This window comes from Erpetoichthys calabaricus, chromosome 13 (assembly GCF_900747795.2).
Source record: "Erpetoichthys calabaricus chromosome 13, fErpCal1.3, whole genome shotgun sequence".
NCBI classification, from domain to species: Eukaryota; Metazoa; Chordata; class Cladistia; order Polypteriformes; family Polypteridae; genus Erpetoichthys; species Erpetoichthys calabaricus.
Window position 1 is genome coordinate 61,551,762 of NC_041406.2, and position 72,089 is coordinate 61,623,850.

General features: G+C 37.3%; 1 long non-coding RNA gene across 1 annotated transcript; it reads left to right on the forward strand.

Annotated features, from left to right (window-relative positions):
* Positions 1-9,147: 9,147 nt before the first annotated feature.
* Positions 9,148-51,919, forward strand: LOC114663369 (uncharacterized). The gene is made up of 3 exons (XR_003718123.2): positions 9,148-9,315; positions 20,942-21,035; positions 51,027-51,919. It is a non-coding gene; the product is annotated as an uncharacterized LOC114663369 (long non-coding RNA).
* The last annotated feature ends 20,170 nt before the right edge of the window (positions 51,920-72,089 follow it).

Consider the following 72,089-nt stretch of genomic DNA (forward strand, 5'->3'; position numbering starts at 1 on the left):
TATTTTAACACAGTGTTGAATTCTGAAATGCAGGTAAAGATGCTAATATAAAGAATTCTTGGAAAAATATGCAAATGTACAGGAAATATGAAGAAGTGTGTATTCTTGTAAGAAAACGTGAAATGGGGGATTTGGGGGTATTTGTTATTTAACTTGTACCTCATAATTAGCTAAAAACTGCAGGTTGACAGAAGTGCAAAACCACCAAGGGAATCTCTCAGTTATCTAATTTTTGACTAATGTCAGTTACCAGAAATAGCCATCAAGCCACGGTATGAAAGAAAGTATCTATTGGCATGACACAGATGTATATTCAGCTCTGGAAAGAGACAGATATGAGGCAGATGACATATCTGCTTTCAAATTGGAGGAATGATGCGGGTGTGAATATGAGAACACAATGTTTGCTATGAAAAGGTAAGTTCTGCAGACACACTGAAAACAGCAAACAGCATAGTCTAAGGACCAAACTGTAGCACCAGCTATGAAATGAAAATGCAAGCCCTGCTTCATTATAGTGTATGATTTTAAGAAATGCACAAGTCTCAGGGTGACTCAGCTCCTAAACAGATAGCTGATCATACTTTTAACAATGCAGTGCACAGACACCCATTCATTTAATGCAGCGCAGTATTTCTCATTCTTGCTTTCAGCATATGGAGACTCAATTGTTTCATCAAGCAGGAGGTTGTCCACCTTGATGATTTTGCATGTCAAGATTTGATCATTTCATCAGCCCTCATCCCCCTTTGTCATTGAACCACATGGGCTCACGATACATGTGATATCACTCCTGGATAAACTGAGGCAAAACTTGCTGTTTCGAACACTAATTAGAATGATTCAGTTGTATCTTTTTTCTACTTTTGATTTCTTGTATTTAATTCCTGGTTTGTCTGCAAATAAGCATAAGTAACAAAACTTGAAAATGTTGTCATTGTAACTTGCCTTTTTTATTGATTTTTATGGATTGATTTGTTATTTGTTTAGCTCTTTCAACAGTAGCTATCTGGGAAGCAGCATCGGCCCTTGGCTCCTGTAAAGGTATTCTTGCTTTGTATTTGATCTACTCTTTGTCTTCTGTTATGTTTGAAGCATGAGTGATGAGTGAATACTAAAGAAGTAAATAATATGTGGTGCACATGAAAATTAAGGCTAGCAATTTAGGTGTTTCCAGTATTAACCAATATGAAGAAAAATGTTTGAGGTAAAGTGTCTTTTGTGAACACACCACAAAACACTGAGGAATAACCATCAGATGTCTTATAAAATAGACTCAGTCCACTTTCCACTATTACATCTATAAGATCTTATTTGTTCTCAGGGAACAAAAATACAAATGAGAGTGCAGGAATTGGATTTTTAAAGAAATGTTGCTCCCAAATGCTACGTAGGAAGAGAAGCTCCTCAACAAGTTTCTCATAGTTTTCTGCCTTCATATTTCCAAAAAACTGTGGCAAATGTTTTTCCATTGAAAGAAGAGTATGTATTCTTTTATAATTTGCTTACCTATTACCTGGTCAAGACAATGGATGTGTTGATAGTCATTAGCACTAAAACATAAGCAACATGATAGTTATAATTTGTTACTAACCCTCACCTATTCTGTTTCTCTTCTTTGTACTCAAATGTGGCACTTGGTGCCATGGCCCACCTGCCAAGTTGTTTTGCCTGCCTAAGGTAAAGTCATCCCTGATGGAGAATCGCAGGAATCATGGGGTAGAGGGGTCCTTTCATCGGATTGCCTGGCCCAGCGCTGTTTCAGCTTTGGAATGGCCAAATGGGGGAGACAGCTTGATGGCTGAGGTCTCCAGGACTCTAAACAAATCCAAATCATATTATGTGATATCATCTCCTTTTAAATTCTGCTCCGTACTTCTAAAATTTTTATTTTTATACTGTATTGAGGATTTGTTTTGTTCTGTGTATTGTATTGTATTTACCCCCTTCTTTTTTGACACCCACTGCACACCCAACCTACCTGGAAAGGGGTCTCTTTTTGAACTGCCTTTCCCAAGGTTTCTTCCATTTTTTCACTGCAAGGGTTTTTTTGGGAGTTTATCCTTGTCTTCTTAGAGAGTCAAGTCTGGGGGGCTGTCAAGAGGCAGGGTCTGTTAAAGCCCATTGCGGCACTTCTTGTGTGATTTTGGGCTATACAAAAATAAATTGTATTGTATTGAATTGTATAAACCCAACCTAGCCTATATCTGTTAAAACCAGATAAAGAACAACTTTCTCTGTTCTAAACAATAAAAAGGCATCTTTCTAACCTTATACAGTAAGTATAAATTCCTGGATATTTTGAAGGAATAAGAGGAGAGAAATACTGATTTAAGAGCTAGAAATGTGTAGTAAGTACATGATTCTGGGTTTTTTACACCTCAACTAATGTTAAGAATGAGAACAACTGCCATTTTTCACCTTAAAATATACTTCAAATAATATTCCAAGCATGAAAAATACTTATGACATAGAACAAAGAAAACTTTTTTTAAATCAACATTTCTTTTTTCAAAAAACTGCTTTAAACTGACTCTGATATTTCAAAGAAACAATTTGTGTTAGAGAAATTCCCATTTGAGAAATTCATACAACACAACTATTTCTGTTAGGGGCACCAGGCTTTTGGTGCAGACCAATGATATCATCAAGTAATTTTCGAAGGTCTTCAAAGTACGACTTTGGAACACTTGTCTTAGTAACTTATTCGATGTAAACAGTAGTTTTCTACGTAAAGAACGAAATTTGGTTGATATTTACCCTTAACCAACTCCTGGCTGTAGCACTGTATTCTCATTTTCAAATTAAGGCTGACATCTACCCTACCACCTCCTTTCAGAATTGTGAAGAGTTCTACCATGTTACCTCTTGGCATCCATTTGTTTAAATCAAAAATGATGTAGCTCCTTTAGTCTTTCCTAATAATAAATACCACATGGTCCTTGAATAGGTCCAGTTACCCTTCTTTGGACTTTATCTATTATTATTATATCTTTTTTGTTCCACAATGACCACAACTGCACACAAGATTCCAGTGTGCATTATATACATTAAAAATAACCTCTGTTGACTTGTACTTGACGCAGTGTGTTATAAAATACCACAAAATCTACCAGTCTACTTAATCTCTTCAGAGCCTTGTCTGGGTGTGGCCAGTGATGAAGGCACCATGATACCCAAATCATTCTCATTAGCAGTAATTTCAAGTTTTGGATACCCAATTGTGTAATCATGTCTAACCCTTTTACTTATAACATGAAAGACAACACATTTAAATTAAAACTTATCTGGCACATATACTTGTGTGAATTTTATTATGTAGAGAAAAACATTTCGTTTTACAGGAGAAAGCAAGGATTTGTGCTTCTTCAAAATTAATTTAACTTTATTTATAATAAATAATATTTTTTCAAAGTAGCTACTTGACAAAAAGCACACAGGTTGAAAGTGGACACTCCTCATCAAGCCGGGCAAATCTGTATTCTTTTTGAACTCTCACAAACAAAATGAACATTTTTAGAAAGAACAGATGAAAATGTTAACAAGGAAATTAATGCAAATCAAATGATAAGGAAATGTCTGCAGAGATGAAAAATGCTAAAGTGTAATAAAATCTTTTAAAAGTACTGTACAGCTTAGTGTCATCAGCATTTCAATGAAACTTAATATGTCTCCTCTTGGTACACAGTGTTTTCAGGTAAGGAAGACAGATGTCTTGCAGTTAGGTAGTTATACTCAACTAGTAACGGCGTAATGCACGATAACGTGCAGTGAATACACTTGACTTGAGCATTCATAGTTTTCATACACTTTCTCTGTACGTTTAGCATTCATTTGCTCAGAGGTTAATGCGCTTGCTGTTTACTGAGCAGCTGTTCTTTTCTCCACCCTAGCGACCCGCTTCTTCTCTTCTTTCATCTGCATCTTTTCATGTTAAAACTGATTAAGTTAGTGTTTGTGCTGCAATTACTTAGTACATTTTCCTTAATTTTTCACTTAAGCTGGCACTTAAGTCTTTACTCTGCCACAAGAATGATTTAAGATATGAAGAGGTAGGGGAAGTGACAGCAAAGGTGGAAGGGGTGAGAACGGCGCCCATACGGATGCCCCGCACAGCCGCCCTGCTGGCCGCTGCCGAGAGTTGATTCTACAATAAAATAAAATAAAAATAAAAAGAGGAATAAGCTTGGAGGTCAATCATCACCCAAAAGCGGATAGTAGATGTCACGTAGTATATGTGTACCCAATTTCAGGTCATAGTTCAAATGGTTTGCGAGCTACAGGTGATTTAAAATCCTGGACAGACACACAAACAGCCATGGTAGCGTATTATATATAAAGAAGATAATCATCACATCAGAGAGTGGTGATGTGTTGTGTTTTGATTATCATGTGCAAAGAAGAATTTCATTGTAATCTGTACATGTACATCTGTATAAACCCATATAAATGTGCAATTTTGAAAATATATTATGAATCTAGACCATATCTGATATATATTTCTGTCCTGAAATAATTAGAATAAGCATTTTAATTGGGAGTTCAATCATTATTGAAATTACTTTTAAGAAAAAACCCAGGTGTCATAAGGATCACTCTAACCAGTGTTGAATCTCCACATCATTTTACACCCTATTCTAAATATCCCAAAGTTAAGCTCCTAGTCATTTGTAGTTTCTCACAACCAAACACATTTAGAAATCTATGAATTTAAAACAATAATCTGCATTGGCTCCACTTACCCATCTACAGTATTATAAAAAGTAGCTCACTAAAAATAAATGGTTATGCATATTTGTGTCTATTTATCAAAAACAGGCTGCTTTTCCAAGGCTTTTTTTCAGAGAAACCAAAATTTTTTTCACAACAACTCTTAAAGATTAATGAAAATTCAGAAACAGGAAAAGAAGCATAATTACAAAATGTAGGAATTTCAATTAAGGGGGTGTTTTTCCACCAGTTGAGAGCTTGGTTGGATGAATACCAGCTGCCTATAAGATCCTTTAGGCTCAGAATTGGACACCTGCTATTAATTAGAGTGATACAACTTCCCTCTAGGATGGCAAATAATCCTGGTTAAATAATTCATGATGCTAAATATAGCTACAGGCATTAACAACAGCAGCCAAACACATACAGAATAAAAAAATACCTAGTTTCAAATATGTAGCCACATGCCAAATGCCAAAGGCTTGGTAGCAATGGAGAAGAGGAAAATTGTACAATTCCTAAAAAAGTAATATGTGCCTACACTCCTTGAATGAAAACATATCTCAAATAATTTAGAGTTAGCTGGCTACATAACTTTTTCCCTTGATATGTTATCTGTCTTGGTTAATGCGTTAAAGCGTACAGTTTGACATGAAAACTAACAAGGCAAGTCCAAGTTTCTTCTCATGTTCTTTGTTGTTGCAAAAAAAATTCCAGGTATCAAATAGCTGAAATGCTTAAGATGGCCCAGATTAAAAGACAAAAGTCACCACTGGCAAGCAAAAACATATTTATAAGACACTAGCTGTGTAAGCTTGTGCTGTAAAAAGTCAGGCTTCTAGAAACCATGAATTCTGGCACTTCAATCAATCAATCACATTGGTTGTGTATTCACGGCTCCACGCTGGTTTCGTTTTCCTGATGTGCTCACCTCCATTGTCTATCAGCGGCTAAGCGAGTTTTTCTCTCAACGGATGTTTTGTTTTGCTGATGTGCTCGCCTCGTTTGTGTATTAGCCGCAGTGGTTTCACTTTGGTGACATAGTCACATTCTTTGAGCTTCATGCTGTAGCCTTGCACTTTCGGGCTGGACAGACAGACACACACACTTCCACACGTAGACGTTTATATAAAAGATTATAACAGGACTGGAACTTCATGTCCAGCCAGGGATAAAAATATATGTAGGAAATGGTGTATGGATGTAAGAAAAACAATTAATTGATTGTTGTTAATCAATCAGTTAATTATCAGTTTTGCTTTAGGCAATGCCAGTTATTGATTAAATCATTTGATAAGACCCTTTATTTTCTTTACTTTTCTGTGTAGGAGGGGTTTCCAGCTGTTAGACTGTATCAAGGTAACTGAAGCACACTCTTTGTAAGAAAAATAAGAATGCAATTTATTGATAAACACAAGGATTATAGAAATATTAATAAATCATAAATCTATAAAAATTGACCTAGAAGACAGAATGAAAAATAGATAAAACAGTCAAACATACAACACAGAAAGGGCTTTCTGTTTATTAGCTACTTAGAGTTCTAACTTATCTTGGCAAAGATAAACAGTTTTGTGATACCAAGTCTTTAAGAGTGATGTCAGAGGTTGTGTGGAGTTGCTGCTCTGGGATCAAGTGGAGTGCAATCTTTGTCAATGATACATTGTTCTTTGTCTGTGGTGTGATGTGAAGTTGCTAGCTGGTATTAGGCTCTTTTCTGTGTCCTCTGCAACTTCATAGGAAAAAGAATTACTCTTTCTGGCATGTGTGGGCACTAAAGCTCTTCTTTGAAGTAATGTCAGTTGCTTCACAGTCACAGTGGATCTTAGAGCTAGTTCAGGGAATCTAGCTCCAAGGTTCTATGGAATTTTGCAAGCTTTTTCTCCACAGATACAGGGTGGCTTCTCACCCAGAAGAAAGTGGCTTGTCAGCTTTCACCTCACAAAGAGAACAGATAATTGGCATTCATTTCCTACAAAGAAAACAGATCCTCAGCTCTCAGCTAACCCAAAGAGAACAAAGAGTTGAATGCAGTAAGGTGTAGAGGGTGTACCCTCTGGTGATTGAATCATGGTCACTTCCAGTGACAGAGCTAGTGTGTGCTTATAGGTGTATTATTTTGTCCATCACATCCAGCCAGAGTTCAGTTAGTGGTTATAAGCCAAAAATGAATGTGCCCATTTGGGTGCCTTTTTGTTTGAAGGAGTCCATGCAGAGGAGCCAGCTCACTTCTGATTTACACCTTTGTTATCAAATGAATTACACAGCTAACCAAAGCATTGGTTCAAGGAACTGCATTCATAGAAAAATTTGTGCAGATGTTAATGCAATGCTCTCAGGAAATGAGAGAATGCCTATTTTGTTATGTTTCAGTCAGGGCTTCTCTGCTGATTGTTGCTCAAATTCCTGTTCTATGTCTTTTTTACTGTTTTTTTTATTATTTTTTCTGTCTTACTTAATTTCTATGTGTACATGTTTCTACTATGTTCTGTGTAATTGTGGGTGGTTCTCCAAGAGGTGTGGCCACCTGTCTATCTCCATCAAGTGATTCCTTTCAATTTATGAAGGCTGATAAAACACAAACTACTTTGTGGTACATTGCATTTTCCGGGAGTCTGGGAGTTCTGAAGGATTATTCTGTAATTTTGTTATAATTCTGTGGATTTTTGACCTCTTTGCTCTGTTTGTCGACCAATCTTTGGATTTGCGTTTTTGGTCTTTTTTCACCAATAGATTGCCTATTGTGCTAAGGCAACTTCTCCTGGGTCTTTTGTGCTCTTTGGAGATTTTTGTGCTACAAAAGCATTTTTGAAAATAAATCATTTATTTTATAAAGATTTTCATTTGCCCTTTAGTCATGCATGCTGAAGGCTGATGGACTCTTCAACTTGTGGGACTTTTTTGAAAGGTTTTTTTGGACTTGTGAGTGAATAACCAAGATCATGACACATATGGATACAAGACTTTATATATCCACCTCAACCCCAGAAGACTACTTCCTGCAGAGTATGTCACTGTATCGAGAGGTTAGAAGGACAAAGGCTGCCAAGTTAGGAATTGGATTCTGTAGGTTTGAGAATATTATGATATTCCTGAAGTTTCTTGCTGATTCTTTACCTTTATTACATTGATTTTGTTGTCAAGTGTACCAGTCACCTGTGGAATGTCTCAAATGATAAGTGTATTTAATCTAAATGCATGAGAAATATTTTCAATGCACACAGGCTATCTCAGTTCAGCTAATCATCTTAAAATATACTACACCACAGCCTGAATCCAAAGAGACAGAACACTTATGAATTAATTTTTTCCTTCTTTACTTTGAACTGTTTTTGAGGAATCTCTAGAATTGTATTTTTAAATTAGAGTTGTTATTCAATTGCAATTGCACATATAAAAAGTACATATTATTAACAAAACAAAACGTCGTACGTGTGTGTGTGTGGGGGGGGGGGGGGGGGGCATGGTTGTGTGTGGCCAATGACCTCACTTCAAGAATGGCCCACCAAATTAACCAGCTAATTAAAAGGGGAAGCTCAGTTATGGGATGCACTCTGGACCACCTGGAAGTAGCAGTGAAGGAGCTAATTAAAACAAAACTGCCATTATGAAAAATGCTGCACATCTTCTCTCTGACACACTAAGTACTTTCAGCAAATGAATTATTCAATAGAAGTGTGTCAACAAATGCTATTTGAGCCATTTTATAACAATTGCAATACGTCTGTATAATGCCTTAATGCCTTACTGCCTAGTTAGAAGTTTTCTATCTGCTTAATAATTGCTGTTCACTTCTTGGTGTTCTTCTTGCCATTTTATATTGCCTGGATTAGGTGGCTAGGCTTAAACATTCCAAAACAGTATTAGCAATAAGACATATAAAAATTAAAAATAAATTAGAACTAAAGAACAAATTTACACTGATATGTAAATCTAATATTTATTGTAGTATACTTAACAACCAAAAATGCCAATAAAATAACAATAAAATACTGGAGGGGCTAATAATGCTAAAGAAGAAAAATGGGCAGACAGTCTTCTTTAAAGGTTTAAGGCTCCAGATAATGTAAATGAACTGCACTCTAATAATATCTAAAAAAAAAAAAAAAAACATCGTTTTAATTGATAATAACAAAATATGTCCTCAGCACAGCCTCCCATTTTTTACCTTGCAGATCAGAGTTTATATGAATAGCGTACATCTGTCACATTCCTCATACCCTAATGTTCTTCAAATTAAGTCTACAGCAACTTTTTTTGTGTGAGTGTACTTTAAGGAATAACATTGCATAACGTTCTGTTCTTGCTTGAGATCAAGCTTAGTAGTTTGAAATGGACACTCAGAAATAAATTCAAACAGAGCAGTGGTAGACTCATTTCAATAAATGAGCTGCTCAGACAAGACATGAAAACACGCGCACGCGCACCAAAGCGATTTCCGCAGCGATCTTCCAGTATCCCATCATGCTTCTTGATTCCGCAATAGCTGTGAACGGTTGTGGTGGAAGAGTGTTGTAACGTGGAACATCATGTCAGACAAGAAACAGCCCGTCGATTTAGGATTGTTGGAGGAAGACGACGAGTTTGAAGAGTTTCCAGCAGAAGGTAAACTCAGATACGCGTTCAATGAAAATATGAATGGGTTTGGTTTTTTTTCGTTTTGAACAGATGCAGGCCACACAGCCTACTTTTGCGCTGTGCCGTTCAGATTCAGCGGCTTATTTACAGTAGAGCTGTGTTTATGTTGGTGTATTTAGCGGAGATTTTTTAAACCACTGAGACGTAATAACGTGAGACTGAGGGGGTTTCTGTGTATGATCTTTTTTAGAGAACCTGCTTGGCCACACAAAATATTTATTTAAAACGTTAGCGTCATGTAGCAATAATGACACAGCATTGTTGTTTTAAGTTAATTTTACTTTGGTGGGACGTCGTCGTATATGAAAATGTCGCCTAACACGAATGCTCGCTTTTTCAAGTATTAATATTTTAATATTAGTAAATTAGGGTTTTCGTTTTGCTTAAACTGTAAATGCATCGTTCGTGGTGCACTGTTGAACTAATAGTTAAAAAGTTAGTTTTTTTTTATGCTTGTCGGGGTTAAGTAATTCATATGGAGAAGTTCCTTTATTCCCTTAGCATGATTGTGAGATCAGTAGTTTATATGGTCTAGTAATTTGCGTTAATAATTACACTACAAAGATAACGAAATTATTTTAAGAAACTTTTATTCAGTTAAAAAGCATCACACAGAGCTTTAGTGGTAATTATAGTTAGTGAGGTGTTTTATCCACATAAAGGAAATCGCTCAGTTGTTGCAGTGTATCGAACAAGTTATGCATGCTAAATTCTAATGGCAACCTGCTGTAATTCGTGTACAGCAGGTTCCAACCCCCCCTCATACACTTTATATGTTTTCAGGTTTATGTATTTACTTAATTCTTTGGCAGACGTCTTCATCTAAGGCTTTGATTTCGTTCGTTTTTCCAGTTAGAACAAAGGCAAGTGAAGTGGCTTATTCATTGTGACTCGGTGTCAGTAGCAGTAGTCCAACATCTAACGCCTTATGCCACACAGACTCAAAATTCAACATTTGGAGTAAAAATGTTTTACAGACAGTTGCTGCTTAGTCTTTGGGATCAAGATCTAGAGAATGAATCTAAAACGCAAAACTCTGAGAACAGGAAATTAATACTGTTGTCAGGGAAGTACACTTCTATCATACTTGCCTATTAGTGATAAAGTACAGTGAGGGAGGACCACTTTAGGCCAATGATATTAATGGTGGTGTTGCTCTCCGTAATATTCCCAAACCACCTTTTAAAGGCAAATGATCAAACAGTGTAGCTTGTAAACCATTGTCACTATAGTTTTATATACTGTAAAATGGAGTGGAAGGGAGTGTCAAAAATCTGTAGTCTTATGATGCTTTCCAGATATTTAGCTTAGTTGTTTATCAGTGCCTGGTAGTATTATAATAAGCCTTTCCAATAGGATATTTTGTCATTTTTATTGCTTAAATCATTTGGCATAGCCATTATTTGTATCCATCACACCAGTTTTTTTTTTCCTTGATCTTGCCATTGGTGGATGGCAATTTTTGTCAGGTTACTTCTATTTGTTTGTTTAGTAACAATTATAATAATAATTATTCTTTTCATGTATATAGTGCTTTCCTCATTACTCAAAGTGCTCTCCATGCAGTGATGACTCAGAACTTGAACCCATGTTTAATACTTTAAGGTTGGAGTGGACTATTAGCATGTCAACTGATGTGTATCAGTTTTTTTCTCTGTTGTATTTAAAGGCTGACCTCATAATCAAAACCATTTAAGTACTAACAATTAGAGGTGGGGAGCAATACAGTGTAGTATTACAATACTTTTCATTAATGATTGACTGATGTCAAACAGGATTTTATTATTATTTTAAGGTTATGCACTTTTTTTTAAATTTTTGTACTCTAGTAGCAAAATGCATAATGCATTTCTTCTAAAATCACTTGGATTTAGTGCTGATCTCTACTCTTTTGTAAGAACAGAAATAGCCTTTTAGCATCTTTTCTTTATTTGTGTGAGAGGGAGTGGTGGCAACCACTAATCTTAGTATGCTAAAAAAAAAATTAAGCAATGTCGGCTTACTTAAAGTGGATAGTTTCTCCACCCTCAATTTATCAGTAGTCGATATTTGAGCAGGTGGTCTGTATATTTTTTGCAACTTTGCTGGACACCCTCCATTATAATATTATCTAATAAATAAAAGTCTCTTAAGTCCACAGTATGCCACATTGTATGTAATGTTTTCATACAACTTTGAATACAAAGTGCACAGTCAGCATGAAAGTGTGCTAAGAGTCTGAGAGCAGCAAAGCTGGCAGCAGATAAAGTAAACAAGCAGCAACAATTTAACGTGAAGAAAGAACAGACTAGGTGGCACATGGTGGAAGGAACAATCTGTATATACAGAGCTCTCTGCACACGTCAGATTGATGCTGGCTGTGCACCTTGTATTCCAAGGGTTGTGAAAACATGCACAGACCTTTCCTCAGTCCCTACAAAGTATGAAAAATCAAGAGTAAACTTCCTTTGCTTGTGGGTACAACTGCTGTAAAACTGTGTGTGTATGTGATTCAGTGCATGTACCAGCATATTGAAATAGCTGTTGTTTAAAAATTTTTTCTTTTTCAAAATCGCCTTACTTGTGGCCAAGTACCCGATTCTATTAGTCCTCCCATGTCCACAAAAGCCCATTGTTCATTACCACATTTGCATACAATTTAGGGTTTGTGTTTTTGACAAACAGCTCGCTCCATCCACAATGTGCCACCTCACATGTTCTCCTTTTCCCACGACAAATGATTTCACTGATTTCTGCAAAGTTCCCGAGGACTTCATATGTTTTGACAAACATGTGCAAAGCGAATTCAACAGGGTTCACTCATCACTAGTGCCGGATGACGCCAAGTAAAAGCACAGATGAACCTGTGCAACATCCACCTCCTGACTAAAAGTATAAACGAATTACTAAAGGAGTTAACATTACTATCTAACTGGAAATGCAAGCATGCCAAGCCAGAAAGTAGCTGCAGTGCTTTAACACTTGGTTTATATGTAGAGTTTAGGTAAGCCTTGTGGTCCTTTTGATGTTATGCAATGTAGGGACGCAGTAGTCAAAATGACAGAAAGATATCATAGCAGACAGAAACTCTTGTGATACTGATATACTGAATGGTTAACAGGCATTTTAGCTTTTTATTTTCTGGCAACATCAAGCCTTTTTCTGTTTTTTTCCTACTCCTTCCCTATAACACTGGTGTTTTAAAGTTCTCAGACTGGAGGAGTTGAGGGTTGGGTGTTTCCGAAATCTGAAATACTTGTGGTCCCAGATAGGGATGCTTTGATCAAGTTTTTAGGCTGATACCTATCACTGATTTCATATCACTTGTACGACTGATTCTAATACACTGATTTTTTTTTTTCTCTTTAAAAATGTTTTACACTAAGCTCCTGCATAACCAGACACACAAAAGACCTGTGTTCTATATTAAATTGTTACATTTGCTGTTTTTATAATTAAACTATAGAACGTCAGGTGCAAAGTATTTTTTATTAACAAAATGAAATTCTGTGGGCTTATTGTTCAGTGATCATAAAAATGCTAAAATAAATAAAAATTCAAAATACATTAATAATCTATTTACAATAATACGTATCCATGATACATAGGGCATAAAAAAAATCCTTTTTATAATTACAAGGGGGCTTCGCCCCTGCTTGCTTCACTCGCCAACTCCCGGGACGGGCACCCTATACTGTGGCTGAGCCGTTAGGGGAAACAATTGTATTTAAAGAGATGGTATATGGAAGAGTATGTGGGGTGTGGAAGGAAGATGGTTTGGTACTTAGTTATTATAGATAGAAAATCAGTTACTTGAGTATTACACTACCACAGTCTGTTTTAAATACCAATGAATAATAAAACATAGTAATTATGTTAAAAAGTAGAAGTAAAAAAGTATAACAGAATAAAATGTAATTAAAAGTAAATAAAAATTAAATTACATTAATGCCTCATCAAAAACAATATTATGAATTACTTTATCCTCTAACTTACATTCTATAAACATTGCTTTTTTGCATTTCTGTTTGCATATTGTTCAGGATATTTTTCTCTTTTTTTTACCAAAAAAGTTCTATTTTGGTTTCATCTGACCATATGACATTCTCCCAATCCTCTTCTGGATCATCCAAATGCTCTCTAGAAAGCTTCAGGCGGGCCTGCACATGTACTGGCTTAAGCAGGGGGACACGTCTGGCACTGCAGGATTTGAGTCCCTGGCGGCGTAGTGTGTTACTGATGATAGCCTTTGTTACTTTGGTCCCAGCTCTCTGCAGGTCATTCACTAGGTCCCCCCGTGTGGTTCTGGGATTTTTGCTCACCGTTCTTGTGGTCATTTTGACCCCACGGAGTGAGATCTTGCGTGGAGCCCCAGATCGAGGGAGACTATCGGTGGTCTTGTATGTCTTCCATTTTCTTATCATTGCTCCCACAGTTGATTTCTTCACACCAAGCTACTTACCTATTGCAGATTCAGTCTTCCCAGCCTGGTGCAGGTCTACAATTTTGTTTCTGGTGTCCTTTGACAGCTCTTTGGTCTTGGCCATAGTGGAGTTTGGAGTGTGACTGTTTGAGGTTGTGGACAGGTGTCTTTTATATTGATAACGAGTTCAAACAGGTGCCATTAATACAGGTGACGAGTGAAGGACAGAGGAGCCTCTTACAGAAGAAGTTACAGGTCTGTGAGAGCCAGAAATCTTGCTTGTTTGTAGGTGACCAAATACTTATTTTCCACCATAATTAGCAAATAAATTCTTTAAAAATCAGACAATGTGATTTTCTGGATTTTTTTTCTCATTTTAGTTGAGGTATACCTATGATGAAAATTACAGGCCTCTCTCATCTTTTTAAGTGGGAGAACTTGCACAATTGGTGGCTGACTAAACTGTATCTATCTATCTATCTATCTATCTATCTATCTATCTATCTATCTATCTATCTATCTATCTATCTATCTATCTATCATAAGCGACTGTGCTAAATGCTGAGCTAACATTGAGAGTGTCACAGGGTGGTACGGAGAGAGGATGTACGCAGTAGGAATAACGATTGGGCAAGTGGTGTGGAGGGGAGTGATCAAGGCTGAATATATCGCGGACATAATGGAAAACTTTTTAATGTAATAGAGAGACCAACTGTCTTTTTTTTTCTCTGTAACATGCCCCTTCTGAAGCAAGTTTTCATCATTTTTGTTAAAAAATATACAGTGATCCCTCGCTATATCGCGCTTCGCCTTTCGCGGCTTCACTCCATCGCGGATTTTATATGTAAGCATATTTAAATATATATCGCGGATTTTTCGCTGCTTCGCGGGTTTCTGCGGACAATGGGTCTTAATTTCTGGTACATGCTTCCTCAGTTGGTTTGCCCAGTTGATTTCATACAAGGGACGCTATTGGCAGATGGCTGAGAAGCTACCCAACTTACTTTCTCTCTTGCGCTGACGTAGGGGGGTGTGAGCAGGGGGGCTGTGTGCAGCTGCTTCCTGAAGGACATGCTGCACGGTGCTTCGCATACTTAAAAGCTCAAAGGGCACGTATTGATTTTTGACTTTGTTTTTCTGTGGCTTGCTCTCTCTATCTCTTCCTGCTCCTGACAGAGGGGGTGTGAGCTGCCGCCTTCAACAGCTTTGTACCGGCGGTGCTTCGCATACTTAAAAGCCAAAAAGCCCTATTGATTTTTTTTTTGACTGCTTGCTTTGTTCTCTGTCTCCTGATGCGCACTCCTTTGAAAAGGAAGATATGTTTGCATTCTTTTAATTGTGAGACGGAACTGTCATCTCTGTCTTGTCATGGAGCACAGTTTAAACTTTTGAAAAAGAGACAAATGTTTGTTTGCAGTGTTTGAATAACGTTCCTGTCTCTCTACAACCTCCTGTGTTTCTGCGCAAATCTGTGACCCAAGCATGACATTCTAAAAATAACCATATAAACATATGGTTTCTACTTCGCGGATTTTCCTATTTCGCGGGTGGCTCTGGAACGCAACCCCCGCGATGGAGGAGGGATTACTGTATATATATATATATATATATACTCATTCAATTAACATTGCAATTAAACACTGCTTAATTGTAAATATCCATGTACTTATAGGTTTTAATAATTTTAATCATTAATTGCACTCTGGCCTTTTTTGCTATTAAAATATACATTTAGTGTATTTATAAAGGTTTTTTTTTCTTCAGTGTATCAGCTAGGCATTCGTAATTCTTGAAGTGTAAATTATAAAGTATGGATTACCATTTTAATTATGTAGTACTTGTTTCTTACCAAAACATGTACTAAATAATAAACTGTTTAAATCTTTAAAAAACTGAAAATGTATCAAATGTTAAGAAGTTGTTTATCAAGAAGACACAAGCCTAACATGTTTAACAGGTTTACAAGTAAAAGATTAATTTTGCTGTTAAGCTGACATGCCAATTGCTTACTAAGCAGCAATTTCAAATTCTTTATCTTTTACCAGTTAAAAATGTAAGCTGCTGTACTTAAAACAATCTCACTTTCCAAACTGAAACGGTGTCAGTTTTAATTTAAAGGACAAAATAAAAAGGTCTGAATCCATTAAAGTAGTTTTTCTTGAAATTTGTCTATGAGCACAGGATGATTTCTCAGATTCCGTTTTCTCTGTTTATTACTCCACTTTGTTTAACATCCATATTACTAACCGAGAATGCTAAACCGGATGATGGACGCAGGCACATCCGGCCATGGGCCGTAGCTGCAAAAAGACGTACTGCGCCGGCGCAACAAACAGTCCGCGAGAGTCGGCTGAGGACCCGAGAAAGGCGGACAAAAGAGGGCGACAGAGGCGGATGAGGGTCCGCGAGAGACGCAGGCGCAAAAAGAGTCCGACAGGAGCACAGAAAACAGGAGTGAGCACATACAGAAAGGAGTCACAAAAATGAGGCTCAACAAGCACCAAAATAAGGAAAAAAAACATTAAAGAGTACTCAAACGAGGGGAAAGCACGAAACACATTGCACACGAAACTAAACACACCACAAAAAAAAGAACAGACGAGCGCACAATAGCAAGGCACGACCATACCCCCGCCACCCTACAGGCACGGGACGGGACGGGACACACACCAAGAGGGGGATTCAACAAGCCCATGGAAGACCAAAAAAAAGAACACAAAACCACCCCACAGACCCTACAAGCAAGGGACGGGACACACACAAAGAGGGGGAGAGAGGCGGATGAGGGGCCGCGAGAGACGCAGGCGCCAAAAGAGTCCGACAAGAGCACAGAAAACAGGAGTGAGCACATACAGAAAGGAGTCACAAAAATGAGGCTCAACAAGTACCAAAATAAGGAAAAGGCACATAAAAGAGTACTCAAACGAGGGGAAAGCACGAAACACATTGCGCACGAAACTAAACACACCAAAAAAAAAGAACAGACGAGCGCACAATAGCAAGGCACGACCATACCCCCCCCAAGAGGGGGATTCAACAAGCCCATGGAAGACCAAAAAAAAGAACACAAAACCACCCCACAGACCCTACAAGGAACGGAGACGTGAACAACGCGCAAAAGAACTGACAGAAAGAAAAAAAAGCAAGACACGAAAAGCGCAAAGCTCAAATGACCGACATACAAAAACGGACAAGGCTCAATACAAACAATGCACGGCGTAGACTGAAACGGACTTTGCGCAAAGCCGAGGCGAATAAAAAAAAAGAAAAAAATAGCGCGTCACAAATAATGGACATGCAACAAAAAAGCAAGCAACCGCAAAAAGCAAAACATGCCCGTCGCGGTCATCAACGCCACGCACCTGTTAAACGCTTACGACAATTGGCTGAAAACGCCTTCAATAAGGAATCCACTATTGAGGAAAATTCATTGGGATTAATGAATGTCATTTGCAATCATTGTCATTCACTTAACTTCACAGAAGAAACAACTGGCAATACAAATAATGAATTTACACGTTGTTGTCAAAAAGGGCAGATTAGACTGACTCCTTTACATTCATATCCTGAATATCTAAAGAAGCTTCTAACTAACGATGTGCCTGAAAGTAAAAACTTTATGAACTGTATTAGATCCTACAATAGTTCATTTGCTTTTGCATCTACCGGAGTAAATATCAGGCCACCAAAAGGCAATGGCCCATACTGCTTTCGCATATGTGGACAAATATTGCATCGCATTGGAACAGTGCACCCTGAAACAAATCAACAACGCAAATATGCACAAATCTACATCCTAGATCCGGATGAGGCGATCTATCAACGCATGAACCTTCCTGAAAACAAACAATGCACAGAGCTTGTAATGAGAAACGTCACTCATGTCATAAACAATCACCCATTAGCTAAGTCTATAAAAATGCTACATGAAGTTGAAAAGGAGGCAAATACAAAAGCAAATGCAGAAGGTATAGCAGCAACTACAATTGCTTTGGTCTTGATAAAGGACAAAGAACAAGATCCAAGTCGATACAATCTGCCCGTCGTTAATGAAGTGGCAATTGTCTTTCAAAGTAAAGATGGTGAGCCTCCATTTCACAGAGATATTGTTCTACATTTACGTCCTGATAAAAACAACACACCTACATTCAAACGCATAGACATTTGCTTTCCGCTTCTTGATACTTTAACATACCCCATATATATGACAAACACTCTATTTGTTATTTCTATGGGCATCATCCAAAGCTGCACACTATTCTATATCTAATTCATACATCTGACTTTTTCTCATGTCCCAACGCCAGGGGTTGGGTGAGCGAAGCGAGCAGGGGGCAGAGCCCCCTAGTAAAGACTATTCTCTTTGATAAAACAATCCTTGACTGATCTTTGTTTACACTGCAGGTAGTTTGCTGCAAAAAAAAGACATGGGCTGGCTCAACTACCATAATACCTTACGTAAAGGAGCACTGCAACTAAATTACCATATATCTTAGTAAAGCAGGGGCCGAAAAGATAAGATTTTGTGATGATTGAGTCTTTTTTGAAAATTGGCCGATTTAGAATTGGAGACCGATAGATCAGAACATCCCTAGTCCCAGGCATTTCAGATTAGGGATGCTCAACCTTTATATGACATTTTGTACCAGTGTCTTTTTTTTTTTTGTGGTGGTGTACCTTGCACCACTGACCTGAATATGTCCTGGTTTTGAATGGACATAGGAGTGAGCTATATGGCCTCGAAGCATATGCCAGGCTCTATTTTAAGATTCTGACAGTTCAGCATAATGTATTTGTACTTTCAGAAACCTTTACATTTTAATATATAAAAAAGTGTTAATTGTGCTCAGAGGTGGTTTTTCTATACTCATCGAAAGGCTTGTTAACACTCTACTATTATGCTATTCAAATGGTTAAAGTAGCAGGTATTTTTTGTGATCTGACTTCCTGCAAGAGCCAGCATGAATTTGCCAAAAAATATTGACCTGCACAGCATTCTGAGTGATCTCCTTGAAGGATTTGGCTCACAAATTACTCACATATAAGTAGAGCCTGAGTGATTAATCACATGGCTAATCTGATCAGCTGATAAAGGGGCTAAAAAACCTAATAGGCACATGTGAAGTGACACTGATCTGGTCACTGCATTTTGAGTAACAAGAGTTTGTCATAACATACTGGATTCAGTGCACACACAAATAGAGTGATCCCTAAAGTGGAGGTAAATGTAATTGAGAAAACTCCTGATTTCATCACAGGCCTGTGTTGTTCTTAATAAATAATGTACATCATGTAAATATTGTAAACAATGCCAGAGTCAAAAGATTGTTTGCTAAGCTTAACTGTACTTCACTGTAGCCAGCAAATATTCAGTGCTTTGTTTTTCTTTACACAATGGTAAAGTTACTCTTCCATTGCACAAACTGTTACGTCACAGATAATTAATAAATGCTTAAATTGTATGTGACTTTTTCTTGTGAACTTTTGTTTGCTATGATAAATGCATGCTAGGTTTAATATAAAGGAACAGTAAATCTGGGATCTCTATAAACGTTGATAATGGAAATTATGTGCTAAACACATTAAATACACAGAAGTATTGCAGCAAAGCATGTCCGGAGTAATACAAAGCCGAAATTAACCTAAAGTCATAATGGAAGAACTTCAGTACTGTCAGCAAGAGCCTGTAATACACCCCTAAAAGTTGTACAGCCTTAAGTGGAATAGGGCAATATTTATGAGGACAAGAAGTTCTCTCTCTCTCTCTCTCTCTCTCTCTCTCTCTCTCTCTCTCTCTCTCTCTCTCTCTCTCTCTCTCTCTCTCTCTCTCTCTCTCTCTCTCTCTCTCTCTCTCTCTCTCTCTCTCTCTCTCTCTCTCTCTCTCTCTCTCTCTCTCTCTCTCTCTCTCTCTCTCTCTCTCTCTCACATATTCATATAAATGCAGAAAAGCTGTGCTTCCTGACTTATAACATCTCGTTTCTGTACTGGGAGTTTTAATTTCACCATGTTCGTATTAGCTGCCCTTTACAATAGTTGACTTTTATTGTTTTGTAAATGGGACAGAACTTAACAATACAATATTGCTTCACAATTTTGAGTATTGTTGTTATATAGTATATACTGCTGTTATTTATTTTTATAATTATTTTACTAAATAATTGTTGATAGTTTTTATTATAATCAAAATCTAATTTGTATGGATTTTTGTTATAAAAACATACATTTATTTGAATGTATTTGTACTTGACTGTTTTTTTTTTTTTTTTGTCACGGGGTGAGTTATGAGAACTGAGACTCTCTTAATCAGTCTGTATCTGATTGGATGGGATCTTACCCAGCTGTTAACTTTAGGACATGAATACACTAACATAAAACAAATTTACAGTTTCCATTCCATATACAGATTTTAGGGTTTTGTGATACAATATGGCTTATCTTAAAAAAGTATTCTTTCCAAAAGCAGCATACAGGTCATCAGAAGGTATAAAACTTAAAGCTAATAACATTTTCATGTGCAAGGATTTTGTTGCTATTTTAAGTGTTCACTAAATTAAATTATTAAGTTTCTTCATCAAATGCCTAAGAAGGAAATAGGAGCCCAGTTGCTGCTCTCTTTTGACCCTCATTCTTTATTGTGTAAGCATCCCTAAAGAATCTTCAAAAAATTAACTAAAAATAAGAAATGGGGGGAGGGGGTTGTAATTAAGTATGTAAACTGATAGTAATGATGCAAATCTTTATACACTTTTTACAAATGTAAATCTCTCATTACATTTCTAAATACAGAATAAAAGATTAGCTAATTAAACAGATCAATTTAAAGTAAGAGTGACTCCTAATTACAAAATAGGTAGTAACAGAAATCTACTGTAGCCTCAGGGATATTCCAGTGTTGAACTTGAGAACCTCTGGGCTACTTCTTAATTTCAGTTAATGCTGTGTTTTAAAGAAAAAGATAGTACCCACTCACTGAGAAACTGGCAATAAATTTTGCTTTCCAGAAACAAGTTGGAGTATTCCTGCTCTTCACAAATTTCTGCACTTTTTCGCCAATTGTTTCATCATTTATTATTTGTTTGCTCTGTATGTGAGTGCATATGTGAATCCTATTAAAATATATTCAGAAATATTTAATCTTCCAAAAATACCTGAAGATAGCAAGTTAAATTAATTTGGTTTTTCATTTTCCAGACTGGACAGGATTAGATGAAGATGAAGATGCACATGTATGGGAAGACAACTGGGATGATGACAATGTAGAGGATGATTTTTCTAACCAACTGAGGTATATGTCTGCTATCCAAAGTGTGATCTTTGGTTATACCAGTGAACAATGTTGTTATTTTGGTGTAGTTTGTTTGTTTTTAAAGAGGTATTAGATTAAATGTTTTTTGTTTACATATGTCCTTTTTTAAGGAGCTTTAATTCAGTAAAGTTGGCTACTGAATTATTATAACCCATAAAGCAGTTAAATTCGGGACTATATCTTGAACCCACACTGATGTTCATTTAGCATGGATATTTATATTCCATCAAATAAATGCTGTGACTACCACAAACTTGGCCATTTCCTAGACTTTAACCAATGTCTCTGTGCTTTCCACTCTGACCATAGACCAGTTAAGAGTGATGCCACATCTCAGCAACCCTAGCCTGACATCAAATACGACATGCATTTGACAACAAGCTGTGTATGTGTCCAGAATACAGCATACACCAAAACATAAAAAGTAATATAAATTCTCAAAATTGTAACTGTGAATTTCCCCTTAGGATTAATAAAGTGTCTGTCTGTCTATCTGATCACACTAGATAATGCAATGTCTTTGAGCCTATTACCATAAAGAATAAGTAGATTTACCATTAGCACTCAAATTATGAATCTTTGCCATTATTACAACAATTTAAAAGATTAATAAAGGCAAACAAAACTGTACAAGAAATTTCTATTTTTATTAACATGAGGCACAGAGAATGGAAAGAGACTGAGTAAACATGAAGACACGCTATTAAAATGGTGTAGCCTGACAGTCTCTGTTTTAGTATACTGTAATACAGTGTTCTCCCTAGCGTCTTATAGCCGGGCGCTCCGTGCGGCTAATTTAGTTGAGCGGCCGCCTGTCATCTTGCATGACATTGTGAGATGACAGCCGCAAATCTACAGGCATAGGCAGATCTAATGATCTGCAGAGATGGCAAGGGATGAGTGGGCAGGTGGGGAAATATTTTAGAAGCAGGATCATGAGTGACGAGGGGAGAGGCGCTGGACGGGATGTTGCCGATCACTCGATGCTAAAGGTAATAGCGGGAACGAAGCGGAGCCAAGTTCACAAGCAAAGAGTATGGGGAGGTGGGCTTTTGAGAGGGGGGGTGTTCATGGTAATAGCGGGGGCGGAGCAGCTTAATACAGTAGCAAGGAGTATGGAGAGGTGGGCGGGTGAGAGGGGGCTGTACATGGTAATAGCAGGACGGAGCGGTGTTCACAAGCAAAGAGGATATGGAGGTGGGTGGGCGAGAGGAGGGCTGATAAAATAAAAAAAGACTAGTGGAACCAGCCTGTCAGATATCAGAAAAAGGGCATCGGGAAGTAAAGTCTCTGTTCTCAGTGTCAGTGCAGTCTGTGTAGTGCTGCTAAGCTTACAGCTGCTCTCTTCTTGTTCAGTACATTGCAAACCAATATGTACAGTTGTTTAAGCATTAGGTGTGTTCTGTGTGCAGAAATCCTTGTAGCACTCACTGTGGTTCCTGTTAAAGTGACTTCCCCTGCTGTTTTTATATTTGCTCATACTGAGGGTTTTGTTAAAGTGACCCCATCTGCCGTTCTTATATTTGGACCTGCATCTATATTGCTAAAAGTGTGCAGAAACCCTTGCAGCACATACTGTATCCTGAGCAAATGTTTTGTCACTGAATTGCTGAGGGTTTTGTTAAAGTGACCCATCTGCCATTCTTTTTTTGTTCATATCTTGCCATGCTGTAGTGCAAGTGTGCATTGAATATCCAACATGCTCTCACTTTCCCACTCAAAAGTCTTATTCATAGGTACTTTTAATTTTTTCCAAATGTTTTACAAACATGAGCAAAAAAACTGTTCAGAAGCAACACTGCTCAGTTATTTCAGAAAAGAGATGCCACAAACTAATGAAGGTGTGACGTCAACTCCTGATGTGGCAATTTCAGACAAAGACATCGCAGAGGCTAGTCCATCAGGGGAAATCTGTTCAGCACACACTCTGCCAATTGATAAATCTAAGCACCGCTTATCCGGCATAAACAAACAATGGCTTAAAGATTTTGATTGACTAATGGTCAAAGAAAATTGTATGTGGTGCTCATTGTGCATGAACTATTCAAACAAACACCCCCCAAGGAAGGAGTTACCTTGGGTAAACGTGCCATGCACAAGAATTTGAAAACAAAGCTTGTTGGACCATGAAAAAAGTAAAACGCACATTGAGTCTTCTGCTGACCTTTTAGGAAAGCGTGTGCTAGAGGCAACTGGAATCGCTTAAGTTGAAAGATCTGTATATGTGTTAAATAACTTACAGAGAGATGCCTTTGTGGTAGCTTTATAATCCATGTATTGGTTGGCAAAAAAAGAGTTTGCCACTTACAACATTGTTTGAAAAACTGTTGGAATACTGCAAAGAAATGGGTTGTTCCTTTTTACAACATCTTAATGTTGGTAAAAATGCATATTACACCTCTGAAAGAATAATGCAAGAGCTGCTGGATGTCTTAGCATCAGAAATAAAGTCTAACATACTGAAAAATATACATGCTGAAAATTTTTTCAGTATTCTGTGTGATGAAACCACAAACATCTCAGTTGTAAAACAATTTTTTACATTAAATATGTTTGCCAGGTCACTAAAGAGGTCAGAATTAGTTTTATATCAACCTGCAAAGCGGAGACTATAACCAACACACTGAGTGAGAGTATGGACACTCTAGACTTGAAAGCTGCTAATCTGGTTGGACTAGGGTCAGATGGAGTGGCTGTTATGATTGGGAAACAGAAAGGCGTGGCAAAACTGCTTAAAGATAAAACGTCTGGACTCTTGGTCAAATACCACTGTGTAAACCACCGATTGGCCCTTGCAAGTACCCAAGCAGCAGCTGCTGTACCTTATTTAACAAAACTGAATGACATCTTAAGGCAGCTGTTCTGTGTCTTCCAAAATTCTTCAGTTAGGATGGTTTAACGGAAATTCAAAATATTCTGAACATTCCCCAGATTAAGCTGAAATGGCCAGTGACACTAGATGGCTGTCTCATGATTTTGTAGTACAGTCACTACGACAGTGTATAATGAGTGTCATAGCTGCGCTGGAAAGAGAGGCCACTGAACAAAATGACATCACAGCTGAAGGATTAAGCAGATGTATTAAAACGTACAATTTTGTTTCTTCTCTGATGATGCTTTCAGACATATTACCTTTGTTGTCCAACTTATTTAAGGCTTGGCAAAGGCAAGATGTCAGTCTTACCGAAATTGAGCCAGTTTTGCTCGCCACAAAGTTGTCCATCATGGAGTTGAAAGACACTCCTGAGAGATATTTTCAAAGCCTTCATCATTGTCTGGCAGAAGAAAGGTCAGATCACCGCATTGTTTATACACAGAGTGATGTAATGTCATTCAAAAACTACAATATATGATAAATACCTAGAGACAGTTGTCAAGCACCTAGATGCAAGATTCCCTGACATGCCAATTATTTCCAGCTTTTCAATGCTGAAACTCAAGATTCAAGTGAGTCTGCTGAAATTCTTTTCAATCATTACTCCAAAAATGGTAGCCCTCCAATTTTAAAATATGAAAGTAGCAGGCAAAAATGGACAGTTGCGTCAAAAATGATCAGAAGTCAATCATACAAAAACTTCAGTCCAAAACAGATTTTACTGAATATGGCAACAACATCAGAGCTCAAAGAGTCGTTTCCAAATTTAGCCACACTAGCTCATATTGGGCTAGTGATCCCAGTGAGCACAGCTGAATGTGAAAGGGGTTTTTCTGCCCTTAAAAGGATCAAGTGTGATGAGGCGGGTTCTGCTTCATGCTCCCATCTTGCTTCTGGGAGCTCTGAACCTGACACTGTCGGTAATGTCACCGATGAGCTGGACAGTGAGGCACAACAATGAAGCAATGGGATGGTGCAAAAGTGCTTTTATTTAAAACAACAAAAATCAAAGACAAAGTATCCAAATAAATAGTGCAGTGCTTCTTAAATCTTCAAATGAATAATCCAATAAAAACAGGCGAAAGGGTGGAGGTTAAAAAACGCTAGAAAAAATCCTATCGGTTAAAAACAACGAGGTTAAAACAATGGCTGGAAGCAGTTCTTTAAAAACAGACCCCGGTGCCTTTCTACTGGTGACTCCCCTGCTTCTCCCATCCAGGCTATGCACCAGGGGAGCTACCCTACCTGCAGCTGACCACCTTTTTGCTTTCATCTGCTGGTCTGTTCACCTTTCCAACCCCTGGCTCAGTTGGGCATCATCAGACCGTGACTTGGGCTCCCCAGCGACCAGGGAGCTAACACTGGGGCTGTCACTTCCCAAGTCCCGACTCCCGCTGCCTTCTCGGCCTTATGTGGCGAGCCATCCTCCTTCTGGTCACTCCTGCTCCTCACTAATGCTCAGCGGGAGCGACCACTACCGACTGCCCCCGGGTGCCGGCCAAACACCCCACAAAGGCTCACTGTCCAGCTGCCAACCACTCTATATAGTGAGCAAGCATTCGTTCAGTCACGCACTGGCTTTTTCCTCCCTGCTTCCTGCCGCCTTCTTCTCTTGTAACTACCGTTCGTCTTTTTTTTTTTTTCTTTTTTCAAAACTGTTGTACTGTGCAACCTAAGTCACTCTCCTATGATTTTATCTTTGTAATGCTGCATTTACAAGTGATGCATAGTTACTGCCTGTTTACTTCAGCATTCCAGCGTATCAGAACTTCATAAATCATTATTTAAGCAAATTAAAGGAAATTAAGCAATGTGAACAGAAGTTGCAGTATTTACTTTTTTTCCCTCTAGCTAAGTGGCTTGATGTTGCTATCAATTTCTCTTTTATATAATATATAGTCCCCTCCACAATTATTGTTACCACTGATAAAGATGATTAAAAGGGTTGTTAAAAAAAAACTCATCTGGTTAATTACCTTAATCTCGTACTGAAAAAAATAATAGAAATCAAACATCAATTGAAGCAAATTTATTCTAAGAAAAAACAATCCCTCATCAAGGAAGTATTTTTAACAAAACCGTATTTACCACAATTATTGACCCCCTAGAAAGCACTATAGAAATGTAAAGAATTATTATTATCATAAACAAAGTGTAACTGAAACACTTTTTCCAATTATATCTGACTTTTTAAAGTTGATCAGAGTGTGTACAAACTTTCAATAAATAGTCCATGATGTCCTGGTTCACTAGGACATTAATATGAGGTGGCACACAGGCCAAATTCCTCCATTCATTCAGCAGCATGGGAAAGAGAAGAGAACCCACAATTCAGTTGTGAGAAGAGTATGTTGACCTTCATAGGTCAGCAAATGGTTATTAAAAAAAATCTACTTTCCTGAAAATGTCCATATCTACAGTTAAGGCAATAATTGAAAAGTTCAAATCAATGAACTGATGCCAAATTTACTGGAAGAGAACCCACATTTATTTTGCACCCAAACACCATATGGAAAGAAAGATAAACAAAAAAATCCCCAAGAGTCACTTTTGGAGAAATACAGGAAAAAGAACAGCTGCTTGGTGTCACTAAGTATCCAAAACTACCATCAGACACCACATCCGTGCCAACAAATTGTTTGAAGGGTATTCTAGACTAAAGCCTTTCCTGTCATTGAAACACAATGGTAAATGCCTGGAATTTTCTAAACTCTACTGGAACTTTTATTGGAACCATGTTGTATGGTGTGACAAAATGAAAATTAAGCATTTTGGCAACAAACACACAAGGTGGGTTTGTCTAAAAAAAGAGGATGGATATACAGAAAAGAACCAGATTCCCACAGTCAAGTATAGTGGACATTCTGTGATGTTATGGGGCTTTTTTTCTTCCAAAGGCTCCAGGAACCTTCTTTTAGGGTACATGGCATCATTGACACCATGAAATACCAGGATATTTTAAATTTAAGCTTGGCTATCTCTGCCAAGAAACTAAAACTGGGTCGTCTTTGGAACTTCCAGCAGGACAATGATCCAAAACGTATGTCCGCATCAACACAAAAATTGTTAAAGGAATAGAAAATCAAGTTTCTGCCATCACAGTCTCAGTTTCCAAATCTAATAAACCCCTTTGGAAACCTGTGTGGTGAGCTGAAGAGGAGTGCACAAAAGGGGCCATAGGACCTTGGATTATCTGGAGAGATTCTGTAAAGATAAATGGTCTCCGAGTCCCTGCTATATGTTCTGCAACCTTCTAAAATGTTACAGGAGAAGTACTCTTTTTATTGGCAAAGAATGGTTATACAAAGTGTTAAATGCAGAGATGCCAATAATTGTGGCAGGTGCAGATTTTTTTTCATATTGTTTTTCTTGGTAAGGAATTATTTGTTTTCAGAATAAATCTACTTCAGTTGAAATTTGGATTTCTCTTATATTTTCAGTGTGAAGCTGAGGCAGTTCACCAAAAGGTTAGGATTAGGGATTTTTTAATAACCTTTTTTTCAGTACTCTTTACCATGTATAATTGTCGTCTTAAATTTTGTAGATGTTTTATTAACAACAACTTAAACTTTTTGTAAACTTTTGTAAAATTAGATTGGGTGTTTACCAAGAAACTGCTATGGTTATGGTATATGATAAAGGGCAAAATTTTAAAGCAGATCACAAGAAGCATAAAATAAAAAAAAAAACTAGAGCCAAGTAGGCAGTGAGCACAGACCAAGCTTGATAAGTTTGCAGTGTGGGATGCCAGTGGAGTACTGCAGGTGTTTTCCAGCCATCAAGGAATATTAGATGGGATAGAATAAAATTGGGTCTTTTTGTTCTTTGTAGCAAAAATGTAATAAGGGTAGCCTGAATATTTTTCATTATGCGTCATTGTTTAGTTTTATGATTAAGCTTAGCAGCCATGTAACTGTATGCTGCTGCAAGGTAACTAAATGTGCATTATTGACACAGAAAAGAAAGTCTCTTTAATTGGAAAATGGGACTCTTGACCATGAATGAAAGGGAAAAGCGGGTCTTCAATTCAAAAACATGATAAACACGACCCTGTGTCAAGTGGCTTCCTGTTTGTGGGCTTATTTCATTTTCCTGTGTTTAATAATATTTTAGCAAAAATACATTCCTTTATCATGTTGTGAGCATATTAATGGATGATTAGACTTCTGTGTTATGCAGCACAGATAGCATGATATTTTTTTCATGGATGTTTTTGATGTTATTTGCTGTTGTCAAAACAATATTTTAAATTTATTTAATTTAGTTAACATTCAAATGGACAGCCCAATTGCGTGAGCACTGCATACAAGAACCAGAGACTTGCAGTTTGAAAACTAGTGGTTTTAAATGAAAAAATTTTAAGCTAGTTTTAAACCAAAATGTTCTGAATTCAAGAACTCCTTGACATGTTTTTTCTCTTCCATTTTCAATCAAAAAAAAAAAAAAGTAATCTCGCTTTAAGATAATTTACAGAACTGACAACCACAACTTTAAGTAAAGCTGGTTCGAATAATGAGTTACTATATGTTTAAAATTTGTTCAATGTCATTAAAATGAATACTGCATTATTCACCAGTTTGACAACATGTTTTGGAAAACTGCATTTTAGGGGTGCACAGATACTTTTTTGTTTTTTTTTTGGACTTCCAATACCAAGCCCTTAATAGTGTAGTCTGATACTGAGTATCGAACAAGTAGTTATTACAAAGAAAAGAATGATTCTACATTTGTAACAACACTAATGTAAAACACTGAACACTGTAATGAATTAATTTCTTTTTTGTTCAAGAAAGAGTTTTATTTTTGATGACATTAACATTAGTAATGTATAGAAATGTTTATAATATTTACCCAACAATAGATGCAGAATTTAAAAATGATTAAAATTTTTAAAATCTGGACAACTGAAGTGTTTAGTTTAAGCTTTCAGATGTTAGAGGGCAGGTTTTCTATTAAAAAAAAAAACTCTTTCAGCTGTATCACAGATCAATCTGATTTTTCTCTTATGAAGCTAAACTAAACAGTTGCTCAGTGACCACACTGGTTCACAGTGCTGACAGAAGCTGTCATGTAAAAGTAGCCAAGGAAGCAAATCTGACTAGATTGCCTACCCTGTAGTGAAGAACACTGTCTGATCTCAGGATATTAGGCTCAGGTTAGATTTAAATTTGTCATGTCATAGAATTAAATTTTTATTTGCACATCTCCTCAGAATAGTAATGGTAACTCAAAACCAGTATGGCATTTTGAAGTGTGATTGGGAGAGAATTAAAGGTGATACAAGCTAAATGTCTTAAAGAGTTTGGGAGTGATGTTTGTAAACTTTACAACTTCCGCATATTAATGCATACGTATGTTATTGTAAAATGAAAAAAATAGTTTGAAAGAGTTGTCAGTCCTTTCATAATGGGAGTTGGCATAGTGACATTTGTTGGTTATGAAAATTAATCTGGGCTTATTTTCTTATTTTTTTAAATTTTAATTAACATAAGTACATATTGAGTGTTTTGTTATTAGTTGCACTTCATGTAAAGATTGGTTGCAGTCTGAACCTAATTATGCTCCTCATTGCATGGGGCAGTTTTCCAGAAACTGACAGAGTGGCAACTGTAGGAAAAAAAGCCGAATGGAAATTTAGAATTGTATTTCAAATATTACTACAGAAGTGTGCAAAATTAAGTAGCATAAATTCTATTTTAGTTTAAATAAACTTTGTATCTGTAATGACCCTGCACAACACTAAGATTAAACACAAAGAAATCAGACTAAGATGAGTATCATTTGCTTAACATGGATTGTTTTGCCAATGTCCTCATTTCTGCTGTGAAAAGAAATTTAAATTTTTTTTCTGGATTACATACTTTTCCCATCTTTTTATATGAGAAATTATTCCAATCATTTATAGATTTACACCCTGCCACATTAGTTTTTCAACTGTTTGTATTTTATACCCAATCCGTGTTTAAATTTACTGCTGTCTGACCCATTTTATTACTTGCAAAAAGCCATTAAGACGCAGCAGATACTGAGTACCCAGTGGATGGTATTAGACTTATATAAGTACCAATGTACAATATTGGTGTATCCCTACTACATTCCTGCACCTACTGCTTTTAGCTGTGCTAGGTACCATTCAATCTTTAACTGAATGATACAAATAACAAAAGTAGATATAACAAATGAATAGAAAATAGCCTTTTAAAATTTGATTGTTTTTTGTTCTGCAGAAATATTTTAATAATATGATGCATAATATTCTGAATTTTCATCTTATCCTGATCTGAATCATCCTTGGCACACAGGCGCACTGTAGATCCTTGAAATTGGCAAGCAGATTCAGATTTGGCCGGACTTCTATAAAAAAATCTTAATCAGAAATTGGCCATAAAAATCACTATTGAGAGGAAAAAAATGAGAGGTTTCTATCTATCCTACATATGATATTAACTCATACTACAGTATTATTTGTACTGTGTAGTCAGCGGAATAACAATAGCATAACAGCTTAGTAGTACTAGAACAAATAAAAGCGATTCTAGGATTGTGAATTTACCCTAATGGGCGCATTAAGTTCAGGATGGCTGATTGGGAGAAGTGCAACAGCTATCAAATTTTTGTGCTAGTTTTGTTGTACAGTTTAGAATGTAAATTGGTCTTTAAACTATCCATGCTCTTTTTGAAATGGCATGTGAAGTATTATATAATCCCAAATGCACTTAGTTTGTGTACGTGCATGGTATTGAGAATTCCCTCAGAAAAATATACTTGTTCGCAGATTTTGCTGCAAATGCAGTATTTACCACTTAGAAATGTGAATTTAAGTAGAAATGGTTTGCTGTACATAACAAGTAAATTTTATTTTTTATTTATTTTTTGCAAAACGCAGACCAAGCTATTAGTAATTTTTTTGGTTTTGATATTAATCTTTGCCACAGTAGTGCATAATAAAAAAACAATTCTATTTAGAAAAGTGTATTTTGAGCAATCTGTTGAAAGATTACTTAATTTCCTATTGGTTCAATATATTAACATTTGTGTCTTTGCTTAATTTCCTAAAAACATAACCCTGTGAAAGTTGAGAATTCACTGTTTCTTATGCAGTTATAACTTGTAGAATGCTAGCATTACAATTACATTTTCATAATAATAATAATATTTTTTTATTAAGTTAAAAACATTTATGCATACTTTAGTTAATTTAGTAATCTTCATTTTAAAGAAACTTTGTGATTTTATTGTAATGTGTTTTGTAAATTAGTCTGTTTTGTACGTAATTGTTTAAAAGTAACAGTCACCAATTGTTTACAGCATGTTGAAAAATAGCCTGTCTGGTAAAGTATTACTTCAGATAGATTTAGACCTTGGCACTAGATTTAGACATTTAAACCTGTTAAGTGGCCATGTATGTAAACGCCTCTTCTCTGTTAAGAGAGTAATTAAATGTACAAGAACACTAAAATTCCAATACCAAGATTGCTTTATTGTTTATATTATTATTATTATTATTATGATTAAGTTTTTTTCACTACATTCAAAGCAGAAATTAAAATGTAGTACAGTATATTCATTGTTATAATGAATTTATCATGAATTAGGTTTATGCCTTTTCTTTTTAATTAGTGGGTAGATTTTAAGTACTGTTGTAAAAAGCATTTTTTAAGAAAGGAATTATTTTCTGTACCATATTATTTATAGTAGTTATCAAACCTATTTGTTTCAGTATTTATTCTCATTAACTAGACAATTATGGCATATGCTTTTTTGCCTTGTATTATATCTGTATAATTATTAAAAACATGATTTTAACTCCCAATGGAAAAAATGCAGTAAGTATTAAATGTGTATTGACAATCACAGCTTCAGTAAATAGTCTGTCTCACAGCTTGCACATGCATAAATTTCAGTTACTGTTCAGTGAATTTGAATCATGTATTAGCATGTAAAACATAAAGAGCTCACCATGTGAAGCCTTGCACTTTTGAAAACGGCATACAAACTGAGAGAGAAGGCTGGAGGGTTATTATAATTTAGCTAAACTGATTCTCTAAAGATGGGCATATAAGGAGTGCAATAGAGTGTGCATATAGAGTATTTCAAAAACTGGCACATTTTCTACGTAGTGTCTTCAGTTGTTGTGAACTAACCGGCAAACAAATAATGGGCTTATTTTACAAGTCTATGATTTAACAATTTTAGTGATGAGCATTTTATTAATTATTTGATTTTGAAGGTGGTGATGGCAGCTTTAGTACAAGTAAAAGGAAATTCTTGCAAATTAATTGAAAAGTGTGCACTAGTAAAGTAACTGATTTGTTTAAAAGTATAATTTGTGTAACTTATGATTAATAAAGTATTTTTTTGTTTACTATGCATTTCTAGTGATGTGAATTTGAATGTATCGACTTTGAAAATGCAGAGTGCATTGTTAGAAGCCTTGTACTTTTAATAGTGACAGTCATTTAAGTCAGTGGATGATAGTAGGTTTGCTATTTTACCCTGGTAAACATTATGGAATCGCTACACTTAGCAGATGTTCATTCAGCTGCTTTACTTTGCTGCAAAAAAACAAATCACATATGACACACAACTTATTTTATTTAACGGTTGAACATTCTGGCATTGTAAAACATAACTCAAAAAAAAAAATGAAATTGTTGTGATTAACGGCACATTTTATGATCAGGCCAAGTAGCAGAAAAAAATATGGAATCATTAACCTGAAAAATTACAATCCAGACTGTTTGTTGGCCATGTCATCAAGTTGATATGCCTTTCCTGAAGAGAAGTTTTAATGTTCGTTGCTCTGTGGCAAGATGCATTATCATCCTGAAAAATGAATGCCATCATCACCAAACGTACTTTCAATTGATGGAATGAGAAAATTGTCCAAAATTTCAATATACACCTGTCCATTTACTGTAGAGGTAATGATTGCCATCTTCCCTGCTCCTTACCTGACATGCAACCCCATGCCATCAGTGAGAGTGGAAATTTGCTTGTTTTCTTCAATTGTTTTTATGTTTTTCATTGGAACAGCACCAAACAAACATTCCAGCATCATCTCCTTGGCACTGAATATTACTTTTATCCACTCATCCACAGTCCAAGACTGCTTCTCTTTAGCCTACTGTAACTATATATATTTTTTTGTTTCGGTTTTAATAATGGTTTACGTTTGGCTTTTCTATATGTAAATCCTGTTTTCTTCAGCTGATTTCTTACAGTTCGGTCACAAACAATGACATCTGTTTCTGCTCATTTGTTTTTAATTCCTTTTGTTTTGCATTTTCTATTTTCTAGGCATATTGCTTTAAGTTTTCTGTCCTGAGGCTTTGATGTCTTCCTTGGTCTACTTGTATGTTTCCCTTTTCCATCATTTTGTATGTACTTGCTCCGAATTTTAGACACAGTGGACCGGGAACAACCAACATCTTTGCCATACTTCTTGTTGAATTACCTTCTTGAAGGATTTTTGTAATCCTTTCCATTGTTTCAACTGACCGCTCTCTTGTTGAGGCCATGTTTCCTGTCAGTCTGCCAGGTGCAACAGCTCCTTAAGGTCTGCAAGCACTCTCTTAACTGCAGACTAATTGGCCTATTCAGGTATTTGTTTTAGAAATGCAAATTACCAGGTGATTCCATAATTTTTTCCTTTACCCATTCTGAACAAAAAAACGCCATTAATTACAACAATTTTATTTCATTTAGGTATGTTTTACAATGCCAGAATGTTTTAGCTGTTAAATAAAATAGTTAGGTGTCTTATCTTTAAATTGTTTTTTTTGGCAACAAAGTAAAACAGCTGAATGAATATCCTCCAAGAGTAGTGATTTCATCATTTTGCCACAGAGATACAGTTTGCAAAACAAGAGCGTCGTGTTTTTTTGTTTTGAAATAATAATGTTCTAAAATAATGGCATAAAATAGGAAGCAAAAAGGGAAAATCTTCAATTGCAATCACATCATAAAGTGGTTTTTAGTAAGACATAAATTAAGTCACTTGCTTATTCTTTAAGCTTTTAAATGCATCTTTTAAATGCATCTTAAGATTAAAAATAATTTTTCAAAATGGGTTTAGGAAATGAAAATATACAGGTAGATTTATTGAGAAGTTAGGAAATTTGTGCTAGTTAAATTTTTCTGCTCAAAAGATGCCTTTATCCAAAGTGACTTACTTGATTATGTTGACATGTTTTTTGTAAGAGTCTGGGGAATTGTTTGGGAACAAGTGGAACATGGTAAGGTTACAGAATTGATCATCACAAAAATACAAGTGATTTACAGTTCCTAGGTAATAAACCTAATAGCTAATATCAGTTAGAAGTTCATATGCTTCCTAAACACATTCAGAGAGTTAGAGTTCCAAATGGAGGTGGGCAGCTTGGTGCTCCTGTCAGCAAAGTGTTACAGTAGTCCAGTCGTGACAAGGCCAAAGCCTGGACCAGGAGTTGTGTTAATACTGTTAAATGTGGTCCAATCTTGTTGCAGTGGTCTCTCAGGCTTGCAGATTCCTTCTACACAATATCCACATCTTCCCTGAATGACAGCTGGTCTTCGAACAGCACCCCCATGTATTTTATAGTGTTGCTCTAGAAATTTTTTAAAAATTTCATGGCAGAATTACATAACAGATTCTAATTAAACACTGATCAATGCTGGATATGGCAAACAAGGTGAAAAACATCAGAAGAAAAGAAAAAAAAACTATAGTGTTACCTTATCCACATGTCCGTTATCCATTTATATGCTCAGAACATGCAAAATACATCCATTTATTTGCTAAAATATTATTTACACTTCTGGAAAGCTTGGCATATAGTATAAACAGGAAAGGCACATTCCCATAATACTGTCCTTTTGAATTGAAGACAGATTCTTGATCAGTGAATGAGGTGGATCTTCACATTCTCATAATTTGTTTTTGAATTGCCTTTCCTGTTTATAGGACACTTTACTATTAATATTGACAAAGAAATCATGTCAAAACTAATCTATTCAAAGATAGATTACTACAGAAACACTAAACGTTAAGATGCTGAGAACAGAATCTCAGTTTACAATTTCATTTTCAGGCAGTAAATGGAAGTTGGACAAAATATGATACATTACAACCACATTCTTCACAAAGACGTGTTATAAGTCAGTGTTGTTCAGGGTTTTACTGTTTTGTTCCTACTCAATCTTATTGTTGAAATATTGTTTTAGTTGTAATGATATATGAACAATTTTAAACTACATTATATATTTTCCATGACTTAAGCCAGTGACACACTACAAGACTCACCACAACTTCTAGTCAAAGAGCTTGTCAGTTTTAATGATTGCCATTATCAAATGTTGTTTTCTATGAGAATGTCAAATTATATGACTATCTATCAATTGCAGAGTGTGAATGGTTACTTGATTTTGACAGGTAAAATTCCATTACAACAAATATCTTTACAATGAAATTTTCATTACAACAAAGTATGTTTATGGTCCCGACAGCTTCCCTATATGACACAAGTCTATAGACATCTTGTTACTACGAAATACATTCAGCAGATACTTTCATTATAACGAAGTGCACAAAAGATCTTGAAATGCCTGAATGAACCATCCACAGAGCAGTTAGTTCTGCGGCCGCAGCTCAGTTGTGTACAATGATCCCCAAACAGAAACACTGTAATTTTTATTTTTTTGTTTGAACTTTCCTCCTACATTTTTTTTTTTTTTTTTGCTATTTTTGTTTTCAGTGATACCTTTTGCTTATTGCTCGTCGAATTTAACTCATTGTCACCCTTCTATAGAAACGGCAGACACGAAAAAACGATAACAGTTCATATTAGGAAAAAAAAAACTTTAATTTTTTACAGCTCTCGATTGCGGCAAAAAGAAAAAAGATGTTGCCAGTGAATTTGGAATTTCGCCATTGACACTGTCAACTTTCTTGAAAGACAGAGCAAAAAAAGAAGAAAAATCTCGAGTTGAAAATGTATGTGTACTGCTGCATTTGAAGACGTCGAAAAAGCAGTTTCTATGTGGTTCAGTGATGCTCGTTCAAGAAACATTCCTATTAATGCAGCACTCAATCAAGAAAATGTGAGATTTGTAAACTGTCTTGGGACCTCCCATTACTAGACAGCAAGCCGAAGAGTGCCCCGAAGTGCGATCATCACGTCTGTACAGGGCAATAGCAGGCTCACAGATAAGCTGCGTCTCTCCGCCAAAGTAAATGGAAAAGATCTCGATGGGTGATGCAAGGTTAGGAGCATATAAATTGTAAATGCAGATAACAGGATTACTTGGTCACTGACCTGCACAACGCTGCCTCACTGCTGTGTCTGTGTATAGCAGAATGGCAGATTCTGCTACAATAAATAACTGTGCCGTTCCTGTTTCAAGCTGATTTTGCTAAAGTAATGAGACTCAGCCTCGTGTTTTGGGGTGCAAGGCAGGGACTTATAGCGCGACCCTGATCTTTTATGATTTGCTTCTGTGGCGCTTCACTGCAGAGCTGTGAGCCTCCTATTGCCCTGCCCCAGCAACGAGCAAACAATCTTCCACAGACGCTGCAATCGCGCTTCAGGACGCACTTCAGCGTGTCGTTCCCGTTGGGTGTGGGGGGGTCTCAAATGAGTTCAGAAATCTCACAATATGAAGAAAAAAAAAGGATGATTCGGCTTCTGATTGATAACTGTGCTGCCCACAACATGCTTCCACATTTAGGTAATGTTCACGTTGAATTCTTTCCCACCCAATTGCACAGCAGTGCTTCAGCTATTGGTTTTGGGCATTATTCGCACCCTGAAAGTGTATCACCACAAGGTAATGTTGAGAAAGAATCCCGTCAGTATAACTTGTCAGCAGTAGGAGATTAAAACTAACGCGAAAGAAGCTATTGAAATGATTGCAAATGCCTGGACTCAAGTTAAAGAAAGCACTATAGCAACAAATGCAGAATCTCATTACAACAAAATTCTTGTTACAACAAAATATTTTTTAGGAGTTCGTTGTAATGGAATTTTACCTGTATTTTCATGATAGTTCCAAATCTTGTATCATGCAGCAAATGTACTGCAGCTTTGTCCTGGCCTTTTTAATTTTTCTTGTCCACTGTGATATGACAAAATATTAAAAGTAGACAGACATCTGCACTCACTCCAAAGTTGAATTTCACTTCCTCTGTTTGCACAGCCCAAAACAGTCAGTTTGCTTCTTTTACTACAGCCTCATGGTTAAGGATCCAGGCTGTTAATTCTCAAAGACACAAGTGCCCACCCCTATGATTAGTGACTTCCTGAGTGGTAGAGTCCTATGACTGAGCTGCTAGGGTGTTGCCTTTAACTCTTTTAGGGTGGATGTCGACAGGAGGGGTTGAGGGCACATGTCGACATCCAGGGGTATTGGGCAACAATCAGCTGTTAATGGCAACAAAACTCACTGTTACGTCAGAGGCATTCCCTCTCTGCGTGGAGGAATGTTAGACTCATTGACTGCATCTAATCCTTGCATGTGTGTGAGTTATGAAATGTAAACAAAAGCAAGATGGCATCGATATCTCACGAGGGAGCTAAGCAAGTGCAGAAAAGAAAATACTCAGCAGACGATGTTTTGCGCATTATCGCTGAGTCGGACTCTGATTTTTCAGAATCTGATTTTGTTGACAGTGATCAGGAGATCGAGCAAGAGAGTGAGGAACTGGCATCAGCTGAACGGACACCAGCCGATGCCACCCCAGCTGATTGGCTGCCAGCCAGCTGAGCACATTCATGCAGCCGATGCACTTACGGCAAGGTTTGTGTAGGAGTAATACCCAGACATTGATCCGTGGGAGCCAAACTGGCTACCAGACTTCACAATACAGCATGGCTTGCTGTTGGACTCAACAGATTACCAGCCGCTGGACTACTTCAGGCTGTTCTCTCCAGATGCTGCTTTTCAGCTAGTGTCAGATGTGACAAACAGGTATGCAGAGCAATTTTTTGAATCGCGGGCTGCACATGCACCGCATTCTCGTTTTACAAAGTGGAAACCCACAACAAAAGACGAGATGAAGGGCTTTGTGGCATTACAAATAGAGATGGGACTAGACTGGTGATATAACTTCAGGGAGCATTGGTCCAAATGTGCTTTGTTCCCTGGTGACTTTGGACAGGTTATGCTGCATGATAGGTACATGCTGCTGCAAAGTTTTACTCATTTCTGTGATAACTAGAAGGAAATCCCAAGGGGTGAGCCAGGCTATAACCCCATGTATAAAGTTCAGCCCCTGCTTGACAATGTGGAACCAACATATACACAATTTTATCAGCCTGGCCGTGTGTATGCATGAATCTGTGGTAAAATACAAGGGACGCCTTTTTTTCCACCAATATATGCCAGTTAAGTCCACAAAGTATGGCATAAAGGATTTTGTACACTGGTTTCTGCCTGAAAGTAATTACATATATAGGAAAGTATTTCTTTCAAAGAGAGAACTGTCCCTTGACAAGTCGGTTGTGCTAGAGCGGCATCAGGGCTATGAACTTTGGGTCATGTTGTGTACATGGACAATTTTTATACATCACCAGAATTGTTCATGGAGCTACAGAGCAGGGGAATTGGAGCTTGTGGCACAGTGAGGGTGAACAGGAGACACACTGCCTTCTCAGTTGAAGCCAGACAGGCTGAAGATGAAAAGAGGTGACAATCCGGTTTTCATGTGGTCCGAAAACTTGGTGGCAGTGGCATGGCACGATGTCAAACGGGTGACTTGTCTCTCTACAGTACAGACTAACAATATATGTGAGAAAGTGCAGCAACAGACAATTGAAAAGGAGGTACCAGTGCAACACATATTGTAAGCAGTGCAATGTGGCAATGCATGCAATTGGCTGCTTTGAGCAATATCATACTTTGCAGGACTTTGCTGTGTAACATGTATGTGAAATCATATAGTATGCAGGCTCATACAACATGCAAGACAGTAACATTTGTCAAAAGTAAATATTTTTTGTTGATTTGATATGTTAAACCATTGCTTTGTGTTCTTTTTTTTTTTTAAGTTTATTTTTGGAAAAATATTCAGCCCTGGGAGAAAAGAAACAAAAAAAAAATTTTGCCCTAAAACAGTTAAGAAAACTGTTATTGGAACCTACACTATAGTGTGTGGTGTTTTTTTTTTTTTTTCTTCATATTTTGTTCAACAGAAAAAATTCAGACCCACCTGCTACAGAAAAATTGTCCTTTATTTCTTAAAATGAGTGAAAATTAAATTTATTTTACATTAAATGATGCATTTTTCATCAGTTGTTCATTAAAGTCATTTTTAATTACACTTTTTAAAGCAATTATTAAACGTTTTAAATTAATGCATCCCCTTAAATAGTTTTTAACACTACACCTTTTGAATATGAATGTGTATGATAAGTGGTCAGTGGCACCATGCAGATTTTAAATAAATAATCATGTCCCATAAAGTGCAGGCTCAGATCGGGTGCAGAAGTGCACATAACAGCGCTGCAGCAGGGTTGATTACGGTGCTTGGCTGACCACGCACCTTTGTGCAGACATGGGTGGATCAGTCAGGTGCCTCGGAATGGGCAGAGGGAGAAGAAAATAAAGGAAAGAAACTAGAACAGAAGAATGGAGGTTAAAAATTGCAGAATGGAAAGAAGAATGAGAGGCAGGATTGGGCGAGCCCATTGTGAAGTTAGAAAAAAGGCATGTGGTTGGTTGTGAGCCTCAGGGAGGAGAGCCTGGGACTGAACAAGAGGGCGCTCCTATTAAGCGATACTGAGAGGGATGTAACAATCCCTTTATAAAAAGGTGTGAAAGCTACACTTCACCGCCCATAAGGGAAGTGGACGATGTTTGAAAGATATACTAGCATTACAATATTCAGTCCTAGACCCCCTCTTCTCGCTCCTACCAATACGCAAAAAAATAAAGTTGATAATAGGTGAAATGAGATCTGTAAGTATATTGTGATCAAGAAAACAATATTTACACATGCACATTAAAAGGTGTCAGATGCTTATTTAATGATCCCATTTCCCATGGACACCCCTCCTGCCCCTGAAAGACCAAACCCCTTATCCCCCGGTATGATATGCAAACACCAAGAGATATAAATATTTAAAATAGTACAATAAAAAAGAAGGGAATGATTAAATACACTTAGGATGAAATGATGATGAATATCCTGTCTTAAAGTTCTCGCTGAATGATGTGTTAAAAAAAAAAAAAATAGATGATTGACTAGTTTCTCACTATCATGAGGAATAGAGAGCTAGTCTGACTCTCCAGTGGGATCACCTCTAGAACCATGGGGCTATAGACTGAAACCCACATCTTCTCAGGTGTTCACCTTGCCCTTTCTTCTGGTTGGCCACTCTACAAATAGTGGGCATCACTAGGTGAAGTTTGACTCCGACGTCTTCCTAGGCTTAGAAATTCCTGCTAAAATGTCTGACTTGCTATGCCTGAATGGATTTTCCTTCATCATTCTAAAGTCCCTGTAATATAGTAACAGAAATCGGAAGAAAGCAAACCAGATTTTAATTCTCTACAGTCTTGCTACAGTGGAGCGGCCTGTTATGCGATTTCTTAAACAGACGTTGTGGGAATGGCAACAAGAGATTTGAATGTGGCTCATCGTGGCACCCCAGGGACACCAAAGGGTTGGCAATGGGGACCCGAAGCAGATAATTTAAAATTGACTGCACCTGTCAGTTGGGCGACTCCTCTGCTGCAAGATCTCGTGTGAGGTAAGCAGAGGAGACATCAATTTTAGAAAATGGCACTGGGGCTCTTTTTATTTTAAGGAAGAAAGAACTGTCTCAACGATTTTAACCTCATTTTATATATTATTTTATTTGGATATTTTAACCTCTTCATTTTCACTGATTTTGTTGGATTACTTATTTACTATTTATTTGAATACTTTTTTTTTTTGTTTTGTTTTTAATAAAAACACTGATATATTTGTACCTAACCCTTGGCTGGATGTGTGTATCCTCATTTGCCTGGCTCACCTTGGTACATGACTATTAATAGTTTCGGGTCCAAGAGGCTCCCAGGCTGTATTTACTATGTTACAGAATTGCAGTGTGTATTGTGTGGATATTTTAAAATAATAATAAAGCATTCCTCATATTCCACAGGCCATATCCATTTTTCCTTGAAAGGATGAAACACTATGTACTGCAGTTGGCAGATTTGGCAAAGCAGAAGTTTATTCTAGTCTATATATGTAGTACATCTGACAATATTTCTGTTTTGAAAGACATGCACATTTGTTGAGTGGTTGACTAAACAGTAAATGGAGGGGATCCCCTGTCAAGAGTGAACATTTGCAAATCTTCCACAGAAAAAAGTGGCCATTAATTTTACCTCATCATAATGAAAGATGTTAACATACTGCAGGATCATTAGCGAAAGGCGGTTCAAAGCTCTCTGCAGCCAGTGCAGAATCACACTGTGAAGCCATGGTCTTCTTAAGATGGTTTGCAGGAAGCAACACAGTCTCATTGTATTCAGATTTTTACACCAATTGCTTTCTAGACTTATAGATTTGTTGAAGCTCTTTGGCAATCCATGTTGCAGATATAATGTTTGAAACATGATACTCAATTAAAAGAATCATTAAGCATGTAAAAAGATACATTGGGTACATCTAAAAATGTATTGAATTAAAAGTGCTTCCATGCACTAGGGATGCAATTATTCTCCAAATGGCTACCTCATATATTATCCCAAATCTTTTTTTTTATTATTTTCAGTGATAATGGTACATTTTAAGATGTCTAACTAAAATTACGGCAGAAATTCCATCCTAGTTTCCCACTTTCAATCGCTGCATTTATTATCTCCAGTGAGGCAGCAGAGGCTGGCTCCACCAAATGAAACAGTGTTACTTTGCTTATGAAAGCTCTGTAAGTAAAACAAGCATTTCAATATAGCTGTTGTGGTAAAATGCTTGTGCATTTAATGTTTTTGTAGTGCTATTATTAGTATTCAAAGAGTACCTACAAAAAATAATCTGCTTGGGAGTTTTTCTTATTTTTGCTGTGCTGCAATATAGTTTTTTTTTTTTTCCCTTTCAACCTTGATATCAGAGGAAAAAAGTTAAACTGAGCATTCAAAATGACAGATATTTTCAGTATACAAATGTCTAGTGCATACGATCAGCAAATGATTACATCATAACTTCAGGAGCCCAAGGTTCAATAAACGTGAGAAGCTTGCCCTACTTTTCTGTTAAAACACACAAGTGTGTGGTGAAGCAGCAGTTCAAGATCAATAGGTTGAAAATAATTGGTCCAGAAACAATTAATTTTAAAGGAGTTTATATTCCATTATTCTGCAATGTGACAGACTATTGTGTAAAAGTTATATCTATTGAAAATACACTAAGAACTGGCAATCCAATGAAATCCAGTTGGTTTGTGCACCAAATAATGTTCAGAGACGTCTCAAAGAGCCTCGCTGAATGACACAAGTTAACATCAAAAGATCTAAAGGCATTTGTCATAAATCAGTGTTAAAGAGCAGCAGTCAAATATCAGAAAACAGTGCTGAAACATAGCCTACATGGATTGTCATATTGGTAGCAAAGCAACAGTGACTGTATAGGGTGGTAGTGGGAGTCTTATGATTTGGAGCTGGTTTGCTAATTCAGGAGTCAATTATGAATTTCACAGTGTTTCGAAGAATGCTTAGGACATAAATATTAGTGTTTGTGGTTAAATACTGTTGCTGAACTGAAAATTGAAAAAGGAAAAATCAAAAGTGAAATCTTTTAGAATCTCCACACCAATCACTTCTGAGTTTAAACGTGAGAACAACTTCCTCCCAGTTGAAGCAGCAGATTGACTGTTACAATCTATGAAATACTTGGAGTTATTCCTTTCATAGGGTGTAAAATACAAGGTATTGAAGGCGGTCATGTACTAACCTTAGGAATATTTGTTTGTTCTTAAGCTAGACGTACAGCCCTCACTATCTTTTAACTGTTGGGGTTCAATAGATGGGCAGACATGTGTTTTTACCCCGTGCTGGTCATTGTTCACCCAACCAGCAGAATGAAACACTTTCTAAATTCTCTAGCTTTCTTTTCTATCTGTAGGGTTTTGTTGGTTTTTTTTGGCTGTTGTTTAGTTTTATATCAAAGGATACTTACATTGCTTCAACATTTTTTGAAGCTTTCCATGCCAGTGTATTACTGTTTTGTATAGTATTGAGTAATGTGGAAATATCCTACATTCTAAAAATGCACAAAGTTAAGATACTGCATTAGATTTTTGTTTTGCTTTGTTTATAATAATGCTTTGTCTTGTACGTTTAAAGATGAGTACAGGTTCAAAAACAAAGGCTAAACAATATCATTAGCATATTAGTTGAATATCACACTAAAGAAAATATAGTTTTTGTGTTTGTCATTTAATTTTCAGAATGTTTCAGTTATCTGTCCATCTGTGTATTTTTTGACCTGCTAATCCAGTCATGAAAAGATCATAATAAGCTGATACCCTCCCAAGCAGCTTTGGGGACAAGATTGCAGTTTATTTTTGATACACATGTTGTACAGAATAAACCTGCCATTAACCATGCATAACTTTTTCTTAATATTTTACAGTTTTATTTTTTGCATAATCAATACTAAATTTAAATTATTAAATATGTAATTTTATAGACCTCTTTTGGATGAGTTGCATAATTATGCTTACTTGTCATTCAGAAAATAAAGCAAACCAGAATCTGTTTTGGATAGAAATGAGACAACCCTGGGGTGCCCCCACTATGTAATCAAGACATTTTCTGAACAGATGAACAAAAGAGTAAAATATTGTATTGAAGCACAGTGTGAAATGCTTGCAGTGATTACTGCGTGATCAAAGCCCTCTAAACACTAATAGCAGTTGACCCCAGAGGTGTACGATGTCCCATTGTCTGAGAAAGGTGCTCATGTTAAGAGCTCCTCTTTGTTATGGTAATTTTAGAAGGTGTACCTTACTAGAAAGGAAGAGAGACAAAAAAAAACATGCCTACTCAGTGTTTCCTGCAGAATATTTTTCTTGCTGCAGGGGGCAAAAGATATTCAGCAATTTTTTTTTTTTTTAAATAATTTATTTGTCATTTCAGTTACTATTGTTCAGACTGATGTACATTTGTATATATACTATTTCATTATTGTGCTAAAGTCTTGAGCCACCCAAGAAATTTATTTTTAAAGGTAGTTTCCTGGGCAGTAAGTGCTCATTTACGCAATATTGCATTAGAATAAATACAAATAAACAATGATAGTGTTTTTTTTTTTTTGCCACAGTAATCATGGGTAAAATCTTCTAAGCATCTTGCAGGAATTGCTAAAACTGTTCTTTTTCCTATTTTTTTCTCTTTGTCCATTTTCCCTAGCCAAATTAACCTCCATGCCTTTCGTTACAGTACTTGGGTTCTGAGGTGTCTAGTCTAATACTATTTTTGTTCATCTGTAAACTTCTGCTGTATGTAATTCTTACCCGTGTTTGCTGTATGTTTTGCACTATTATACTGAAAGTTAAACTTTTTGCCACTGAGTAGTTTTACCAAAGGTTCTCAATAAAGATTCAAAATCTGTTCATATCTGTAAGCTGTTGTTATGTCAGATTTGACCAGACCCCTTACACATCTTGCTGAAATGCAGGCTTTTAGACCGTGATAGAGCTGCCACCATGCTTTACAAAAGATTGCAGATGGGCATCAGTATGCATTTTACCGCATACTCTTATGACATTCTGGCATCTTAATAACCCAAAAGTTCCTACTTTGGACTCATTGTTTCATAAGAGTTTTCTTAAGGACTTTGTGGAGTTCAGAAAATCACATCCTGCTCACATCCCACTCAGCATCAACGGTTTAGATGTGGAGACTGTTAGGAGTACCAAGTTCCTCGGTGTGCACATAACTGAGGAACTTACGTGGATGCATAACACCTCATCACTAAACAAGAAAGCTCAGCAGAGACTACACTTTCTGAGGCGGCTGAAGCGAGCAAGTCTTCCCCCTTCCATCCACACCATGTTCTACAGAGGCACCATTGAGTGTTCTGACCAGCTGCATCACTGTCTGGTATGGCAACTGGAACATATCCGACTGCAAGCGCCTGCAAAGGATCGTGAAGACAGCAGAGAACATTGTTGGGGTGCCTCTCCCTTCACTACAGGACATACTTTACAAATGCAGTGTCTGCAAGGCCTACAGAATTGTGCAGGACCCCTTACACCCCTCACATGGACTTTTCACACTTCTGCCATCCAAGAGAAGATACTGCAGCATCAGAGCCAGATTTGACTCCTTAACACCATGCTGCCCCCTGGGATCTTCCACACTGCCTCAACCACCTCTAAAAACAGAACTTTTATACATGCCAGCCACTTTCCTGTAGAAAAGAACTAAAAATCTCATACTGACCTTTTAAGTACAGTGATACCTTGAGATACGAGTTTAATTCGTTCCATGACCAAGTCAAAATGCTTGTATCTCAAATAAATTTTCCCCATTGAAATTACAGTAATCCCTCCTCCATCGCGGGGGTTGCGTTCCAGAGCCACCCGCGAAATAAGAAAATCCGCGAAGTAGAAACCATATGTTTATGTGGGTATTGTCATGCTTGGGTCACAGATTTGCGCAGAAACACAGGAGGTTGTAGAGAGACAGGAACGTTATTCAAACACTGCAAACAAACATTTGTCTCTTTTTCAAAAGTTTAAACTGTGCTCCATGACAAGACAGAGATGACAGTTCCATCTCACAATTAAAAGAATGCAAACATATCTTCCTCTTCAAAGGAGTGCGCATCAGGAGCACAGAATGTCACATAGATAGAGAAAAGCAAACAAATCAATAGGGCTGTTTGGCTTTTAAGTATGCGAAGCACCGCGGCACAAAGCTGTTGAAGGCGGCAGCTCACACCCCCTCCGTCAGGAGCAGGGAGAGAGAGATAGAGAGAGACAGAGTTTGTTTTTCAATCAAAAATCAATACGTGCCCTTCGAGCTTTTAAGTATGCGAAGCATATGTTGGCAAAGCCGATTAGCGTATTGTAATGTTTTTTTTCTTTCACTTCACTTTTGCTTAACTTAATTTTCTTTTTCACTAGTTTTTTTCTTTTTTGCCACGCTTTCATCACTTTCATTCGCATGGCGTTTCAATAGAAACCTGTCCAAGGAGCTTTGTTTAGTCCTTCCCTTTAGAATGTTTCTGAAATGAGTTAGGCAAGTGACATTAAATAGCGGCGCTGCAAGTTCAGTTTCATTTCAGTAAAGTCAGGCGTTAGGCAAGTGACATTAAATAGCAGCGCTGCAAGTTCAGTTTCATTTCAGTAAAGTCAGGCGTTAGGCAAGTGTCATTAAATAGCGCCACTGTATGATCAGTTGTAATTTTTTCAGGGTGTTACTTTTCTTTAAAGTTCGAAACTTTTTCCCACATTGCAAACACTTCCTTTATCTCACTTTAAGAGATAAACTCCGCGATACCGATCTCCTGCAGAACCTCCCTATGTTGCTGCATATGTAGTTCCGTCAACTCCTCTGTCATCAGTTCCTCGGAATGTGTGGGGACAAGGCTCGTATCTCAAAAAACTCGTACATTGGGGCACTCGTATCTCAAGGTATCACTGTATTTTGACACTCTTGATATCCTTCTGCTGTGAAACATTCTGACCTGTCATTGTTTACACATGTCTTACAGAAATTATCAGTGTGATAATAGTTGTTTATTATCTATATCTATTATTTATTTATTATATTTATTGACTATATGTATCTAGATTGCAAATACCATACATTGCATAAATGTTCATATTGCTTACTACACATCAATATTGCTACTACTTCTTTGTCTTGTCTTTGCACAATGTCTTGTCTAGTTTGTGTTTTAATTTTTAATTTTAATTCTATTTTTAATTATTTGCACTTCATGTTGTTACACTGTGGACCCTGAGCTTCGCAATTTCATCTATCTGTATACTTTATATATGGTTGAGATGACAATAAAGTTCACTTTGACTTTGCTGTTGGCTAAGCATGTCTTGTGGTTGGGTTGTGTACTGTAACCTCTTCTTGTTGCCTTTCCTTAAGAATGGTTTCTAAGCTTCAATACTCCCTGCAAGACCGTTTCTTTTAAGACTTTTTTTTTTTTTTTTTTTTCATACCACATGCTAATTAGAGCTTTGTTGATTTTCCTTCTGCATGTTAAGGGAAGTGACCTTTAAGTCTTGTTCATCTTATGCAGATTGTCTTTTGAGCCATTCACTGTTTTCACTTTACCCAGTGCTTTTAAATTTCTCCTTCAACACCACATCTTAATAATTCAGTCTGATGTGCTATTGCTCACTGACTGTACCCTTGTTAAACTGTGATTTTTATGTCAAAGTGTGTTGGCCATGGCATGCTAGCATTTGTAGTTATCATCCAATGCACCCATTGCATTTGTTAAATTGCATCAGTAGCAGAGCCAGTACTGTTAATCACTAGCATATGAATTTGAATCTGGTGTTCAGTTGAAATGTAACGAGTACAGATAGGGCAGGGTGATAAATTATTTGATAATATAGTACTAAACTCCTTAATCTTTCTTAATAAAAAATAATCATGTGATGGGTATTGTCTGTATAGAGGGCTGCAAGGGATTGTGACTGAACCAAAATTACATATTGTCCCATAAATTAAGTCTGGTTTTGTGTGGCCCTCAGGATTACAGCTGGGATACATGCAGTCCCTCTATGTGTATCTTTGGTCGGTTATTAGTTCCTACAGGTACTGTTAACTTGGAAGCAGTGTTAGTAGAAGTCTTTCAAAAAATAATGTAAACATTGAAAATGGGAGTGCTTCTGTATTATATGGCTAATTTTAAAAATTGAAATCGCAGAATATGTTAATAATGTGGTAATAGAAAAAATATGCAGAGACAATAACCAAGATTATAAATCACAAGAAACCGAAGTGGTTTTTTTTTGTTTTTTTTTTTTAACTCTATTTAAAGACGCTGAGCTGTAAACTATATAGATGAAAATTAAGTGGCAACACATTTTTTTAACAAGTGCAAGCAGTTGGTTTAATTCATATTTGTGGTACAAACATCTCAACTGAAAGTTAGTACAGCTCAAATAAAAGGGCAGATTAAGACAAAATTGAATAATCGTAGTTCATCTATAGTTAAATGTGATATGATCTTTCAATTTTTATTTAGTTTTTATATTACATTGTTTGCAAATTTTGTGCGTTATAGTTTATAGGTCGTGCTTTCTTAAATATTTCTAAAATAAACTGGTAGCTGTAGATTTTTAAAGCTTTATTACTTATTTTAAGGCAATTGTGTCATGTTTTCCCCTCATTAAGGTAGCTTGAACTGTCTTTAACAATGCAGGTTGTTACGCTGAATATTAAGAGTGCTGTATTAGGCATAATGGTGGGACGTGCATAGAAAGCTTGCACTTCATTTGGAAAAGAGTACATAAGGGTATGTTGCTAAGTGCCAGTGACTAATCCGCTTGTGTCATTACTTATGTTTAACTATTAATAGTATATAAGATGGGTTTGTTTTCATGTTCATAGCTTGTCATGATGTGAGATGTCTTTCTGTACTGTAATGTTAGAAACTTAAATTAATCCATTACAAATTTTAGAAGAAACATGTTCATCCGCAAGAGAACATCATCAGGCACTAAGTCCAGGCAGCAGAAAATGATGACAGGTTATAGGCATTTTAGGACAGCTGTTGTCTCAAAACTAACTTTTACTAAAAACTCTGAATCAATCTGCAAGAAGAGACGTCACTGGTAGCTCAAAAGGCTCACGCCTTTTTGAATACAGTAATCCCTCCTCTATTGCGGGGGTTGCATTCCAGACCCCCCTGCGAAAGGTGAAAATCCGCAAAGTAGAAAACATATGTTTATATAGTTATTTTTATATTGTCATGCTTGGGTCACAGATTTGCACAGAAACACACAGGAGGTTGTAGAGAGACAGGAACTTTATTCAAACACTGCAAACAAACATTTGTCTCTTTTTCAAAAGTTTAAACTGTGCTCCATAACAAGACAGAGATGACAGTTCCATCTCACAATTAAAAGAATGCAAACATATCTTCCTCTTCAAAGGAGTGCGGGTCAGGAGCAGATAATGTCAGAGAGATAGAGAGAAAAAAGCAAACAATCATAAATCAATAGGGCTGTTTGGCTTTTAAGTATGCGAAGCACCGCCGGACAATGCAGCTGCTAGGAAGGGAGCAATGTAAAGGTAGCCTTTCAGCATTTTTTTAGAGGAGCGTCCATATCGTCTAGTGGTGCAAACAGCCCCCCCTGCTCACACCCCCTCCGTCAGGAGCACAAAATGTCAGAGAGAGTGAGAGAGAGACAGAGAAAAACAAACAATTAAAAATCAATAGGTGCCGTTCGAGCTTTTAAGTATGTGAAGCACCATGCAGGAAGCATATCGCTTGACAAAGCAGCCACATTTAAGCCCAGCAAGGAAGAGGTAATCTTGTGAAGGTAATCTTTCAGTGTTTTTTGAGGAGTGGCCGTATCTTCTAGGGGTGAGAACAGCCCCTGTGCTCACAATATATTTGAGAATTTTTATTTAATACGTAATACATGCTCTGATTGGGTAGCTTCTCAGCCATCTGCCAATAGCGCAGAAATCCGCGAACCAGCAAAAAATCCGCGATATATATTTAAATATGCTTGCATATAAAATCCGCGATAGAGTGAAGCCGCGAAAGTCGAAGCACGATATAGCGAGGGATTACTGTATTCTCTTTTTAGGTGAATTTGCTTCATTTTTTGTGTTGGATTTGTTTTTTTTCATCACTTCCTTTGTAAAATGCATTTCAATTAAAAGAAATACAAAAGTTGTCCAAAAGAAACTGAAATGATGTGATTTGTTAACAATAAAATAAGAACAGTTTGGTCGAAACCTGAATCTTTTTAGTACAGCACTAGAATGCCCTCAAGAAGGTCATTCACAAGCTATGAACACATCTTACTTGTAAATGCAATTTTTGGCTTTCCTCAAAGCAAGCTGTGTTTTCACCCTTTTATGTAAATCCCCAGTATACTCTTGATATTTACTTGTAAATTTACTTATTTTGATTTGTTAGAGAATTATTTCAAAATTCTTTGATTAAAACTATACAAGGTGAGACATAAAAATAACTGGATTGGTAAAAAAAAAAAAATACAGATGAATTACAGCATTCTAAACATTGTCACCTTCTACTGTATATACTCCCCCTCCCGATCGCTACACCGCTCCATACATATCTTCCATTGACTGAAACAGTGCTGGAAGTCTTCTTGCTTGAGACTCTTCAACAGGCTTGCTGGTTGTCTTCACTTCATCCATGGTAGAAAAATTGTGTTCCCTTCAGGTCACTTTTGATTTTCGGAAACAAGTAAAAATCACAGGAAGCTAAATTGGGAGAATAGGGAGGATGATCGAGGACAGGAATGTTTGTGTCAGTCAAACACTGAATTACTGAAAAAAACAGTACGATCATTTTGAACAATCTGATTCACCAATTTGATGTTTTCTTTAATCCATCTGAGACAAGCCTGTGCGACCTGGGCGTTGAACATCTTCCACATTTTTCATCTCCTTCTTGAAATGGTTGTGCCACTCAAAATCTTGTGTGTGAGACGCAAGATTTCGCAAGACATTTGATGTTGATTCGCTGTTTGATTCCCCCCCCCCCCCCCCCCCCCCCCCCCCTCTCTTTTCACCCAATGTTATAGTATCGACTCATGTAGCAATTGTTGTGCAAATACTGACTGGGCTATTCACAAGATATACCTAGCCGGTCTGCAGTTTAAGAGGGCGTGAAGGAGGGGATATAGGTCTATGATTCACATTTGGCCGACCTCTATAAACGGTTTTCCAGTCAAGCCCCAAGCCCAGTCCAGTTATTTTTGTGTCTCACCTCATACATGTTTAATGAGAAACAAAAAATGTTTTGTATTTTCTGTTGAATTTCCCATCGGGATTAATAAAGTATCTATCTATCTATCTATCTATCTATCTTGAAGCTGTAAGGGCAAACTTGCTGACATTTTAATTTTCTTTGTTTTCTAAACATTTTTCCCTTTTTTAATTTACAGAGGTGAACTAGAGAAGCATGGATACAAGATGGAAACATCATAGTCTTGAAAGAAAACTTGGCTATTTGAGTTTTATGGACTGAACTTCATTTAAATAAAAAGCATGTTATTTTTTGACTTGTTAAATTAAAGGTTTGTATTATTGAGATTTATCTTTTGTTTCTGTATCCTCATAATATACATGAATACTAAGGTGAACATTCAAATAAATGTATAAGACAGAACTACTTAATACTCCAAACTGAAAAAAGGACATTTTAAGTGAGTGCTGTAATTATTGGATATTTTAAGAAAAAAAAGTGCAAAAATTTTCTACCACTGTTCACAAGTTTCAAATTAGGTTATTCTTTGTTTACATGAGCTTTGAGTAATGTACATTTTTTTATGGTTATGATCCTGTACATGGCAATAAGAAAAAAGTTGGACTTTTGCAACTTTTATGTTTGTCATAAAATGCTTGATTCTACAATGGAACAGTTTACTTAGTACCATTGTCATGTAAAACAAGAAACAATCTGAAAAGTGTCCAAGACAGTGAGTGGTGCAGGATATTTTATAAGGCAAAGAGTGGTTGATAGCAAACTTGGCAAAAAAAACAAGAAAGACAAAATCTTCTCAACATTTCAGGTGATCTATGCTCCTCCTTACTTCATTATCAGCATGATGGGTAAAGCCTATACATACATAAAGGAACAAGTAAAGTTGTCAGGACCAGCATCTGAAAGTCAGGTGTTATGTGTATGTTGGAAGTGTTGGTTTTGTTGTATGAAAGGTGAAATTCACTCTTGCTTTCTACTAAATCTGCAGGTAAATACCAAGATTAAAGGTTAGCCTACTTTTGTTACACAGGTTGCTTTATATGCTTCAGTTGTATTAAAGCAGTTTGATTTTAAGACTGTTCATTTATGCCTTTATTTCTTTGTGCCATGGTTCATTTTATGCCCTTGTGTATCCTATTTAATTCTTGTTCCCTTCAATTCTGTTCTCTCTTTTCTATATTATTTCATCCAGTATTGTCACTTTGTTACCATTTTATATTTTCTTTTAATTGTCCTTGGTGATGCTTAGAAAAAGTGGGCTTCTGCCCTGCTAAGGATTGGTTCTCATCTTCCAATGAATAGGCACTACGTCATTGCAGTCCTGTGGATAAGTAGTTAAGCAAATTAATTATTTCCATTCCAAACTTTCCACATGGTCTCCAAAGTAGATAGTCTGTTAACCTCAACAGGGTCTTCATATCCTTTCCATACTCGACCAAAAGCAGGACAGAAGGTAAAACACACATGCTTTTGTACTATTTTACAGATTCATTTTTGGTCATCAGTTCCAGTTTCATTCTGTTTTTAGTTTTGATATTTAGTGTCTTACTTAGTAAAATAGTTTCTTAAACACATACATGTGCACATTGCAGTGTTTGAAAGATTTTTGTTTTCTGTGATTTAATCTTGGATTTAAAGTTTTGTTAGGAACCGGTCTCTGAGACACTAATTCTTTTTCATGTCCTGATCCCAATCTGTTTCACTCTTATGCCTCAGATGTCTTACTTAGTGCTGCTTTATGTCAGCTGTTACAAAATCCATTGCAACCCGGATTTCTTTCTATTTGAAGTCAATGGAAAAATAATGCAATTGTTAGCAAAATACTCATTTTAGTGGCCTCAGGTGGGAGTCAAAGGGAAGGTGCAACGCATCATAGAAAAGAGCAGAAGGTGGCTTTTGACACACAGTATGCCTTGGGTTTTTATGTGCACATTAGCCTTTGGCAAACAGTCCTCAAATCTAACAAGCTGAGTAGAGAGTGAATGCAATCTAACCTTCAATCCAAGGCTGTGTGTGGTAACCCTGGAGTGAAGGAGCAGTAGCTACTACTACATTGGAACATCTTCCTCTTTTTGTTCATGCTCCAAGCATTAGCTGATATTTACATGATGCTATTCTTTGTTCTTCTTTGGCACTTTGGTGTCTGGATTTCTGTTGCATTTTTGACTGGAACTATATTTCATTAAAAAGATGTGTAAATATTTTAACATTTTTACAAAACAAACATGAATTAAATACCTTAAATATCCAATCGTCCATTTGTAGGTACTCTTAAATCCCATTCAATGTCACAATGTTGGTTTGGGTAGGAGGTAGGAGTCAACCTGAAATGGAATGTCAGTCCTTCTCGGGGCACACAGATACTCTCACCCACATCTGCTCACACTGGTCCAGCCTTAAAATCAACAATTAAGTTAACACACATGACTTGGAGATGTGGGAGGAATACCTCGAATGCTTCTGGCAACAAACTAAATGCGTTGCAAAGTAAAGTAATTCGAAGAGTCAGAATTTATTGTCTGCTTTGGTATTGCAATTGGGCTCAACTTGACCTGACTGATATTCAGTTAGTACCTGAGATGTCCCAAGTAAACCAGCACTACTGCCCAAACCTGGTGGTAAAAAGTCGCTTCATTGCCCTTACTCTCAACCACATTACTTGGTAATTTATTCCATGCATCTTTAGCTGTTTTGTGTAAAATCTGCCTTTAACAAGTTCCCAACTGTGTCTGTGTTTTTGTTGTATAATTTGTGTTAAAGTAACAATTGGGATCCACTGTGCTAATTCCTTTCATAATTTGAATCATTTCAATCACATCACCTCTTAATGACAAACTGAAAACTTTAGTGTTTTCTTAAAGCTCATACCTCTTAGGGCTCAGCTCTGAACTCGTACGTGCATGCATCATGGCTGCCACGTGTTCCCAGCGTTCATTTGATGCATCCTCTGAGCAGACATTAACACAACGCATGCACAAGTTGCAGTACCAGCAAAAAGTCGGGGCGTGTGATAAAATTCTGGTTGTGACGTCAGAGTCTCTGTTTACTATCTACACGTGACAGAAAGCCACTTTGCAGATCCTACGAGATTGATGTGCCTGCTTCGATGTTTGATGAATGGTTCGATATGGTGAAGCATAATGCCGACATACAAATGCATTCATGGCACTTTTATATTCAAGCGTGACATATTCCCCAATGTAATGACACGACACATTTTAAAAGTCTCACATACCATTTTCTGTGCCGTCTTTTTTTTTTTTTTTTGCACTTATACAACAGCAACAGAATGTACAGCAGCGTGTTTGAGCCACAAGACAAAAATTAAGGACACAGTGAAAAGGTCTATTTTATGAATAAAGTGGAAATTTCGGCTTTAATCGCAAAATGTCCACTTTAATGATAAAGTAAAATATGAGATTAAAGTAGACCATTGTAAACGTCATCTTTAAACCAACCCAGTTGTTAATCACTATGTGCTTCTGGGGCTTCCCCCCGACCTGACAGCAGCAGCAAGCAGCAATAGATCACCACACACATCACATTAAATCAATGCATGATATTCCAAGTCTCTGCATATTTAGAATCTTTAGATTTATACTTGATATCACTTACTTTAACGTATTTCATCATGAATGTATACAGTATGTTACATTTTACAGATAAATCGTTAATTTCATTTAAATAATGAATACTGTTAATACATATATGGGAGTGACATGGTGGTTGAGCGGTAGGAACGCCGCTTTGCAGGGAGTCACGTCACTGGTGTTCCCTGCCTGGAGTTTGCATGTTTTCCTGGTGGGTTTTCACAGTGTGCTCCAGTTTCCTTCCAAATATATGCAGATTTGGTGATGCTAAAATGACGCTAGTGTATGTGAGTGCTTGCATTCACCTTGCGATGAGCCGATGCCTCATCCAAGGATTGTTTCTGCCTCGTGCCCAATGCTAGCTGGAATGGGCACATTCGTGGATTGATGGATTTAATCATTAAATTTCCTTTTCAGAGATGTTGTGGAAAAGTGTCCTCAGAATTTAATGGATGTTTCAGGCAATTCACAACCCAGCGAAGCCAAAAGTTTTCTCACCGTGTTGATATCTCTCACTTCCAGCTGGTGGAATCTTCCAGATTTACGTAAAGTAGGCATGCAAGTATGAACAGTAAAATGCTTACATAGCGGTAGCGTCCGCTGGAGCATGTGTCTCGTCGCGTGAAGTATAAATCTGGCCCAAGTCCCAGAATCAGCCTAGTTGCTCTCTTCTGGACTATGACTGTGCAGGTTCGGCTCCACGCTCCCATCGGCTATTAGGGAGCCCTTGAACCCAACACCGTCGGTAATGTCACCGATGAGCTAGACAGTGAGGCAATAACAATGAGCAAGGGGATGATGTATTAAATGTGCAAAGTGCTTTTATTAACAGAAATCAAAACAATCCGTGTTCTAATAAAGTGCAGTAGTGCATTCAATAAATCTTTAAATAAGTAATCCTTAAAACAGTTGTGAAGTGGAGGTTTAAAATACACAAAAACAACAATCCTTTAACACGAAGTTAAAACGTCAACAGGAAGCAGTCTTTAAAAAAAAAAGATGACAATCCCCGGTGCTTCTTCTCTATTAGTGTCAGCGTCTCACATGCTTCTCCCATATGGGCTCTGCAACAGGCAAGACGCTCTTAATGCAGCTGACCTTCTCTACACTGTCCTGCTTCAGCTGTTTGGCTCGCCTCACAGACCTCTGGCTCCGGTAGGCTCCTCCAGACAGCGACTTGGGTTCCACAGCGACCAGAGCGCACACGCTGGGGAATACACACCCCAAGCCCCAACTCCCGCTGCCTTCCGTGGAGAGTCATCCACCTTCCGGTCACTCTTGCCCTTCAGAATATTCTGCGAGAGCGACCACTGCTGCTACTCCTCGGGTGTCGGCCATACACCCAAGCTAACCTGTACAGCTGCCCATGAGCCTACACTCGCTCGCTCGCTCTCTCGCACCGACTTTCTCCTCCTGCTACTTCCTGCCGTCTCCTGCAACCTCCGTTTCTTTCCCTTTTACTTCTCTCTTCCTAACCGGCTCGCGCTTCTCTTTATATGCGGAGAGGACATAGCAGCTGCAGCCCATTAGCCACAGGAACAATCACGGATATGGGCAGTCTCTCACGTGTGCACTTAGGTGAGAAACGCCCACACCACAGATCGCCCTGCGGCTCGCTACAGCTACCACGCCCCCTCGCTAAGCCGCGAGCGCGGCGATTATTTATTTAAAACCAAACGGCCTTTGCTGTAAGAGCTGTGGACCCATAACACCACATGGACTTTTTCAACAGTATAGCAGTTTATAATATGGAGACCAAACTGTACATATTACCCCAGGTGAGGCCTCACTTAGTGCACATTATCCACTTTAATGTAAGGAAAAGTGTCTGTGCATCTGTCCAGTTGCTATGTTTCTGTCGTTTCTACAGATGGCACATCACAAACATTTGTACTAATGCATTTTATTACTGCAAATGTTTGTGATCATGCTATCTGTTGACCACCAGTTTGCTCCCCAGCTATTATCTGTGGGCTCCAGCTTGTGGAAACAATGAATCTTTAAATAAAGAGGGGTTTTATTCATAAAATAGGGACGTTAAAAAAGCTTAAGAGAGCAAATAACCAGGCAATCCATAAAAAATACAATCCATAATCAGAAACTTGTACCTGTACCCGGCATCTCAGAATTACTCCTAGGTATTGCACTAAAAGCCTGACTAGGATAAGAATTTGTCCCACCCCAGAATAGGACATAAGATGTAGTTATGGAAGTGGTCAACATGCACTTGCAGCAAGGAGTTGGAGTTCAGATTTGAGAACGAATCCCGTTACAATTTTACAGCCCCACTAGTCGCAAAATGGTACTCATGATGACATTTTGTAGTTTTCTGGTACTAACACTAAGACTTCACCACAAAGATAATAATAAATAATAATATTCAAGTTAGCAGGAGAAAAAGAAAGAAAACATAATAAGGTAAGATATTGTGCCAAACTACACATAATTGTTTTCACTTCACAGCACCATCAAGAATAGTACTACCGTAACGAACACCGAGATGGGAAAACAGAGACACACACACTGAATGAGAGTTCAGCTTAATAGCAGGCACGCTTATTTAACAATGAGTGATTCACAGCCATACTTTCTAAAGAATCCCCTTTCAGCTGTTATGACCGTGGGAAACGCTTCATAAAGTAACAATCACTGGAACTAGCCATGGCTATTCCTTCACTGTTTCTGAAGTCATATTCACTCTTCCAGTGTTTCCAATTGTCTTCCAGGATCCCATGCTATGCCTCTCTCCGTGATCCCACCTTATCTTCTGTGAGACTCTATTTTATCAATGACCGAGGAGTCTTCATCTCCCTTCTTAAACCTTCCCAGTCTTGTAAAGTGTAATGTGAGTGTTCCAGGTTTCCATGGAATGCAGTGCTCAGTGTACCTGTAAGGCATTTTGCTGTCAATCACCCTTCCTGCCCGCCTATCTTTAGGGTAGTATGCTGTCTACTACAATGCAGCTAGCATTCATGATGACCTGTGTGTTGATTCTGTGATACTGCTTATTGTGCTGTTCCATACTTGGGGCAACGATCTTTATATTTGTGCCATCAATCACACCAACAACTCTAGGAAAACCAGCGATTTGCATGAATGCAGCTTGCTCTACCATTGGTTCACAAGATTTCAAAGTTTGGTATAAAATTTGAGAAATGCATACTTGAGACATATCAGATTCATCACTATTGGAAAGCTGCATTTTCTCTGTGGCCAAAAATGTACTGTTATGAATGTTTTCAATTCGACAGACTGTGTTTGGCTCCTTTGTGTAGATGGAGCAATCATGTGACATGCAAGATTTGTTACAATTATTATTTTGTCTCTGTCAAAATCAATGTTTTTCTATGAGTTCATTGATGTCCAGTGTTTCTAAATCATCCCTCCTCTCCTGGGATGTGCATGCCCAACTTTGCCTAAATGCCATATTTTGGCAACTCCTTGTGAGTAAAGGACAGCACAGGAGCTCTTCTAAATCCTGGTGTAATTAAGAGTAGTTCACAAATTAACAAAATTAATTAATCCTCACCCTGAAGAGCAGGATCAAATGTACATCAGTCTGAGATTTTTGAGCCAGTTAGGACATTTTTCCTACTCTGAGATACTTAATAAATAGTGGCACAGAGAAAAAATAATAATAATCAGAAAATGTAATAAAAAAAATACAATGACTTGAGCCAACTTCAGTGAACAACTACTGGACCTTCTTTCTGGCAAATTTATGAAGCCATAGGGAGGACCCATCGGCAGCAATGTCAGGATGGACCCACCTCCTACAGCTTCACCCATAAAGAGCTATGAACGGACATCACTTTAAAGAGACAATAAAAAATAATGAATAATAAACAAAACTAATAAACTATAATATTCCTAAATGGCTCATACAATGTTTTTGTTAAATCGTTAAATTAAAGCTGAAAGTCTACACCTCAAACACATAATGATTGCTTTATTTCAGATCCATTGTGATGGCATACAGAGCCAAAATTATGAAAATGATGTTACTCTCCAAATTCTTATAGATCTGACTGTATGTTGCTCTAAAATCTCAATGTACTCTTCTGCATTAATGCTGCCACCACAGAAGTATAAATGACTTTTGCCAAAGGCACTGGCAAAACCCCATACCATGACAGACCATGGGTTTTGGACTTGTTGCTGTAAACAGTCTGGATGCTCCTTTTCATCTTTGGTTCACAGCACATAGCGTCCTTTTAGTCCAAAAAAGATCTGGAATACCGATTCATCTGACCCCAGTACATTTCCACTGTGTGATGGTCCATCCCAGATGCCTCAGAGCCCAGAGAAGTCAATGCCACTTCTGGATATGGTTAACATGAGGCTTCTTTTTTACACAGTAAAGTTTTAAATGGCATTTGTGCATCAGCTATCAATAAGTGACAGTTCTTGATGCAGTGCTGTCTGAGGGATTGCAGATTATGGGTGTTCATCTTAGGCTTGTGCCCTTGACCTTTACGTACTGAAATTCCTCCAGATTCCTTGAATCATTTAATAATAATATGCTCTCTAGAGGGAGAAATATGCAAATCCCTTCCAATCTTTCTTTGAGAAACATTGTTTTTAAACACTTCAATAATTATGTCACGCATTTGTTGACAAACTGGAGATCCTCAAAGACTGAGCCTTTCATGGATACTGCTTTTGTACCAAATCACGATTATAATCACCTGTTTGAAATCACAACATTATTTATTTTACCTCATTACTGGCAGTAATACTGGCCAACTTGTTTTGGAATGTGTTACAGGCCTGAAATGCAGGAATGCATGCATATTAATAAATGCAATGTAAGTTGACCAGACAACAAATGAAATATCTTGGGTTCACAATACCTGCAATGAAATAAAAATCAAAGTCAATTTAAGAATCACTGACTTTTTTTGAATTTGCATTTTCCGTACCATCCCAACTTTTTCTGGTTTGGGTTTGTATGTATATATTTATATATATTTAGTATATTGCGAAAAAAAAATTGCAGTTTCAATCTTCTTGCTTTCTCTATTATAAACATGTAATACATGTATTTGTATATACAGTATATGTGTGTGTTTATACTATGTACTAGCATATAGGCTATACATTATAATTTTGTGTATGCTTATAAATATGCATGCATACTGTACATGATTTGGCTCCTGTTAAATATAAATGTATGTGCATGAGTGCACATACAAATATATATATATATATATATATATATATATATATATATATATATATATATATATATATATATAATATATATATTTATTTATTAATATTCTAATACTAATGTAAAGCACATGCTGACATATCTATCTATCTATACAGTATATATATATATATATATATATATACACTGTATATATATATATATATATATATATATATATATATATATATATATATATATATATACTGTATATAAACATATATACAGTATATATATAGTACAGTGCATCCGGAAAGTATTCACAGCGCATCACTTTTTCCACATTTTGTTATGTTACAGCCTTATTCCAAAATGGATTAAATTAATTTTTTTCCTCAGAATTCTACACACAACACCCCATAATGACAACGTGAAAAAATTTTACTTGAGATTTTTGCAAATTCATTAAAAATAAAAAAATTGAAAAGGCACATGTACATAAGTATTCACAGCCTTTGCCATAAAGCTCGAAATTGATCTCAGGTGCATCCTGTTTCCCCTGATCACCCTTGAGATGTTTCTGCAGCTTAATTGGAGTCCACCTGTGGTAAATTCAGTTGACTGGACATGATTTGGAAAGGCACATACCTGTCTATATAAGGTCCCACAGTTGACAGTTCATGTCAGAGCACAAACCAAGCATGAAGTCAAAGGAATTGTCTGTAGACCTCCGAGACAGGATTGTCTTGAGGCACATATCTGGGGAAGGTTACAGAAAAATTTCTGCTGCTTTGAAGGTCCCAATGAGCACAGTGGCCTCCATCATCCGTAAGTAGAAGAAGTTCGAAACCACCAGGACTCTTCGCAAGAGCTGGCCGGCCATCTAAACTGAACGATTGGGGGAGAAGGGCCTTAGTCAGAGAGGTGACCAAGACTCTGTCAGAGCTCCATAGGTCCTCTGTGGAGAGAGGAGAACCTTCCAGAAGGACAACCATCTCTGCAGCAATCCACCAATCAGGCGTGTATGGTAGAGTGGCCAGACGGAAGCCACTCCTTAGTAAAAGGCATATGGCAGCCCGCCTGGAGTTTGCCAAAAGGCACCTGAAGGACTCTCAGACCATAAGAAAGAAAATTCTGAACTCTTTGGTGTGAATGCCAAGCGTCACGTTTGGAGGAAACCAGGCACCGCTCATCACCAGGCCAATACCATCCCTACAGTGAAGCATGGTGGTGGCAGCATCATGCTGTGGGGATGTTTTTCAGCGGCAGGAACTGGGAGACTAGTCAGGATAAAGGGAAAGATGACTGCAGCAATGTACAGAGACATCCTGGATGAAAACCTACTCCAGAGCGCTCTTGACCTCAGACTGGGGCGACGGTTCATCTTTCAGCAGGACAACGACCCTAAGCACACAGCCACGATATCAAAGGAGAGGCTTCAGGACAACTCTGTGAATGTCCTTGAGTGGCCCAGCCAGAGCCCAGACTTGAATCCGATTGAACATCTCTGGAGAGATCTTAAAATGGCTGTGCACCGATGCTTCCCATCCAACCTGATGGAGCTTGAGAGGTGCTGCAAAGAGGAATGAGCGAAACTGGCCAAGGATAGGTGTGCCAAGCTTGTGGCATCATATTCAAAAAGACTTGAGACTGTAATTGCTGCCAAAGGTGCATCGACAAAGTATTGAGCAAAGGCTGTGAATACTTATGTACATGGGATTTCTCAGTTTTTTTATTTTTAATAAATTTGCAAAAATCTCAAGTAAACTTTTTTCACGTTGTCATTATGGGGTGTTGTGTGTAGAATTCTGAGGAAAAAATGAATTTAATCCATTTTGGAATAAGGCTGTAACATAACAAAATGTGGAAAAAGTGATGCGTTGTGAATACTTTCCGGATGCACTGTGTACATATATATATATATATATATATATATATATAAAGAGACAGAGACCATCTTCCTAGCTCTTTGGAGGCGAACACTTCGAACACTTCCAGCCACTGATGCCTAACATTTGTCTTCTTCTTTACACCTAACACAGGACAGTAATCTGATGTGGCCTTGCCCCATCAAGTTCAGAAGATACATAAAGGGGCCACTCCCAGAAGGAGGCATTGTATTTGGACCCTAGCCTTGGAGGAGAACAGAGTTGCATCTCATTCCAGCTAAAGCCCTTTGGTTAATTTTTGGCCCTTTGAAGAGCCCCCATAACATCTTGCTAGTCCGAGTGGCTATCTTTCCTTTATTTAATTTGACTAAACAGAATAGCCTGGTTGGCACCCCAACCTTTTCCCTATCTACCCTGCTCTGCTTACACGGCCGTGTTTACTATCTATCTATCTATCTATCTATCTATCTATCTATCTATCTATCTATCTATCTATCTATCTATCTATCTATCTATCTATCTATCTATCTATCTATCTATCTATCTATCTATCTATCTGCAGTATGTAAATGTACATACATATATACTGTGTGAATATATATATATATATATATATATATATATATATATATATATATATATGACATTCCTAGTCTGAATCACAATCTGATTATTTGACAGTAAACTATGCAATATATATATATATATATATATATATATATATATACATACACACAGACTCCACATACAAATTTATGTACTCAAATATAAGAAAAAACATTTTGCACATCCCACTTTTGAATCACAAATGAAAAAATAAAAAAATCGGTTGGTGGGGCTGTAATTAAAGGAATGTTCATTTCCTCTGGCTGTTCGCATTCATGGTGGCCCTTGTGATGACAAGAGCGGTGAGGACTTTTTGACAGGGGCAGATTATATTGTACCATCTTCATGACAGAAAGGCATTCTCAGCATGTGGCCCCCTCGCTGTCCTGCCCAGGCCTGCCTACTCCCTTGTGGAGGCCTGTCAGTTCGTAGCATTCACAGCAGGAGACAAATCAGAGAGCAGCACAGAGATGTGTACCAATGTGCTGAGCCACACTTGAACAAATTAGTGTGGGGAATTGTGAGCTTTGAGCACCTTCACTTAATGAGTCGCAATTGATGCCGCTAAAGACTGTGCAGCGGGAGAGCTTTCTTGTGAAAACCTACATCCTTCCTTCAGTCTCTTTCTGGGTAAAACTTCACTTTCTGTGAAGCAGCAACAGAAGGATAAACTCTTGTGGCTAATTAAAGAAGCTCTGTTTTTGACCTACTATTTCCCAGCATTTTTTCATCGGGGGAATCTTTCCTTTTCAAAGGATATTTTTTAAGTCTCTGCCTTCAAAGTTGTATTTGGAAACTGAACCTGGACAACAGCAGCCTTCCTTCAGCCAAAGCAGTTTTGTTGTCTTGAGTAATAATGTAACACAAATGTGTGCACCAGGCAGCAGAGAGACACCACACTAGCACTGAAGAGCATGAAGCCCAGGGCTGACACTAACATGGGTGTATTTGGCCCATATACAGTAACATAAGGGCGCACCAACTTTGATGGTTATATTTTGAAAGGGTACTTAAATTTGTTTAAATGTAGACCCTGTAAAAGAACTCAGATTTCAAACTGTCATCACTGAAATTTGGTGTGGAAAATATCCTTCAGTTCCAGGAGTCATGACATTCAAGCAACCACACTGAATTGTTTTGCTTTTGTGTAAAAATCTGAAAATGCAGAATAGCCGTACGGCCAAGGCTGACTTATTAAATCAACATTCACCATTTTCTCCATTGTTAATTGTAAGTAAAACCAAATCACCCCTCTCCTCCTTCACAACGTTCATTCCTCGCAGTACCCTACTGCCCCTCACCCTTATTAAATGAATGCTTTACATCCTGTGGCTGGGCAGCCATTTACTCTTCCTTAAGAGCTTCTGCTAACAAAAGATTTGACAGTTTTGGTCTAAAAGTGCATTATGTTCTTCCTTTTTCTTTAGAAATTCTCACCATGGTATATAAATTTGTCTTTCACTGTTAACTGTTTTTTACTTCAGGGTAAAAAAAGATCAATAGCTTAGAGATTCCACAAGAGATTGTGGTAAAAGAGAAGAGCCATGAGAACTAACTACACAAGTACAGAGAGTGAAACTGATTTAGGATAACTTTCAGAAGATGGACTGGATGCTGACATCAGCTTTTTTGCTGTACTGGGGGTTTTATTCGCAGCATCTTCTCCTAAAATTTGGTTTTAGTGAGTTCCTGGCCAGCAGGTGTTCATTGTCCAAAGGCATCAAAACAGCTTGGGGGTATCATCTTTTAACGTTGTGCAGAAATAGTGGCTACTTGATACCCCTAGAGGGTTAAATAGAAGTGAGGAGCATCAGTGGGACGCCGCTAAACTCAAATTAGAGAGGAAGTTGTTGTCGGATGAATATCAGTGATAAAGGAGGTTGATAAACAAGTAAACACCCATGGTTCATGGTTCACATAAAATGCAAACATACAAGACAAATGTAAAGAACCGTAGGGCTGGATTTGAGAAGATGATCATTTTGCCACATAGTGTTGATACCACTAAGCAGAGCAGAAAGGTCAATTGTTTTTGTTCTGTTGAATTGGATTGTGTTTTGGAATAGTACAAAGACCTGAGCTGGAACAAAAACACTTTCAACTTTTAGTTACTGAGCAGATGAACAAATAAAAGGATAAAAAACAACCTAGAAATAACTTGAAATGTTGATAAAAAATCGGCTGTGCCAAAGTTGTATATTGAGAGTTTATTGCAGCACAAACTGTAGCAACAATCGATATTTGGGTACGTCCAAGACACAAGGATAACGAACATATAAGTAAATTCACATTATTGAGAAAAGGAAGGAACTACCATTTATAAATAGTAAGGGGGGTTCTTTTTAATATTTATTCAAATATTTATTGAAAATTTCAGCAGCATATAACCACAGATGTAAAATAAGCAAGAAGTTTGAACACAGAATAAGCTATCGGCAATTATAAAATTAACACCACCACCTTCCCCATGTACCTATTCACCTTCAACTCAACCCTACTGGATTAACGGATTGACGTACAGTAGATAAGCAGACAATTTCTAATCACAAAGAAAGTCAGATCCCATTTGGCGTACCCCAGAGGCTTGAAAAGTTAAACAGTAGGAAAGCAATAGCATTCACAGGGCATTCTTTTCTGGACTAGCCAAACCACAGTTCTCCATATTGCATCACTGGAGTTGGATGACCCATTAACCTTTGCCATTGAAAGTTCAAAAAGAATGCAATCAAATGGTGTGGATTTCCAAAGAGTGACGATTCAGCAGATTCCCAATGAGAGGCAAGAAGGAAATAACGAAATAGGAATAAAGGTCCAATGAAAGGAAGATTTGGGGAAGGAGGGGGATATTGGTAGACAGACTAGCAGATAGAAAGTTAGCAATAAAGGATCATAAAGCATAAACCACAGACCACTTCCAGAATGTACGTAAAAAGTGTCAGGATTATTTGCCTGGCAGATGTGGTAAAAGAGGATCTGTGAAAAGACCCTGCAATTGGTAAGATGAAAGTAAAGCCCCAGGTTCATTTGGATTTGAAGATTAAGGTTATTAGGAGAGGATGAGATAATCTTGAAAGTTGTTTTCCTGGAAAGAGGGGGACACAAACAAAATGAACAGGCTGGGGTCACTAGGATGCATTGTACAAACTCATCATTGTTCACAACCAGACAGTGGTCACAAGTGATTCCAAAAGCTACTGGAATGCCTGGTCAAGAAACAGTCAAGAGAGAACATTAGAACAATCTAGACGAGAATGGGCCATTCAGTCCAACAAAGCCCACCAAGATCCATCCACTTAATTAGTCCCTCTAAAATAACATTAAATTGAGTTTTGAAGGTCCCTAAAGTCCTACTGTCTACCACACTACTTTGTAACTTATTCCATGTGTTTTTGGTTCTCTGCGTAAAGAAAAACTTCCTAATGTTTGTGCAAAATTTACCCTTAAGTTTCCAAATGTTTTTCATTTTAAAATTACAGTCTTGATCCACTGTACTTATTCCCTTCAGAATTTTAAACAAGTCAATCATGTCTTCTTTAAATCTGCTTTTATTCAGAAGATTATTTTATTTTTCCGCATAATTCATCCTCTGCAGTCCTGGAATCAGCCTAGTCGCTCTTCTCTGGACTTTTTCCAGCACTGCTATATTCTTTGTGTAGACTGGAGACCAAAACTGTACACAGTACTCCAGATGAGGCCTCACCAGTGTGTTATAAAGCTAGAGCATACCCTCCTTGGTCTTGTACTCCACACATCGTAGAGAGAAGATGTTTTGTAAGGCACTTGTGAGGCAATATCTGGAATCCTGTGTGCAAGCCCAATTTTTACATTATACAAACCAACTACCATAGAGGCAATCTTAAAACATGTCCCAAGGTTTATTCTAGTAACACTGAAAAACGAAAGGAAGGACAAAGACTGAAATAATGTAATATTTTCATCTAAGGCAAAAAGATTCTTTTCATCTAAGGCAAAATAGGTTCTTTAGTTTGGACATGGAAGAAAACATAGATTCTAGTTAGCAGTAAAATATTTCTTTATACAAAAGCTTTTAGATACATGGACTGATTCACATTAGAATAATTTTGATGAGAACAAAGAAGTGTACTAATCCTTATTTACGTAACTATTGGCCTGCATTTACTAATCAGTCCCCATTCCATCATGTTCTACTTGAAGAACTCATTCTAGAGTAACAGCTAGCATCCACTGTACTAATCCCCCATATCTATCAATTTAGTTGAAAATAACCCTGAGAAGACAATCAAATTTCAAAAATATTATGAGAAGTCAAGCAAAATGACACTTTTTATTGGCAAACTAAAAAGATTACAATATACAAGCTTTCGAGGCAACTCATCCATGTGAACAGGAATTGACATGCTATTCTACACCAAATGGCCTGCTCTCCTCTGAACATTTGTGCTTTTATAGGCCACTGGTTCTCCTTATTCATGATTGCTCTTATTTATGAAGTAATCTTACACATATACAGCATATTTAGTGTAGTTCAGTGGTTCCCAAACTCAGTTCTGCAGGCTTTCAGACTTTTGCCCTAACCAGTTTCACAGTCATATTGTCCCTAACTGATCACATCTAATTAGCTGGTCTCTTTTTCTGTTGTCTTCCCTATTCTGCCTTCATAACAGCACAGCAGTGTCATTTTCACTTTTATAATATATTTTGTATTTCTTCTATAACTTTAAATGGTTACCCCGCTCTCACTCTCTCTTTTTAATTAATTTGCCTTTTTTCTGTAAGTATAATCTGTTAACAGCATTCAAATAATGTCAACTAACAATGAACAGAGTAGACACCGAGGCAAACTAAACTGAATGCTGAAAGACTGCAGCTGCTTTACTATCAGACCCACTAATGTGCTCACTAGTAAATAATGGATTAAAAGACACTGGACTACAATTGTTTTCAAAGGTTTTGTCTCCTGAAACTTTTTAGTGGTTTTAATAGACATCGTCAAGCTGAACAGAAATATAATTTTGGATGGACTGTATCACAAAGGAATTTGGATAAACATGAAATTAACATTTGTTGAATTTAGTGTGTTTATTCACTTAATGATGCTGATACATTGCATTTATTCAGTTGAGCTAAAAATGTTTTGCAGATGATTTTCGTTTGTACTCAGCATCTGATGCTTCTTGTTTTAATGTCTAAAAATAGTCAGCCAGCATTGATGGATTCCACTTGTGCTAATACTGCTTTTTTTATTGTTAATGTACTGGTGAAAAATTTCATCACGTTCATCACTGACTGCACGATTAGCAGGGAAGAAGACCAATTTTAAATGCAGAAAATGAATCTTTAGTGACATGTTGCACTTCATGAATTTGTATGCTTGAGGCATATGGTCAACCAACTGGATATATTTTGGTGTTCTGAAGTTGGCAAGAAAATTCTCAACATTCATGAATGCGATTTTCTCCAGCCCCACTAGTAGATTTTTGAACTGCTTGTCACTGATGACATGTCTGATTTGTGGACAAACAAAAACACTTTCTTTAATCTTGTCATCAGTAATTTGTGGAAACATCTTTCTCAAATATCGAAATCCGTCGTGTACGCTGTTCATCGCTTTCACAAAATTTTTCATCACTCCAAGTTGTATATCTTTGCTTATTAAATCTTTGTTGGGTCGATAAGTAGTTTATGTGCCAAACGTTTCCGCCCTTGAACCAAAGGCTTACAGAGAACTCAGTTGGTTTTAATGTAATGAGAGTCTTTTGCACAGCTCTCCCATTTGCAAATTAAACAAAGTACTTGGTATACAGTATCTGGGCTACATTCCTAGAAATAGTGCAACTACTTTTTGATCACCACAGATATTTCAGTTGTAGTTGTTGAACTGTATATCTTTCAAGAAAAGTTCCATGTTTGTGTAGGTTTCTTTCATTCATATGGCATAACCAATGGGTACTTAAAGGACAAACATTACCATTGTGTTACAACACAGATTTAAGGCTTAATTTCAGTTGTAAAGAATACCAAGCATGGGCTGGCAACCCGGATGGGAGGTTTGAGGAACCTTGCCTGGCTGGGAAGTCTAACTGTATACTAACTGTCTGTATACCTACATTATTATCAATCTTTAATTTAATATTGTTTTTTTGTATCAGTATGCTGCTGCTGGAGAATGTGAATTTCCCCTTGGGATTAATAAAGTATCTGTCTATCCATCTATCCATCTATCTATCTATCTATCTATCTAACTAATACTCTGACTGGAACAAAGGCATGACATTCCCAGTTTCAACCAAGATATGGGCAGAAGGTGCCAACAATGCAGCAGAGATGCTGACATCTTAGAAGGGCTCAGCTGAGAACCCTTGAACCCTGAGAAGCCATTATACTGGAGGAACAGGGAAAGATAAGATATATGAACTCTCTCCTCCCCCGAGACATGAGATGATAGCATTCCTGGTCCATGGTACCCACATGGACACCCACAGGGCATGCTGGGATCTGTACTCTGACCCTGTTGGGTTCCGTGGGTGCTGCCAGGGTGTGCTGCAGGTACTGTATCTGTAAACCTTACTTTTTGGGACTTCCTCATGAGCTGGAAGTGCTTTCAATGGACCATGTTCTATCACCGGAAGTACTCCCGGGTCCAAGATAAAAAGAGTTAGGAGGCAGAGGACAACACTTACTTGGAGGAAGAAGAGTAGAGGTGTGCAGTGCCAAAGGATTCTACTGGAAAGAATAAAAATGATTGTATTTGAACTTGTGACAGTTGTTTTGTAAGTTGTGTTTGGGGTTTGGGGTGCTGCAATGTCCCTGGAGGTCACACAGTGATGATTAAATAAAAAGATGCCACTGTTGTGGGGTTTGCTCATAATCCAAAGCCATGCATGGACTAAACAAAACAGCTTACTTAAGATATGAGAGGAAAAAACAAAAATAGGCAATTACAATAAAACAATATGTGACAGGAATATTTTAAGGTGACTTCTGTGATCAGCAGGACACAATCCATTAAGATACACCTAAAATTGTTCAGGAAGCAAAATCTTCCTTGTCCATTGTAACCAGAATACATGGAAATGCAGAATGAAAGTCTTGCGGACGATGACAGGTTAAGGATTTAGTGGACAGGTCAAAAGTTATGCCCATGTACCATACAGAAATGCTTTATTCTAATAAAAATGGACTAAACATTTGTAATTTTATATTGTTCCAAAAACATGGAAATTGAAACATAGCAGATTATTTGTTCAGACTTTGAGAAGTTGTTTGGGACACAAATCTGCAGCCACATGGGGTCCATAGAAGTTTGAGATCCATTGATGAATTCAGTACAAAATATCATAAAGATGCTTTATTACAGCTTATGTTGAATATCTATTGTTCACTTATACACAGTACACTTTGTGTGATCCTGACATCCAGCACCACTTATGCACCTCTCAAGAGCTCCATTACTTAATTGCTTGCAACGGATTATAAAAGAAAGGTGCAAGGGACTGGATATGACCCAACAGACCATTATCAATGGTGGATGAATTTCAAACAAATGAGTAGGTTACTTTGTTTATGGTTGGGGCTTCAAAGTGTAATATATAGAGAAAGGTAGTGTAAAAGAAGGGTCATAAAAGTATCTGGACTCTTTTACTGTCATGGTGTGTCCAGTTACTTTCCAATCACACAAAAACATGTCTATAAATTATATACTGTATAATGTTCTTGTCGGGCGGCACGGTGGCGCAGTGGGTAGCGCTGCTGCCTCACAGTTGGGTGATCTGGGGACCTGGGTTCGATTCCCGGGTCCTCCCTGCGTGGAGTTTGCATGTTCTCCCCGTGTCTGCGTGGGTTTCCTCCGGGCGCTCCGGTTTCCTCCCACATTTCAAAGACATGCTGGTTAGGTGGATTGGCGATTCTAAATTGGCCCTAGTGTGTGCTTGGTGTGTGGGTGTGTTTGTGTGTGTCCTGTGGTGGGTTGGCACCCTGCCCGGGATTGTTTCCTGCCTTGTGCCCTGTGTTGGCTGGGATTGGCTCCAGCAGACCACCGTGACCCTGTGTTCGGATTCAGCGGGTTGGAAAATGGATGGATGGATAATGTTCTTGTAAATGGGTGGTGCAGTAGCTATTCATTAAATTTACATCTTGCTTGTATCAGTGCACCGTTTTGGTAAATTTACCAGTCAATAATCATCCATGTTAAAGCTCCTTTAAGTATGAACACAGCCCATTATAATATAGAAACATATTCTGTTGTTTGATGCTTAACAGTAACTCTTCCACTTTATTACTGAACATCGAAGACCTCACAGAATAAATATTTAGCATCACTGTGCTTATTAATCTGATCAGTTAGTTAAAAAGAACAATGGTCAAAACTGTGTCTAAGCTCTAAAAGTATTAGATTTCTCATCAATAAGGCAAATTGGTGTGTACCCTGGAAAAATATCTCATGCTCTGCTATTCTTGATCACCAAGATGCTTCATCATGGCTCTTATTTATACAGATCCCTAATAATCCCCATCTGTCTGTTCAAGCCTGTTGTGCTCACTGATTTAATGCGTCTTGCTCTGGGTTGAATCCCCCTTCCAATATTTCACTTGTTGCTAGGTGGTTTATTTCTCGTGTTGCATTTTAAATACAATCTGAATTTTCTGTGAATATCACATGTAAGAGACTGTGATGAATTCTGATTCTATAATTTTGTCTTAAAGCAAATAATGAATTACAGTATATTTATCTGAACCAGTAACTCAGAGTAGGGCATCACAAATGGTGACACTAAAGAATACTTGTTTTGCTTGTGCTGTTTTGCAGCGATATTTAACCAGCAACGTATCTAGTAAGTTCTAAGCAACTTTTACACAAGAACCACAAGCATGACAAAAACTGCTTGCATTACAATGTCTCTCTACTAAAATCATAAAAACAAAAGGAATCTTGTGTTATGTTAATGTTTTTAAATATCCTGATCTATTATAAAGACAGAATGTATCTTGGAGCAATTTGGTGACATTTGTGCATTAATTGCAGGGATAGGTATGGAACTGTGAGCTCACGAAGGGCACACTTAAGGCACACAATGCAGTATTTTTGCTTCTTTTTAATTTCAACAGTTAGTTCGTAACAAATAACAATGATCCTTATGTACTTTTAGAAATGCATTTGTTTTATCTATAAATATGTATACATTTTAAAAATTTTTGTATAGTTCTTATGATGGTTTGGAGAGGAATTTCAGCGCTTTCCAAGTTTTTTGTATGTAGAATTTAATTCTACAGTTAGTTATTTCATTTTGTTTTCATTTTCATGTGTTTTATTTTTGTTAACATCTTATGTTCTTTATTTGTGAAATGCCATCTTGTTTGCCTTCATGTGACATGTTCAGTGCTACTAGTGACATATTTTATCTTTTGATATAATAAAGGTGATGATCACACAGATCACATATTTGATGATCACATCCTCGGTAGATATTTAATATCTAGTTTAGTCGCAGTTAGATTTTCTGTTGGAACTTTACAAGCAGGAAGTAAAAATGTTAGGTTTGAATATACAATGGGAGGTCTGGAAATCGAGAGTACACCTTATGAGAAGGATTTAGGAGTCGTAGTGGACTCGACTCTGTCAACTTGCAGACAGTGTTCAGAAACCATTAAGAAGGCAAACAGAATGTTAGGTTATATAGCACGGTGTGTGGAGTACAAGTCCAAGGAGGTTATGCTCAACCTTTATAATGCACTGGTGAGGCCTCATCTGGAGTCCTGTGTGGCAGTTTTGGTCTCCAGGCTACAAAAAGGACATAGCAGCACTAGAAAAGGTCCAGAGAAGAGCAACTAGGCTGATTCCAGGGCTACAGGGGTTGAATTATGAGGAAAGATTAAAAGAGCTGAGCCTTTTCAGGTTTATGCAAAAGAAGATTAAGAGGAGACATGATTGAAGTGTTTAAAATTATGAGGGAAATTAGTACAGTGGATTGAGGCTGTTACTTCAAAATGAGTTCATCAAGAAATGCCATTAAAAACTTGTTAAGGGT